Source organism: Anopheles gambiae, chromosome X (genome assembly GCF_943734735.2).
Source record: "Anopheles gambiae chromosome X, idAnoGambNW_F1_1, whole genome shotgun sequence".
In the NCBI taxonomy this organism is placed as follows: Eukaryota; Metazoa; Arthropoda; class Insecta; order Diptera; family Culicidae; genus Anopheles; species Anopheles gambiae.
The window spans coordinates 23,639,586-23,711,674 of NC_064600.1; the positions used below are offsets into that span (position 1 = coordinate 23,639,586).

The window sequence follows — 72,089 nt, forward strand, 5'->3', positions numbered from 1 at the left end:
TCATCGAAGCCAAGGAATTGGAGAGTTCGGGTGAAAATCGTGCCCCGGATGTCGAAGCCCGCGCTTCGCATGACACCTTCCAGAGCGATGTTGAACAGCAAACAGGAGAGTCCATCCCCTTGCCTCAGACCCCGGTGAGATTCGAACGCTTCTGACAGCATGTTTGTCACTCTCACCTTGCACTGCACCCCGTCCATAGTGGCCCGCAACAGTCGTACCAGCTTCCCAGGGAATCCGTGCTGCTGCATGGTGTTCCATAGTTCGGTCCGATCTATGGTATCGTAGGCCGCCTTGAAGTCGATGAACAGGTGGTGCGTAGGGATCTGGTGCTCTCGGCATTTCTGGAGGATCTGCCGTAGAGTAAAGATTTGGTCGGTAGTTGATTTGCCTCCAACAAATCCAGCTTGATAGCTGCCGATGAAATCTGTAGCAAGAGGCGAAAGTCTGCAGAAGAGTATTCGGGACAGGATCTTGTAGGCAGCATTCAGGACTGTGATGGCCCGGAAGTTAGCACAGTCCAGCCTATCGCCCTTTTTGTACACTGGGTGTATGACACCCAGTTTCCACTCGTCCGGTAGTTCTTCCTGATCCCAAATCCTAACAATCAGCCGATGCATGATGACGGCAAGCCTCTCCGGACCCATCTTGAACAGTTCGGCCACCAGACCATCGCTGCCAGCTGACTTGTTACATTTCAGCTGTTTGATGGCGCTGATGACTTCGTCCAAAGATGGCGGGGGCACTTCGTCATTGTCATGCTGGCTGTCGTAGGGTTGCTCTCCTCTGCTTCCTGCGTCTGCTCTGGTATCTGCTTCGTTCAGGTGTCTGTCGAAGTAGCACTTCCATCTGTCGATCACCTCTCGCTCGTCCGACAGGATATCTCCCTCCTCACTGCGGCATATAGCGGTCATTGGAGTAAAACCGCTCCGTGCCGCATTCAGCATCCTGTAGAACTTACGAGTTTCCCCCGACTGGGATAGCTGCTGCATGAGTTGCTCGTCCGACTCTTCGAAGCCGCGCCTCTTGTCCTGGAAGAGTAGGGTCTGCTGCCTTCTCAGTCGTCTGTAGTCTTCCACGTTCTGCCGGGTCTCGCGCTGGAGCATGCGGGTCCACGCGGCGTTCTTCTCGGAGAGTGCTGGCCTGCACTCATCATCAAACCATTCCTTCCTCTGGTTATGGGTCACGCGGCCAATTGTTCGCTCGGCCGTGCTGCTGATGGCTTGCTCCACCATGCGCCAGTGGTCATTGAGAGACATCGCCTCGGTAGTGGTGTCCTCCGGCAGTGCTTCCCCAAGCGCGATTGCGAAGTCCCTCGCCACAACAGCTTGTTTCAGCCGGTCTGTGTTCAGCCTTGGGGTGGGCTGATAGCGCAGTTTGTTGGCCACGCACAGTTTCTGGCGTAACTTAACCATAACCAAGAAATGGTCTGAGTCGACGTTTGCTCCTCTATAGGTCCTTACGTCGATTATGTCCGAGAAGTGCCTTCCATCGATGAGAACGTGGTCGATCTGGGAAAGTGTTTGCTGCGGTGATCTCCAGGTGTAACTGAAGCGAGGTGCGTGCTGGAAGAAGGTGCTGCGAATGTTCATGTGCTTGGAGGAGGCGAAGTTTACGAGCCGAAGCCCGTTGTCGTTGGTCAGCCGGTGGGCACTGAAACTTCCTATCGTCGGTTTAAATGCCTCCTCCCGTCCGACCTGAGCATTAAAATCCCCGATGACAATTTTAACGTCGTGTTGTGGACAGCGGTCGTACTCCCTCTCCAACTGCGTATAATAATTGTCTTTATCGTCATCGGTGCTTCCAAGGTGCGGACTATGCACATTTATGATGCTCAGGTTGAAGAACCTGCCACGAATCCTCAACCTGCACATCCGTTCATTGATCGGCCACCACCCGATCACTCGCTTTCGCATCTCACCTATGACCAGGAACGCCGTACCGAGTTCATGCTTTTCACCACCGCTTTGGTAGATCATGCAATCGCTACAATAGGGGCGCTCCGTCACTCCTTTCCAGCGCGTCTCCTGAAGTGCTACTATTCCGAAGCCACGGGCCCTCACCTCGTCCGAAAGAATGCGGGTACTTCCGGGTGCTGTGAGAGATCTGCAGTTCCATGTTCCGAGTTTCCAATCGTTTGCCTTGTTCGGTTGCGTGGGTCGGTATCGGTTGGTCCGTTTCGAAATCCTTTGGTTTCCTTTCGTTGCGTTTATGTTTTTCCAGGGGTGGCTTGCAAGGCCTCTCCCCCAACCTCCAGTCTCGTCGTAGGGCCTACGCATCCTAGCTGATTAAAGTCCCGTAGGATGCCAGGACAGAAGGGGCAACCAGCCGCCCCTAACATGGAGAACAGACGCTGGTCATCCCCCCCCCCTGCTCAATTTAGCCATATAGCCCATGTTTAGACGGGTTTGATTACGTTTGCTAGTTTTTATTTTAGTCCTACGTTGTGTTACAAAGTTACAAAGTTTAAGTGAAGTTAATGAAAAAAGGCTGAACAAATCCGTGGTGTTTAAGTGTTGCGCACAAGTACGACTTTCTCGTCTCGAGTTCACGAAGCGTCTGTCTTCTCCTTACAAAAAATGGTAGTGATGAGCGTCACCGCGGAATCGATCATTCCGTGCGGATCGGAACTGTATCCCTCACTGAGCTGTCAAAATATGACCCAAACAGCAAATTCTCCTAAACAAAATGTATGACAAGTTCAAATCCAAACATGGCGCCCCTCTAAATTTAGGATAAATTTACCCCTCAATTGGCAAAATACAAATCTTTGAAGTTGGTCTGGTATAACTGCCTTTCTGCGTACGCACTTTAACTACTCGTACAACCTGATCTGGCCCTACAAAAGTCTTCTCGATCCTTCCCATTGGCCATTCGCAAACTGGCACATTATCCTCCTTCAAAAGAACTACCTGTTCCTCTTCAACTCTTTTAACAGGCGATACACATTGCCCATAATTATGTAGTTCACTTAAATATTCTCGCTGCCATCGCTTCCAGTGCAGCTGGACCAATCGCTGAAGCAGTTCATAACGACGCAGACGATTTTCAGGTTGATTGGAGACATCCTTCTCGGGTAACGCCGTCAGGGGTGCCCCAATCAAGAAATGCGCTGGCGTAAGGACATTCATTTCCGACGGGTCTTCGGATAGTGGCGTCAAAGGACGACTGTTCAGCTGCGCCTCGATCTGCGTTAATACCGTTGTCATCTCAGGAAAAGAAAGTCTCTGGTTGCCCAGCACTTTCCGCAGGATCCGCTTAGCAGACTTTACGGCCGCCTCCCACAAACCACCGAAGTTCGGAGCATGTGGCGGGATGAAGTGTCACTCAATGTCATCTTGGAGAGCTGCATTCTGGATACGCTGTTGATTCTCTGGTTCGTTCAGGAGTTCATACAACTCCTTCAGCTCACTGCTGGCGCCACGAAAGTTGAGCCCATTATCCGAGTAGACCTTGGATGGAAGACCACGCCGGGAAACAAACCGACGAAACGCTGCCATAAACGCTGCCGTCGATAAGTCCTCCACCAACTCCAGATGTATTGCTTTCACCGAAAAGCAAACGAAGACTGCCATGTAGCTCTTTTGCGCCGCCGCCCGCCGATGCACCGGTCGCAAATAGAATGGTCCACAGTAGTCCATGCCAACCACTGAGAACGGTCGAGAAGGAGTAGCGCGCGGTTCCGGTAGTTGTCCTGAAGGTTGTGTCACTGTCGTGGGTGCCGCTTTGAAACAAATAACACAGCTTCTGCAAACGCCGTTCACCACGCTCCTCCCGTTGATTGGCCAAAATTCCCGTCTCATAGCTGCCAACGTTGCTCTCGGACCACCATGCATAGCTCGAAGGTGGTACACACGTGCCAGTAACTTCGTCAGATGTGCGCTGCCAGGCAGAATCAGAGGATGCTTCTCCGCATAAGGAATTGCTAGTTGTGACAAACGTCCACCAACCCGCAACAATCCTTCTTTATCCAGAAATGCTCCCAATTTCTTCAATTTAGAGCTCGGTGGTATGACACGCCCACTCGCTAGCTCCTTTATCTCCGCTACGAAGTGTTCTTGTTGAAGCATCTTCACTAAAGCCATCTTAGCTGCAACGATTTCAAACATAGTTAGACACTTACTTGGATACACTTCGCCGGACTTTCTGCATCCTTTTACAAATCTGAGGCAGTAGGCTGTCACTTTAAGGCATCTCCAAAACTGCGAAAACCTCTCAGCCCATTCCTCAGTCTTTTCGCTGCTAACTGCTACCAAGACCTTTCGCTTCCTTTCAAGGTCGCCTTCGTCAGGGGGATCCAACGGCATCGACTTTCTCCACTTGTCCTCTGAAGATATCAACCAAGAAGGACCGTGAAACCACGAAACTGATACTATCATTTCACTCGGAAGCGCCCCACGAGAAACGATGTCCGCCGGATTCTCACTGCCTCTGACGTGTAGCCATGTATAGCCCTTTCCATTTTCCTGTACCGCCGAGACGCGGTTTGCCACAAATGTAGCCCACGTGTAAGAAGGTGATCGCAGCCACTGCAAAACAATTGTGGAATCCGTCCACATGAAGGTTTCAGCCTCCTCCATCTTGAGCGCTCTGCCGACACACTTTCTCAAGTTCGTAGCTAATACTGCTCCACACAGCTCTAGTCTGGCAAGACTAATTTTCTTCAAAGGGGCTGGCCTGGATTTCGCTGCTACTAGCTCCACTTTGACGTTACCATCGCCGTCCATTGATCGAAGGTAAACACAGGCACCATACGCCGCCTCTGAAGCATCGGAAAAAACAATGAAATTGGACACTCACCGGATTGCTGATAACCACATGCCGCGCAAATTTGATTTCCTTCAAACGGGGTAGCTGATCCTGGAACTGGTTCCACAGGAGTTCCATTTGCGTCGGTATTGATTCGTCCCAATCGTCAGTAGCTATCCACCAAGTCTGCATCTGGATCTTCGCCCATGCGGTAACTGGTGCTAGAAGGCCAAGAGGGTCGAACAATCTAGCCACCATGGAGTATACGCGTCGCCGGGTCCATGGCTCATCAGATACAGGAATGCTGGCCTCAACAAACAATTCGTCATCTTGGGGTTGCCAGGCTATTCCCAAGGTTTTTACCGGCTCCTCAGAGCTCAGCTTCACTACATTTGCACGTGACCAATCATCAGATGCCACTTGTGCCAGAACAGCAGATGAATTAGAATTCCATTTTTGCATATGGAATCCTCCCTTAGCCATGAGTTTTAACAATTCATCAACCAGCTGCCGTGCTTCTTCTTCATTGTCTGCTCCTCCCAAGAAATCGTCCACTTAAAAATCTTGTAGCAACGCTTGCTGAGCTCTAGGGTAGGCGTCCCCTTCGTCAATCGCCAGCTGCTTTAAAACCCTGGTTGCTAAGAATGACGATGAAGTCAGACCAAAAGTAACACGCTGTAGCTCATACACTTCTATCGGCAATGCTGGATCCTCGCGCCATAATATACGCTGGTAACGCGTATGCTTCGGATCTACTTTTACCTGTAGATACATTTGTTTAATATCCGCCACCAATACAAATGCTTTCATACGAAATCGTAACAATATGTCCAATAATGAATCCTGAATGACAGGCCCTTTCAGTAAGGCTTCATTAAGCGAAACACCATTCGATGTTTTGGCGGAACCATCGAAAACTGGCCTTACCTTCGTGGTGGTGCTAGCTCTTTTGATAACCGGGTGATGAGGAAGATAGAAACTCTGCTGACGGTCATCACCGGTTTCGTCTATAGTTACTTTCTTCAAAAAACCTTGATTAATGTAGTCGGCAATCACTGCAGCATAATCTCGTCCCAACGACGGATCCCTTTTCAAACGCCGCTCCAACTGCAGAAACCTTTTGGTCGCACACTGCTTCGACTCGCCTAATGGCTCATGCTCGCCAATCTTAAAAGGCAGATTAACTACATACCTGCCTTCGTCGTCACGATGATGAAATTGTGCAAAACTCTCCTCACAATCCTTCTCCTGTTGCGAAAATTGAGGTTTGTCTGGTAGCTCCTCAATGGTCCAAAAACGCTCCAAACATTCCGTCAAATTTTCCAACGACGGCTCAGCGGTGACAAGGTGACATGCGGCTTGCTGGTTCTTCGGAAAACTTGTTCTGCCAGACGCAACCCAACCAAACACAGTCTTCACGAAACCCGGGTGATCACTATTTGCTGGAACAATTTTACACTCGTGCTGAAGAATGTCCACAAAATACTCCGCACCCAATAACAGATCGATCGGTCCCTTCTTATAAAAATTAGGATCTGCCAACACCATGTTACCCGGCAACCTTTTCACATCGAAACGCATATCACCACAAGGCTGATTTTCCGTAATATGTTCGAGCACTACAAAATCAACTTGTTCCATGAACGTTCTTCCTTCCGATGATACTAACGCCTTTGCCATTTGGGTATTTTGCACACCGATCTTTCCTATACCAGTAACTGTTACCGAACCGCGCACTTTGGGCAAACACAAACGTCGACAAAGATCTGCTGTCATGATGTTGATCTGCGAACCATTGTCCAAAAGGGCTCTAACGGAAAACCATTTTCCACCTTTTCCTTGAATACGAACAATCGCGGTTGATAACATCACTTGCCCATGCGTAGACGATTTCAGCGCAGGTAGCGCGGCTAACATACTGCTAGCCCCCGCGGACACTTCTTGCTCTTCTTCTTCACCTGACACTTGTTGCACTTGTTCGATTGCTGGCATGTCTTCTTTGTGAAGCAAAGAATGATGGCGTTTTTTACACGTGCCGCATCGACCTTTAGAAAAACACTTGCTCGCAAAATGGCCTGGCGACAAACAATTTAAACAAAGCCTTTTCTGCATAGCCACCTTCAACCTGTCATCGATTGTTAACTCTCCAAACGACCTGCACACCACAATGCTATGCTGTTTGCTACACTGCGCACATTTCGTTTCTCCTTTGAGAGCAAGATTAACAAAGCGACGATCAGATTTCTTCGTAACACCCAAACTGTGTTGATCAACCGCCATGGCATCCAGAACACGCGTTTCTGCTCCAAGAAAATCGAACAAACTTTGCATCGAACACTCGCTATCACTCTCTAACTGCCGTTCCCAATTCCGCTGAGTTTCATCATCCAATTTTGACAAAAGAAGCTGAGTCAAAAGCATACCCCAACCACTGGTTTTTTCGCCAAGCTGGTCCAAAAGCTTCGCATTTCGCTCGAAACTATCCACAACGCTGTGGATGTCTTTTGTTTTGCGCGTTTTCATTTTCGACATATTCAACAGTTCGTTTACGTACCGCTTTTTCAAAAGATATTCGTTGGCATATCTTTTTTCCAGCGCCTTCCAAGCGGCTTCATACGCCGAACCACACGTAGGAAAAGCGTCCACTACCCGGAACGCCTCCTCCTTCAACGCACGCTTCAGATACATTATCTTTTCTGTATCCGTCAAACTATTGTTTTCATGGACTGCCGTTTTGTACAAACTGTAAAAAGGCAACCATTCATCATAATTTCCCGAAAATTCGGGCAGCGCAAGAGGCGGTAGCCGAACCTTTTGTTCGTCCAAAACACGTACTGCCACTGCACTGTCACTTTCTGGACGCTTCAACTTTTCCTCGAATTGCCCGATCAACAACATGCACTGTTCGTCGATTTCGTCCACCAGTTCTTCATTTGCTTGGACTATTCCCTCGATCGAACGAATTTCACGGGTTACTTCTTGGAATTGTTCCCAACACGAACGAACACGTTTCAACCTTGTTGGAACATACATTGCGTCACTTTGTGCGTAAATTTGCAAAAACACTTCCTGACGCTTCAAACACCGGATTATGCCATCACGTTCAGCTTTTTTCACTTCTAACACCGCGTTGGGCTCAACGAATGCTCCTGTCTTAGGGCCCTCCCCCGAGGCTCCCCTGACCATCTTCTTATCCAACTCCGTAGAGTGGTGTTGAAGTAAGGATGCTTCTTTCACCAACACTGTGTTAATTGCGGTTTCCAGATCTTCATCTGCGAAACCACGCAACTCCTCATCCGACTCGTCCGAGTGGCCTTTAGACGTTGCCATTTCACTTCACTAACGCAAAAAAACTCCAAACAACAAATCGAAAACCACGCTAAACGATCACAATCACAATCCTGGTCACGGCACCATATGTTTAGACGGGTTTGATTACGTTTGCTAGTTTTTATTTTTAGTCCTACGTTGTGTTACAAAATTACAAGTTTTAGTGAAGTTAAAGAAAAAAAGGGCTGAACAAAATCCGTGGTGTTTAAGTGTTGCGCACAAGTACGACTTTCTTGTCTCGAGTTCACGAAGCGTCTGTCTTCTCCTTACAAAAAATGGTAGTGATGAGCGTCACCGCGGAATCGATCATTCCGTGCGGATCGGAACTGTATCCCTCACTGAGCTGTCAAAATATGACCCAAACAGCAAATTCTCCTAAACAAAATGTATGACAAGTTCAAATCCAAACAGCCCATCTTCCCAAGGGGTTGGGTTTCCCCGTATACCCAAGCTCAGATATTTGGAGAAATATGTTACCGTTCTGTACGCCGTGGACGTATTGAGTCGGAGTAGGGTATGGAGATCCTATATTAGCCTTCGAGAGGCGTCAGACCATACCCGTATCAGTGCGGTATTGCTACAAACACTGACAACAGAACTATATGTACGATGTTGATAATCGTTTAACGTGTTCGAAAAATTGTGTTACTACGAGGGCAGGCAATAAAGTAAGGTCTCCAACGCTGCAACTTCGCCGAATCACGCGCTAGGCGAAATCTGGCAACACCGCCGTGTTCCTTGGTTCCCCCACTACCACTTTGCTGCTGGGTGAGGCTTCCCCGACCGCTCAGTCTTGGCTGAGCAGCCGTCAACGATGGAGGTACCCCTCGCCTCAGCGTCCAAGTGCGAATTGCGTTCTGTAATACGTTTTTTGAGTGCGAAAAAGGTGACACCTATTGAAATCCATCGTAAACTAGTTGAAGTTTACGGGGAAAAGTGTATGGACATAAAAAACGTGCGTAAGTGGAGCCGCGAGTTCAATTCCGGGCACACTAATGTTCACGACGAGGAGAGAAGTGGCCGACCGTCGGTCTCGGATGCGATTGTTCAAGCAATGGAGGCAGAAATGCTCAAAAACTGCCGTACGACAATTAGGGACTTGGAAGAGAAGCTTGGAGGAGTGTGTAGCAGCGAAACAATCCGTCATATCCTTGTGAACAACTTGCAGTATCACAAAGTTTCTGCCTGATGGGTGCCGAAACAGCTGAGCTGAAGACCACATGAAGCTGCGCGAGGCGGACGGAGAGTGGTATTCTGCCGGCATAGACAAGTTCATCGTGCGGATGCGCAAGGTGTTGGAAAAAATGGCGATTATGTAGAAAAGTAGCCAAGACCTTGGCCTTTCCAACGGTGTATCGCTTTTTGTAAATAAATGTCATTTTCTATGCAAAAAAAAAAATTGGAGACCGTACTTTATTCTCAGCCCTCGTATGTTGAGCTGGGGGCCGGTCTAGTGGTACAGTCGTCAACTCGTACGACTTAACAACATGCCTGCCATGGGTTCAAGCCCTGAATAGACCGTGCCCCCATACGTAGGACTGACTATCCTGCTATGGTAACAATAAGTTAAGTCACTGAAAGCCAAGCTCACTTCACTAGTGGATACTGGCAGGCCTTGACCGACAGCGGTTGTTGTGCCAAAGAATCGAACAAACCAAATTTATCAACAATCCGAAGAGTCAGACTTGTCTAGCTCCTGGTCCCTTTTGGACGGAAGCAAAACAACAGCTTCAGGGCGCATAAAAAACGAGCCCTCTCAAAGGGAAACGCTCAAAGGGAAGAAACCTCCCTCCCAAACCACCCCTCAACAAAAAGTCTGTGGTATGTTTGATGACTGTGACGGTCGCCATGTGGCATGTTTTGAGATAGTCACGGTATGTTCGATTTTGGGTCGATCGCAATGTAGTAACTTTGAACTCGCGTTGGCCAGGGTGGCCTTCAAACATCGTTTAAGGAAGGTCATCGTTTGCCAAATTAAGCAGAACTGAGGTGGATACTGATTCGAAGTGGACTTTCGACAATTGATCGTCCAGGTGATCCTTTAGGAGGTTTCGCTTACTGGAAACGTTGGAGTTTAGAGGCCTTGCCTTGGGTAGGGGGACATAACTAAACTCTTTAAATGAGATGTCGATAGATGTTGGATGGGCATAGTCCTATCCGAACAGTCCGAACGAATCTGACCTGCCATGATCGGAGTTGGTTTTATTTATACTCAAAAGAAGTTAAGGGTTTCTCACATTTGGTTCCGGGTTGTATGTTGGAAAGTTATTGTTTTCACTAAGCTAGTTACGTTTGTCTTTTGTTGACAAGAACGATGGTTCTTGTCACTAAGTTCCTGTTTTGGGTTTAATGCCTATACTGTTCCTGCTTTGGGTTGTAATGCATAAACTGTTCCTGCTTTGGGTTACAATGCATAAACTGTTCCTGCTTATGTTGTACGTTTCAGTGTGTCACAATTGTTTTTATATGAACGGTGTGGCCTGAATTCTTCTGGTTGCGTTGCTATGGTATGCTCTGATTTGCTGAGTGTGTTATAATGAATGTGATTTGGCTGTACAATGTGTCTATAGCTGATAGTGTGTATTATAATATGTTCTGTATAGCAGATATGCTACAAGTCCTCCCCCATCTCCCATCCCTGTCTCTTCCTATCCCCTCAACTCTGAGGCAGAGGAGCCGCTCCTCTCGACCGATAATGCCCCATTCATCGAGGTGAGGAAATCAGAGAGGAAGAACACTTCTAAATCGCAAGTACCACATACACCATACCTTTTTTTCAACAACTTCAAACTTTCGGTCTCCAAATTCCCATCCTTCGTTAAATAACAATATTCCTGTGTATGTCATGTCCTGGAATATCAGAAGCATGAGCCGCAACTCTGATGATCTAAAAACTCTAATTACCTGTCACAACCCAATAGCCGCTTTACAAGAAATAATGACCGTACCAAACCTAAACAGTTCTCCATTCAACAACTATACTTGGCATTTTTTCCAAACACCAACCAACATGCATCCCTCCGTTGGCATAAGCATACAAAAACACATACCCTCTAACCCTATTAATATTTCTACCAACATACCCGCAATAGCCGTTAAAATATCTTCACCAATAGAATCCACAATTGTTAGTCTGTACCTTTCCCCTTCTCTACATCCTTCTATTGTTGCTCAGGAGATGGAAACTCTGTTACCACAGTTACCGTCACCTGCAATAATACTTGGTGATTTTAATGCACGGCAATCTACCTGGGAAAATCCCGGCCCTAATACGCGTGGCCATATGCTACAGAACTATTTTGATACAAGTAGCATAGTGGTCATTCATAACACCACAGCCACACGTACCTGTCCCACTAGTTAGAGTTTTGTGCTCTCTCTTCTTCTATAGCTTCTAGTTTTTCTGTTTCCATCCATAACGATACCCATGGCAGTGATCTTCTTCTTTTTTGGCTCAACAACCGATGTCGGTCAAGGCCTTGTGGGCTTGGCTTTCAGTGACAAATTGATTCCCCCCCATAGCAGGATAGTCAGTCCTACGTATGGCGGCGCGGTCTATTTGGGGATTGAACCCATGACGGGCATGTTGTTAAGTCGTACGAGTTGACGACTGTACTACGAGACCGGCTCATTCATGGCAGTGATCACCACCCACTTTTTGTACACAGCCTTAAACATACATACAGCCGTACAGCCGTCCCAGGTGGAAATATAAGTAGGCTGACTGGGAAAAATACAAAATAGAAATAACATACACACTACCCTTAAATGATCCTCCCTCCCTTACACGCTTTGCAGAGACAATAACAAATGCAGCCTAAACTAGTATCCCTCTTACAAAGGGTACAGTTGCTAGAAAGTTCGTCTTCTGATGGAATAAAACAGTTGCCCTTAAGACTAATTAAGACTCGACGAAAAGCACTCAAGAGTCTCCAACGTTCAAAAAAAAAAAAACAATATTTGTACCCCGCTCTTGACCGATCAATATCGAGAACCCAATCGGGAATCAATACAAGCCGTCAAATTTAAAAAAAAAACTATCTTGAGGCAATTTTTTTTCTAATTAACCCTAAGACAATCACCAAAGTAATATTCCAGAAAGTTACCATTTTATCCGGTAAAAACCACAAATCAACTCTATTCATTTTAAGAATACATCATACATCTGCAACACATAATTTTCCAGCTTAAGCCATAAATTCATCTCTGAGTCCAGACCCCTTCCACCCATTGACGCTTCCGACCAAAATTACAATAGTCTTTTTTCTCTTAATGAGCTTGATTGGGCTCTTAATAAATGCCGTGGCATGTCATCAGGCCCGGACAACATTGGTTATCCAATGCTTCGAAAGCTGCTTTACCGGTCCAAAACAGTCCTCCTCCAGATTTACAATAATATTTGGTCTTCCGGGAACATCCGGATGACTGGAAAACCTGTTTCACAATTCCCATTCCAAACCCCAATAAACCATCACATGCAATAGATAGCTACCCATTTCTCTCCTGAATTGCATTGGCAAAATCATGGAGAGAATGGTAAATAGAAGACTGGCGCAAGAATTAAAAGACCGGAATCTCCTAAGTGTCAATCAACACGCCTTTAGAAATTGGAAAGGTACTGAGGCACATAGGCGATTTTAAGGGTAAGCAAAGTAAGCAATTGCGGTGGGGGGGGGGGGGGCGTCGATGAGGGGCCCGTATATCTTTAGTCGAGCATGTATTACAGTTGATAGAATATGGCACTCTATTAGCAACAAGGGCTCCATGGGTGATGGACTTTTGGGCCTCGTGCCTGACGAACCCTGAGCAATAAAATTTAGGTTGAAATGTTACATCATCCAAGAAGGCCGGGTGCCGGCTACTCCCTGGTAATCATGTAAAGAGGATCTTAACTATTCCTACTAGTGGTTGGTCAAACGATTCATTATACGACCCGACCTGGCCAGTCGTAGTCGATTCCGACCCAAGGGTGTAGCAGGTGCGCTAGGTCGGAGTAGAAATAAAATCCGACCCGGGGGTGCACGAATTCGGGTCGACCCGAATGATGAGTAGGTGCAAGAAAGCATAAGTGACTCCGATCCGTTGGTGCAGTGAGTTCGGGTCGGATCGGGCGGATTGAACCTACCTTGACTCGACCTGACCCGAACTCGCTGCATCAACGTTTCGGAGTCGCTTATGCTTTTTCGCACCTACTCATCGGTAGGATCGACTCGAACTCGCGGCCCCTGGGGTCAGAATAAACCCAACTTGACCCGACCCGACCTGAACTCGTTGCAGCGACGGGTTGGAGTCGCTTATGCTTTCTTGCACCTACCGGAGTCGATGCATCTACTTGTACCTTTCGGGTCGACCCGAACGACTCCGGGTCACTTACGGATGGCTCAGACACGATAGGATCAGATCGATCCGCCCATTACTAATTCTTACTGCTAAGGGCCCCCGACACTACGCGAAGCAAACTCTGTTATTACTTTACTTATCCGGCGCTACAACCGCTTTGCGGTCTTGGCCTGCCTCAGGAGTGTCCGAAACCGCTCACGGTTTTGCGCCTTCGTCTGCCAGTCCGTTATTCCGGCCGTAATGGCGGACGCCTCCACGCCATCTTGCCACCTCAATTTGGGCCTACCACGCCTCCTCTGTCCTTGTGGACGGCCTAAAAAGATTTCACGGGCTGGGTCGTCCGTTTTCATGCGTATAACATGGCCAGCCCACCGGAGCCTGGCGAGCTTTATACGCTGTACGACAGAGAGGTCGCCGTACATCTCGTATAGCTCGTCATTATAGCGGCTCCTCCATTGTCCTTCCACACATACGGGGCCAAGTATCCTTCTGAGCATCTTCCTCTCGAACGCGGCTAAGAGGGTTTCGTCAGATTTGGACGGTGTCCATGTCTCAAAGGCGTATGTGAGTACTGGTACTACATAGGTACAATATAGTCCCAGCTGCGTCCGTCGCGACAGGTTCTTTGATTTGCACTGATTTTTCCGGCTGTAGAATGACCGATTGGCAGTCAGCATCCTTGCGCGCAACTCAGCTTCCATGCTATTATCGTTGCTGACCTTTGACTCAAGATAGGTGAATTGTAGGACGACTTCAAACGTGCGTTCACCTATCTGCACGATACGCCTACGTAGATTCTGATTATTTATTGGTAGGCCCGCTGATGTTGCCACCATCAGTTTGGTCTTTGCCTCGTTTATCTGCAAATCCGAGGCTTTCTGCAGCCTGGTCGATCTCTTGGTAGGCTTCTGCTACATAGGAAGCCGCAGACCAATGATGTCTAAATCATCAGCGTATGCCAGGATCTGGGTTGACTTATAGAAGATGGTTCCCGTAGTCTCCGGATGGCCCTCTCTAGCGCCAGGTTGAATAAGAGACAAGCAAGCCCGTCCCCCTGGCGCAGACCTTTGGTGGTAGCAAAAGGTCCTGAGAGTTTTCCATCCACTCTCATCTGGCAAGTGACGTTGGTCATATTAATTCTAACTAGCCTTATCAGTTTGGCCGGGATTCCAACAGCGCTCATAGCGTCATACAGTTTTACCCTTGCTATGCTATCGTATGCGGCTTTGAAGTCTATGAAGAGATGGTACGTGTCGTGTCTGTATTCAGCCATCTTCTCCAAGATCTGCCGCAAGATCTGATCAGTGGTAGATTTTCCGTTTCGGAATCCTCTTTGATAGTTTCCTACTAGGGTAAATGTACCAATAGTGGTGCAATTTGTAGAGGTACCGATGTGTTTTAATGGATTTAAAGTGTCAGGAAGGACAATTTCTGAATATTTTAACACATAGCAATTGGAATATGTTTTATCTTTGCAATCGCAACCATTTTTATCATGAAATACATCAAATTTACGAAAAAATACATATTTTTGTGACTGCTTCGTTGTACCTATAATGGTGGTATGGTTCCTATAGTCGTCGTATTGTGTTCCTATAGTGGTGGTAAACAAGGATGCCTCAAAACAGTGTATAATATCAATATAACTTAGTTTTGAAGATGTTTTCGTGTGAATAGCAACGATTACTGCCATAATATTGGTTTCTTGCGTAATTTGATCATAAAAAAATGTATAAATTTGATTGATGAAACTATTCACTAAAGTACTGCATCACACCTGTCATCAACCAACACCCGGAAGAGTGTGCTTGATTTGAAGTCAATTTTTCATTCAGGCAGATAAGCGAATTTTGGCCTGTTTTTGGTAAATTACCTACATAAAACTCATTTCTGTTGCTTATTTTAGTGAAAACAGTACGACATGTCAAAAATTTCCTCGAAAAAATCTAAAATGACCTGTATTTATTGATTTTATAACTATAACCACTATAGGAACATGCCTGTTTTGTGTACCTATAATGGCACTATGGTAAAAAACACTTAAAAATGCATAAATATGGTCAAAATGCCAATAATTTTAGTAAAACAATAACATTCCATAACAGTCATGTTGAAAAACTATTAATTGCGTGGGTATGTGATCATTTAGAACGTTAACAGAAATATGAGTTTCGTTATGAAATCCTAAGGATTTTGGAAAAATGTTGACACATTTCACAAAATAATGGATTTTTCGGTCACTAAGTAACGGAATGGCCCCATTTAACTTTTAAACCCTTTGTGAAAGGCTAAAGAACATTTCACACTAACTTAAATAACTTAAATACTTTTAATTTGCCCTATGAACCGCATTTTAGAGCAATAGCACCACTATTGGTACTACCACCACTATAGGTACATTTACCCTATCTCTTCGACGTGCGGGACAAGGCGATCCTGAAGGATCAGGGAGAATATTTTATAGGCGGTATTCAACACCGTAATACCCCTGTAGTTGTTGCAGTCCAACCTATCTCCCTTCTTGTATATGGGGTAGATGATGCCGAGATTCCAATTACCAGGCATCGATTCGCTATCCCACACCTCAGTAACAATTTGATGAATCTCGTTTTCTAGTCGTGCACCTCCATTCTTGACCAGTTCAGCTGCAATTCCGTCGGTTCCGGGTGGCTTGTTATTTTTCAGCCGACGGATAGCCTTTCCGTGTTTCTTCTATGCTAGGTGGCAGTAGCATGACACTATCTGCTAGTGGCGCTTCTAGCTGTTCGTTTAACTGGTCGTTGAGTAATTCATCAAAGTACTGAGAACACCGCGAGAGGACCTCTGGCTGGTTACTGACCAGATCTCCATCCTTGTTGCGACAGCAGGTTCCCTTAGGTACAACGTTGTTTCGGTGACCTGCTATCGCTTGGTAAAACTTTCGTGTCGGTCCGTACGCCTCTCTGGTTTGCTCGAGTTCCCGCATGTTTTTCTCTTCCAAAGCATGCTTCTTGGAGCGGTGAACTCGTTTCTAATTCGCGTCTGAGCCGTGAATATTCCTCTGCGCATGCCCGCGTTCTATGCCGTTGCTGCATTGCTCGGTATGCAGTACTCTTACGTTCGATCACTAGTCTGCATTCATCGTCGAACCAGCCAGATTTGGTGTTGCCACAACGTGGTGGGAGTATATTTCTTGCACATTTTATTATATTTGTTTTTAGAGCGTTCCACCTCTCGCTCGTAGTTTCCTAACTGTTTTCTGGTAGTAGAGATTCTTCTAAAGCGGCTTTGAATTCCTGTTGGACAGTAGTGTCCCTTAGAGAGTCCGTGTTGAGCCGAGGCTGCGTGTTTTCTCCGCCCCACTTCAATTATTATAATAATATCAAATGTAAAAAAAAACAACAAAATAAAAACATTGTCAGTTGACAGCCGATCTAAATTCTTACCTCTGGAACTTCAAGAATTGTGGCGTTAATTCAACAAAATTATAGTATTAACAAAATTTCTGTGTTAATAGTTTTGTTTTATAAACACTATTGATTAGTTCTGTATCAAAGTGCGTATTTTTTATATTATGTTATAAAATGTCACCAAAACTGCTGTGGCCAATGGATGTAGAATCGACACTACATTTGGTAGTAGTTTAATGCTTATTTGTAGTATGTTAACATTACTCTTTTGAATTTCTTATTGAAAAAGCCTATATTTTCGACAGATGTCCCAAAACTGTGTACGGCACACGTTTTGATCAAGCTGAGCAAACACTCAATTAAAACATACTTTGAAAATACCTATAAAAATCTAGATTTCAATAAACCATGGACTTTATGATTATATAATTTAGCTATCATTATCTCATAGAACGTCTGCCCAACTCGGACTCAAACGATTTCCTTAATGTATGACTTGAGCTTTGTTGAGGAAATCGTGTTCCGTTTAGCATACGTGCGCGCGAGAGAGAGAGAGAGAAGGAGAGAGAGAGAGGGAACTTAATCGTTGTCGCCGTGCGCTGCTCAACGAGAGAGCGCTACGCGCAGACCGAGAGAATTCTTATCAGCTTAATCAGTCGCGTTCTGAACTCTGACCCGATCAGTCGCGTTCTGATCTCCGTACCAACAAGTCGCGTTCTGAACTCTGACCCGATCAGTAGCGTTCTGATCTCCGTACCAACAAGTCGCGTTTTGACCTCAGACCCAAAAAGTCGCGTTCTGACCAATCAGTTATAAAGTGAAATAAACTTGTGAATTAACATCTTGCAAACATATACAGTGTTCGGACAATTCACAGTGCATATCACATCTAACCCCAAATCCCCCACATAAAAGTTTGGTCCTTCGATCCGAATGTGTCACATTTTGTGGTTCTTAGATCCGAATGTGACACTTCTTCTTACTCTTACCGCTGACCGCGAACCGCTTACCGCAGTGCGCTTATCGTTGAACGCGAACCGCTTACCGCTAACGGCAGCATGCCGACCGCTTAACCCAGAACGCATAATCTTACCGCTTACCTCTGACCTCGTACCGCTTACCGCTTACCCCAGATCGCGAACCGCTAACGGCAGAACGCCTATTAATACCGCTTACTTTTGATCGCGTACCACTTACCCCTGACCGCTTACCTCTTACCGCTTGAAAAAGTATTGCATCAGAAGTGTTGCATCTTACCCATACCAGTGATCGTATCGAACATATTCATACCGCTAACCCAGAAAGTGACGGAAGTGTTTAATCGAACATATTCATACCGCTAACCCAAAACGTGACGGAAGTGTTTTATGAAACGTATTCATACCACTAACCCAGAAGTGTTGTGACAAACATAATCTAACCCCTGATCAAGAAAGTGTGTGTCTTTCTTAAACGTTAATCAAACCCTGACCGTGTGAAAGCGAACTAAAAGGTGTAAAAAGTTTCCAACGAAACCGTAAAAGTGACAAAAAAGTGAACGTTTAACAAACATTACAAGTGCTTATCTAACCAGTTACAATGTCGCTAATTCGTTCGCCGGCGGCTGTGCCTGGACCGTCAAAGGAGCAGGAGGCTTTGCCTGGACCGTCAAGGGCGCCAGACGCGAACGGAGCAAACCAGAACGAGGACAGCGTTTCAGATGTGTTCCCTATCCTCGATGACATCGCAAGGGCTGAACGCCAATTGATCCACCTATTTCGGCAGTTAGATCGCATGGAGGCCAACTACAACCAGAGGAAAACGGACGTTGCGGCACTCAAGCTGATTGCGGTAAGACTAAACGAACTTTCTTCCGAAGCAGCAGCCGTGTTTTCTGTGTTATTTGAAGAAACTGATGAAACTAAGTACAAGCTGGCAGAAGAGCGCTATAGCAGTTTCGATGACAGGATTTTTGATCTAAAGGTAAACATACAACAAGGTATGTTGGCTCTTACTCCTAACATTCAAATAACAAAAAGTGATCCCGATCGAGAAAAGCCATGCGTTAAATCAAACCGTGTAAAACTTCCCGAACTAAAATTGCCCTGTTTTGATGGAACCATTCGAGATTGGCCACCTTTTCGTGACGCATTTTGTTCCATGATCGATTCATCCGACCAGTTGTCCGATAGCGACAAACTATCATATTTGCTGACCACCGTAACAAAATAAGCCAAGCGAACAATAGAAAACATTCCGATCACATCCGCTAACTACGCCGTTGCCTGGAAACTTCTTACCGATCGATACGAAAACAAATATCTTCTTATCAAAGCATATTGCGATGCGCTGTTCGAGATTCCCGCCTCCAAAAAGGAGTGTGCCGAAACGCTCAACAGTATTGTTAACGAATTCGAACGAAATCTGCGCCTGTTGCAAAGCGAGGGAGAAAAAACGGAGCACTGGAGTACCCTTCTCGTTTTTCGTCTTACCTCTCTTCTTGATCCTACTACGCTGCGACAGTGGGAGTTAACGCGCAGCAACAAAACCATACCATTGTACTGCGAGCTGGTAGAATTTCTTCGAAATCATTGTCGTACGTTGCAATCCGTAAACAAGCTATCTGTCTCGCTCAAACCAATTGACACAAATCGATCAAAAGAACATGCCAGAGATTTCGGCCGAAAAGTGCAAACCGTTCACGCAGCAACACTCGACTTGAACAAGTGTGTGTTTTGTTCTCAAACTAAGCATTCGCCATTTCTTTGTCCCGTATTTAGACAAATTCCAGTTTCGAAACGAAAAGAATTGGTAAAAAACAAAGCCTTGTGTTTCAACTGTTTGTCTTCAAATCATCGACTGAACCAATGCAGTTCGAGTTCTTGCCGGGTTTGTGGGTTGAAACATCATACAATGCTGCACGCGGAAAATGTTTCGCAGCCAGCCCCATCTCCTTCTGTTACTGTTCCACGAACACAAGAACCACACACGTCAGTCTCACATTCTGATCGCACACAATTAAACCCTGAACCGTCCACTTCTTATTCTCACGTATCGATGATAGCGCAGCCAACCCAAATCATACCGAAACAAGCACAAATATTACTTCAAACAGCGATAGTTTCTGTCTCTAACTCAGTCGGTAAACCCTTACCTGTACGCATATTGCTCGATTCCGGTGCGCAATTGAATATTGTCACTGAACGATTGATACATCGTCTTCGCTTGCAAAAACATCGCGAAATGCATCGCATTGGCGGAATCGGAAAAACTAACCTGGTGTCGCAAAGTTACGCAAATTTAGACATTCAATCTCGGCACAAAGATTTCAAGGCAATCGTAAAATGTCATATACTTCCGGAAATAACTCGTGAGCTTCTTAGCAGTCCCATAGTCATTTCCTCATGGGAATTGCCATCAAATATCGAACTTGCTGACCCAACATTTTACCAACCTGGACAAATAGATATGCTTATTGGTATCGATTTGTTTTATGACATCATACAAGAAGGCTTAATCAAACTTCCAAACAGCAAAACCGTATTGCAGAATACTTGCCTTGGCTGGGTGGTTGCTGGACACCCACCAATTGATCATACGCCTTACGCACAAACCTCGAATGCTTTTCATGCTTGTAGCATTGAAGAGCAAGTGGCAAGATTTTGGGAGCTCGAATCATGTCAAAGCAAAAAAGGTATGTCGGTAGAAGAAACGACATGCGAAGAACATTTTCTCAAAACATACAAACGCGATTCAAATGGGAGATTTGTTGTTCGCTTACCCATAAAACCGAACGTACTTACCCAGTTGGGAAACTCATACCATACCGCGATGAAGCGACTTGAACAACTGAACAACAAATTTCTTAAGCAACCTGAATTGAAGGTAGCATACAGTGCTTTCTTAACAGAATATTTGAACCTTGGTCATATGGAACAAATATTTCAAACCGAAACCGAACCGTCCTATTTCCTACCTCATCATGGTGTACTTCGTCCAGACAGCTTAACAACAAAACTACGTGTAGTTTTTGACGCTTCTTGTCGTTCTGATACAGGTGTATCATTAAACGATGCGTTAATGGTAGGACCGGTAGTGCAGGACGATCTAATCACAATCATTCTTTGATTCCGTATGTCGAAATATGGGTTGGTAGCCGACATAGAAAAAATGTATCGGCAAATATTAGTCCACGAATCAGACCGTCCGCTACAGCGCATAGTTTGGAAATCAGATACAGATAAACCGGTACAAATATTTCAACTGAAAACAGTTACTTATGGTACTTCAGCTGCACCTTATCTAGCGGCCCGATGCTTAACCCAACTTGCAAAAGAAAGTGAAAATACACACCCTGTTGCTTCAAAAGTGCTCAACAGAGACTTTTACATGGACGATCTGTTGACAGGAGTAAACGATCTGGAACATGGTAATTTACTCTGCAGTCAACTGATTTCGTTGCTCGATTCAGCTGGCTTTCGTCTACACAAATGGGCGTCTAACGCCTCAGAACTTCTCGCAAATATTCCTAAACAGCTTCAAGACGAAAGATCCATCCTACAGCTTGACGAATCATCAAAACCCATAAAAACTCTCGGTTTAAAATGGGATACTACGAACGACAAATTCATCATCGATGCACCTAAATGGCCTGATCACAACCTTATCACGAAACGTACCGTACTATCAGATACATCACGCTTATTCGACCCATTGGGATTGGTCGGACCTCTAATCTTGCTAGCTAAACTCTTTTTGCAGGATCTGTGGAAGGAACAGATCAGTTGGGACGAACCATTATCTAATGTATTAGAGCAACGATGGTTGTTCATCCGTGACAATCTGGCGCAACTGCATGATCTTACTATTCCTCGATGGGTGATGTCTACATCCAAACCCGTATGCGTAGAGCTTCATGGCTTTTGTGACGCGTCCGAAAAGGCCTATGGAGCATGCGTTTATGTCCGTACAGTAGATCAGTCCGGAAACATATCATCTAACCTACTTGTTTCCAAATCACGTGTGGCACCCATAGGAAACTCAAAGAAGGAGCGAAAGTTAAGTTTGCCCAGATTGGAGTTGTGTGCTCGCTCAACTTTATCAAAAGGTACGTACATCCTTACAAGCCGATCTTACAACATATTTCTGGTCAGATTCCACCATCGTCTTACACTGGTTGTCGTCGCCATCATCACGCTGGAAGAACTTCATAGCAAACCGTGTATCTGACATTCAACACCTGACTTCTGATAACTGGCACCATGTTCCTGGCGTACAAAATCCCGCAGATTTTATATCTCGTGGAGCGAATCCTGATCAACTGGCATGCTGTCAATCGTGGTGGCATGGCCCTGACTGGTTGACTAAGTCACCAGAATTTTGGCCGATTCAGCAACATTTACCTGATCATCAAGCTAGCAGTGAAGTGCTAGAAGAACGAACCGTACTACTTAACCATACCATCGAAACGAATCCCATATTTTTGTTGTACTCATCTTACCCCAAACTGCAGCAACGTGTTGCATGGATACGTCGTTTCCTGTACAACATCAAACCAGCTAACAAAGATAAGGGTCTTTACCCGTACCTCACTCTACAAGAACTTCCCAAATCCCCAAACTCAAATCCCCAAATAAAAGCTTGTTTGAATTCTAGGCCGCTTACACCGATGTCTTCTGACCCGAACGATTATGAAGCTCTGACCCCGGCACATTTCCTAATACACCGCTCTATCGTGGGACTTGCGGAACCATCTTACGAGTCGAGACCTATCAACCGACTGGACCGTTACGAGCAGGTTCAAGAGTTTCTGCGCCGCTTGTGGAATCGATGGTCATCGGACTACCTATCGGGCCTTCATCCTAAGACCAAGTGGACTAAACAGCGAGATAACATCACCCTGGGCACTATGGTTTTGGTGAAGGAAGATAATCTTCCCCCGCGCAAATGGTGTTTAGGGCGAGTAACGGACATCGTGAAAGGAGCGGATGGAAACGTCCGAGTAGTTTTTGTTAGAACTAAGGATGGTGAATTCAAAAGGACTATCTCTAATCTTTGCGTCCTCCCAATCAGACAGACCTCTTCAGAGGAGTTTTGAATCTCTTGATGATTCAACGGGGGGGAGGATGTTGAGGAAATCGTATTCCGTTTAGCATACGTGCGCGCGAGAGAGAGAGAGAGAAGGAGAGAGAGAGAGGGAACTTAATCGTTGTCGCCGTGCGCTGCTCAACGAGAGAGCGCTACGCGCTCACCGAGAGAATTCTTATCAGCTTAATCAGTCGCGTTCTGAACTATGACCCGATCAGTAGCGTTCTGATCCCCATACCAAACAGTCGCGTTCTGAACTCTGACCCGATCAGTAGCGTTCTGATCTCCGTACCAACAAGTCGCGTTTTGACCTCAGACCCAAAAAGTCGCGTTCTGACCAATCAGTTATAAAGTGAAATAAACTTGTGAATTAACATCTTGCAAACATATACAGTGTTCGGACAATTCAAAGTGCATATCACATCTAACCCCAAATTCCCCACAGGCTTATTAAAATTTATATTATTATGGCCTCGATCGTATTTAGGCTTAACTGAAGAAAAAACTTATCGTTGGTATGGAATGACATTGACCGATGTTCGACTTTTGGCTTTCGAGTTTCCACTGAAATATAAAATTGAACACCCTTCGATTTTATGAAGATTGCAGTACTGGCTGCAAGGTTATTTTTTAAAAGGAATCTTTATTAATGTTATCTTTGCAGCTTCTACTGTGTTGTAGACCTGGTTTCATGCTATTTGTAACGAAATTTATGTTGTTGATTGTAACTTGTGTTTCAAAATGTTGTGTGCTATTTTTTCTTTAAACTGCTACGAAATACTTTTTTAAACTTAAACAAAAAACAACCGACCAAATAACAAACTTTTATTTTAAAAGCTATAAATGATGTGTCGAAATCACCACACATGGTGTTAATTTTACCCCATCATGGTGGTGATATTACCCGTTCTGCAGTCTTCATTCAACAAAAAACACTTTTTTTATTTTTATCAAAACGTTATCAGAATTAATCCAGAAACCATAGTTTCTCGTAAGATTGTACATAATTAATCAAAAAAGCAACGTCTTCTACGTTGACGTCTACTAGTAAGTTTACATCGGCAAAAGTTTTGCCATCAGGATAAAACCTTAAGGTGTCGAAACTAGCCTCACCTCCGAACTAGATTATTATGATATTATAGCAACGTCGCGAGACAGAATTGCGGTAATTTTGGCAATATCTATAAGCCGTACGTTTTTTTCGTCTAAGCAGGCGTAATGTTCTGTCGCCCCAAGCAGAGCCACTCCGTTACTGCATCAGCGGTGTACAGGCTGAAAGAGCATTGCACAGGAAACCCGTGAATAACACAACGGTAGCCGATGCAAAGTTGGAGCACTTGAAGGTACTTTTGAATTAGACAATATGCGTACCTAACTTAATTATATCGGTGCGTGTGAAATTAAGTCATGGCATACTTGTGAGCCGCACGTCGTTTATGGTGTGCGCAATCGAAATGTCTAAAACGAACGGATGATGGTGGTCGTCAGTAGGAAGCAACGGAATATCGCATATTGTAACGGGTGAGGAGCAGTCAGTCGATATGTAATTGCCAAATATCCCCTATCTAGCACAGAAGCTCTTGCTGAGACTACTGTACACACTGTTCTATATGATGGAATTACCATACACGGGGTCCCTACATTGACAAGGCCCCCAGCGGCCGCTCAGTTCGCGCAACGTTAAATCCGCCACTGACTGATGCAATTAATCAATTCTCCGATTTTATAATCGTGTCAGGCTGCTTAGGTCAGGCGAAAGAAAGATAGCCAATACGAACAAGCGATAATTCGGGAGCTGCACGACAATACATACGATATTCGGAGTCGTGTGTGGACTGCGGAGCTGAACAGACGTGTTTTATGAGCTTGCGACATATTGTAAAACGGCGAAAATTGACCTCTGATAGTGTGTGTGCGCCGCGGTGCTCCGGCGCGATGGATAGAATTATTATTATTATTATTATTTATTTAATCTTCAACGGGCCGTATGGCCTAATTAAGATGTAACAGTTCATAAAAAATATATTAAAAACAAGATTTGCATCGCAATTCACTGCGGCCACGGCCAAAGCCGGAGACGTTCCTTGAAGCACTGAGTTGAGATGTCGAAGTCGAAGCAATCCGAAACAGTGTTGAAAACAACCGACATGCGGAACATAGGGTCTGACCGACCAGCGCTGGAACGGGGTTGAACGAGCCGTAGAGTCTCTCTAGACCTAAGTGTTCGGGATGGTGCATAGATATCGACTCGATGCAACAAAGGCAATGAGTCAATAGAGCCATTTAGCAATCCAGCGATGAAAGAACACTGTGCATTGCGTCTTCTAACCGAAAGAGGATCAAGGCCTAGAAGACGCCACCGCGCAGCATACGGAGGAAGATTATTACGATCCTACCAGGGAAGTATGCATAAGGCATATTGCGTGAGCTTACGTTGAATCGCCTCAAGTCGAGCAATTGAAGAAACAGTTGTTGGGCTCCAGACTACGCACGAATATTCCAGAACCGAACGAACGATACAGTTGTAGACAGTTTTGATGCACATGGGGTTGCGGAATTCATTAGTTGTCCGGATAACCACGCCAAGTAATTGATTTCCTCTGGCTACAACGTCATCGATATGCTGTTTAAAGTTCAAACTAGAGTCAAACAGAACGCCCAGGTCTTTGGCATGATTTTGTCGATTAACCGCAGTGCCGTCCAAGAAGTAAGTAGGGGAAAGCGGGCCAAAATGGGCATGTTAAGCCGTTTTATTAACTTTAATTTGAATTTACCACGAAACACTGTTATTTTTACACTATAAGATGCTTTTACTAGTTAACTATGAGATAAAACTACCAAAAGGCTTCAGAATAACGAGTTTTCATCGAAAAAATGCAAAATAAAACTTTATGTTTTACGTGATGGTATTTTGACACGCGGGGCAATGCGATGCGATGTGACACGTGATGTAGTCAATGACGAAACTTATTCATGTAGTTTTGTGAAACTATATATGTTTTTAAGATGAGATGAGATGACTAAAGATGGTTTTTGTGGAGAAACAACGATTGTCATTATTTATTTGTAAAGTTTACTGTTCCACAATGCGTATTATAAGGCAATACATCCTTAAAATATCAATAAAAACCTTTTTTTTATTATGTGTAGCCCCTTCGAATTAATTTGAAAAAGTAAGTGATTCTTTCTTATAAATAATAAATAAATTTTTGAATAAATAAACTAAAGCAATATGGAAATTACATCGTTTCTCGTTTCTTCCCATATCGTTTTCTTTCCATCTTATATCCCTGTATTATGTTTTATTTTGTATTATGTTCAAACAATCTATTTTTCTGGCTAAAATGGATTCGAATGAGTATTTTATGCTTTTTATTACTAAATAAATTATTTATTTATTTACTAGTTAATTTATGATGCTTTACATTAGCTTATTACAGTAATGCTTTATATTTTTATCGATTTATTTTGTTCATAAGTTATCGCTGACGGTTAAAACTTATTTAGATTACTGGGTCAAAACAGCCCGCACAACAAAATCGAGCAGTTTTGTAGCTCGGATTTTCGATCGCTTTCCGCCAAAAGCGATCGAAAAAGCGAGCAGAAATGTCAGGGAAAACGCTTGGATTCCGATCGAAGATATATTTCAATGCTAAAATTTCAGCGCTGAAAGTTTCGAAATATTTCATTCATAAATTTACAACAATTTTTAATGTGAAATATTTCACAGCCATGGGCTGTGAAATATGGTTGCAGCCCAACCCGCAAAATCCGCCGTTGCTATAAAATGTACGACGTCGAGTAGACGTCGAGTGAACGTCGACAGGACGTCGAGTCTACGTCGAGTTAAATAGTTTACTCGACCAAGCGAATTTTTGAAATAGATTTCACGGCGAAAAGCTCTACAATTATGGCAGAATTGGGTTGTTGTATAGAATAGTAACCATAAAAATGCAAACAAAAATTAAAGCGTTTGTGATTATGGAAAAAACGCCCTCCAATTATTGCGTTTCTGCACATGGAGGAAAAAAAACTCATTAATATTGTTCTCCCCCTTACTCCCCTTACGATATACGTGTATTGCGATTCTTGATATGTGATGAGGGAGAGGGATGGTATGCTGTTGGTTTGATACACTTGTGTGGCGCGCGCTGCTGTCTTCTTCATCCGCCTGACCGATATTGATTGCGCTGTCTGATGGATGATATTTCTGCTCTGGTTGCTGTCTTCTTCATCCGCATTACCGATGATCATAGACTGCTTTGCCTGTCGCTATTCCTTCATAGCCATTGCTTGGATGTGTTAACACTCACATTTGCTGTCTTTGTTATTCATTGTGCCAATTATACATACACACTTTTTGGCTTGACACATTGGCTGTATATCACATCTCGCCCCCACCGGCCCACCCTCACCCTCATCCTGTTCGTGAGAGTTCAACTTGTGCGATGATACCAGATCCAGACGCGTGCGCTTCGTGGTGTTGATTTGTTTCCTTCCTTCTTCAGCTCATTTGGCTTATGATTAATGAGTGTAGATTTGGCGTAGATTCGATCGATCGTAGCTCAAGTGTCATATGTGATAGTTTTAATCGCTTTACCATTCGAGCTATTCACCGGACCAATTCGGTGCGTGTTTAGTAAACGTTTTATTTTCTTTAAAGTGCAAGCAAAAAATGTATCGTCCGAATATAAATGCACAGCCGGGCACAAAATTGCATGTCCAGCCTGCGAATGGTAAGTTCAATTGTATTGAAGAACTAAAAGTGCAAGTGTGTGAATGCAACATGAAAAACATGTTCTCTTTTCCCTGTAACCCTGAATCAACCTGCAACCTGGAATCCTGTTCATTAGTTAATCAACGAAAATGCATCGCAGTCGGTGGTAATATGTCCGGGCGGCCTCCTTTGAAACGACAAGTGATGGGTAAGTAATTGTTGCATACTACTAAACCTCGTAACTGAGGCAAGCAGTTTGGTAATTTTCTTTTTCTGTCTAAACATATTTTTACAGAAACGCCGGCCACACAATCTAGGCCATCTGTCACAAATGAGGATATTATGAACATGCTACAGCGAATGCATGAAAGAATCGACGAGATTTTTTTAAACGTCGAAGAAATTAGACGCGAGCAAAAAGAGCAAAATATCATGTGCGCCAAACTTGATAAAAAGCTAGCTACGGTGGACACAATTGTTTCTGCAATCAAGGAATCCATGCAGCAATGTGTGGATCGTAGGAACGATAGTGAAGAGTTTTCTCTGAGCAAAATATCTTCTGCTGAAGAGCTATCGGTATTTGAAAATGCATTGGCAAGTGAGGATTATTTCAACAATATAAAAAAGGGAATTAATGCATCCGTACATCGGCTAAATGTTGAAAATCGCTTGCACGACACGCTTGATTTAGTGTTCGATCGCAAATTCGTTCCGGAATGCAGCTGGAAGGGAGCATCAAGACAAGGCATAAGAAAAATAGCAATGGCAGCGCAAACTAATATTTTGAGACTTTTTAAAGCAGTAGGAAGTACCGAATTTAATACGTGTACAGATGCAGAGTTAACGAGGTTTTTTGAAAAAAAACTAAAACATGCGAAAAATCGAGTCAATATACAGGGGTATAGACAAACGAGCTGCTTAAGTAGGAGCTCGCTACCTAACAGCTTAGTTTAAAAACGATTTTTTTTCTCTCTCTTTAAATAGAATTCTATAATGTTAAGTCGATATGTGAATATGAAAATATTAAAAAATATAAAAAAGGCATTTCAACAAGTTTTGTTAATTTTCATTCGTTCATTTTTATTTCTACGAAATCACACACATGCAAGACAAACAAAAATTAACATTGTACGTACGTGACGAAATGTGCAAATGCATTTCCTGCATTGCAATATGCTAGCCTATTCTAAGCGGATGCATCTGAGTATGTTTCGTGCGCTGAGGACGAGGGTAGAGAATAGTGATGGGCGGGTCGACCCGAACCTATCGGGTCGGAGCCATCCGTAAGCGACCCGGAGTCGTTCGGGTCGACCCGAAAGGTACAAGTAGGTTCAGTGGGTGCAACGACTCCGGTAGGTGCGAGACAGCATAAGCGAGTCTAACTCGTTGGTGCAACGAGTTCGGGTTGGGTCGGGCCAAAGGGGGCTCATTCCGACCCGCGGGTGCAGCGAGTTGGGGTCGACACGAAAGATCAGATTGACTCCAACCTGTTGGTGCAGCGATTTCGGGTCGGGTATTGAACCTACCTACCGACCCAACCCGAACTCGTTGCACCAACGAGTTGGACTCGCTTATGCTTTATTGCACCTACTGATCTTTCGGGTCCACTCCAACTCGTTGCACCCGTGGGTCGGATTTGATTCCAACTTCGATCAAGCGCACCCGCTGCACCCACGGGTCGGAATCGATTCCGGCTGGCTCGCACCCGACTCCGGGCCGGGTCGTGAAATTAATCGTATAACCCAACACTAGTAGAGAGCAGTCGATTGAGCAGGGCTCTCGGAAGGGCTGTCACGTGGCCGAGGTTGTTGTATTGTATTTGTGTTACATGCTTCTTGTTCATATTTATTTTTGTGTACAGTTCTAATACACGGTCAACAAAATTCAACAAACCTAAATATCATCTATATGATCTAGATCTATTTAAATTAATGCAAGCTAAATCTATATGGTCTAATTCTATTTACATTCTATTTACAAGCTAATTCTCTAATGTGTGCAATAATGGAATCACTAGCATGCTTTCTTCGTCAATGTTGATTGTAACCAACTTGCATTTGATTTCATCAACTGAAACCATATGCGTGTAGGTAGAAAGGTCGTTCAGTTTTGTAGCATAAATATGCAACAATGCGGAGTTACATGGTTTCATGAAATAGGACCTTTGTTTTAGAAAATACTGGCCTTCTACAGTAACTTTTGAATCGGATAGCGTTGCATTAGAAAATTTCATGATAATATCATTATTCAGCATGAACCATTGGTCGCGCTGTCCCTTTTTTAGCGTAAAGTTTTTTCTTATGTGTACATTCATGCCACTTCCTTTATTGACGATAGCAGGATATTGTTGCGAATCCTGAGCAACTGTTGCGAGGTGCTCGTTTAGCATTCTTGCTATTTCTTTAATGCGGTTTATAACCTGTGGCATGATGTTATTGCCAGTGCGTATCAAATGTTTTATCACTTGAAGTGCACTTTCGTAAACGTAGGTTGAATATTCGTCGAACGATCCAAAGCTACACACATCATCGTATACGTGCTTTAAATTGTGCACATTGCTGGAGATAAAGCATTCCCCGTACAGTGTGGCATAATCACGCACAAATTTAAGTAGCATTTCGTGTGCCAGCTCATAGTGTTGCTCATGAGCTGGGGACGAAAAAATAGTGATAGCGCAGAAAAATAATTTAAAGTGTTCATATGCTGCTTCTGGAAGAGTATCCTTCAGTGCAACAATGCTGGGGTAATGCAAGAAATTTTTAAATTCTGCACCTTTCCAGAATTTTAAGTAATGAATACTGCGTAGCTTTCGTGGTACTTCTGAAGGTAGCTTCACCTTGTCCATAACGCTCGATATATATTCTATATCCTCCAGATTCCATTTGTAGAGTTGTCCAAATGTACCTTTTTTCCACGACCTCATCAGGTAGCGCATTACTCCAAGATCAATCAGATGCAGTCGATCGGTAGTTGGAACATCGTCGATAATGTCGAAAAAGTCTAAGGCAGTGAGCGGGGTGGTATTTTTACAATGACGTTTGTACTTCCCTTCCTTAAACTCTTTGGCTATTCTCTTCGGTGCATCAACTCCGGAAAAGTACATCCGATGCGTGACTTCATCGTACACAGAGTGCTCTGTGCACTTAAGGCAGGAGTCATAGCCGTTGTGTGATATAACGCCTGTGAATAGCAATACCACATTAAAAGATAGAAAGGATGCCTTTGTTCTGTCGTTAGTTACCTTTGATAAAAGCACGCGCTGGAGTGTCGGCGATGATGGCGCGTACACGGATTTTGACTTGTATTCCGCTCAACACTATACACGTTGACTGCAGCTGATTCAGCTCTGTAACCAGCTGCCGAAGATAATCTTCCGCGCTCGCTGGTTTAGTTTTTCCACAAAAAAGAGCCACAACAAATACTGGTGCTTGCGGAACATCGGTTACTCGCATCAAAATCGGCCACAATTGTGTAGGGCCGCTCTTATGGATGGGCAATCCGTCCATAGCAAAATCTAACCAAAAAGTTGATGCTTTGGGTTTAATGTTCCTAAAAAGGGTGGGTTAAAAATGGGTTGTTAAAAATTGAATTGCAAAAAAGCAGCTACATTTGCTTACGTGAAGTACGATGTCAGACAATTTGCAACACCGTTGTACCAAAACTCGCCCCCTCCGATGTTTTCTATCACATTGGACGTTGCTTTCGGTGTTTTTAAAAGAGTCCGTGGATCCTTTGGCAACTTAAAACTTGTTTCCTCTTTGAGTAAGGTAAGAAGAGAACCTACAGCAAAATGGGTGAGGTTGCAAGAAAGCGCCCAGCGCCTAAGTTTGTCCCTGAACTGGACATTTCTGCCATCCAAGCTGTCGGCACTGCATTCGCTGTCCTCACTAAAGTCGCTGAAGAGGTCATCGTTGCTAGAGCTATCAGCTCCATCATCGCTATCCTCATTACCCACAGGAATGCTTTCTTCGTCTTCTTGCGCTTCCTGTGACACGCTTTCTGGCAAAGCTTCAGCCGCAGGTATCGGTGCATCTGATGTAAACGTAAAACTTAAATTACTTTACATCTAAAAATGTACAGCCGGCTGCAAGACATACCAGCCGATGGAATTTGAGCCGATGTCGAAGGACGAGCGTTATCCTTACGCAGCTCGTTTTCCCACTCAGCATCAAACATACGCATCCTCTTGTTGCGGGTGTAGTTTAAACCACCTGTACTGCGCCATCTCTTTGTCGACATTTTAAATAGAGTTTAAATTATCGTTTGTACAATTAAACTTTCGACACTATGATCACCTGCTTGCTACTAAAATATTCCGCTTCAAATCAATCGATCGCGGGGATGGCGATCGTTCGCAGCCAATGCCACACATGGGAATAACAAGGAGAAAGAAAACTCCCTCACTTGCGAGAAAGAGCAGCAACAACCACAGCTTTGGCCTATAACATGGTGAGAATGCGATGGGACACCATCGTCTGTGAGCGAGAGCGAAACAGAAGGCAGAACCATAATCTTCCCATCCATAATCAGCCACCATAATTTGTGTGTGTGTGTTCGCCCCATACAAATGGCATAATTTTTATTTTCGCTTGGTCGAGAATCGCGGCGAAAATGAGCTTTTGCGGGTTGGGAGTTTGAGTATGAGAAGTTTTCGATCGCTCTGCGCAGCGGGAGTCATCCGCTCAATCGAACGATCAAAACGGTTTGGCTGCGCCGACAAACAATGCCGCAATCACGTGTCCGATCAGTGGCCGATCGGAATGTTGACGACGTAGCATTTTTAGAAAATGTAAATGTTTTGGAATTAATTATAAATTACGTATAAATGGTTACGTATAAATGGGGAAAAATTACAGCAAATAAAGACAGTGTTTAACTTAAGCCTTTGATGGCACCAGTCAATCCGAGGTAAGCTTCGTGTTTGGCATAAGTCTTCTTACTTCTAATATGCCTTCGTTTTCTACTCGGTAGAACAATCTTTGCGGTCGTACCGGTTTTCCAAGTTTTTGAGACTTACAAAAGTTCTAAGAGTGCCAAGCGCTTAATAGATTAACTAAGGGCAAACATGTGTGAAAGTTCTATGAAATTCATAAACGTTTAAGAACCACCATCTCGAAATTAGACTGTTCGTCATCCTTAGACGTACTTTGCCGATCGTCGAAAGATCCGAATAGTCAGTTCTTACTATAAAAGACGGTTCGCATGGGGCTTGAACTCTCGATCCTACGACGGGCATGTTGTTAAGTTTTATGAGCTGATGACTGTACCACGGTACCCGTCTAGTATGTCTATCAGCCTATAATACGATTGTATGGTTGATTTTGAAATCAAGTCTCGTCAGGAATGGGTTAGTATAATTTCCATAAATTTCACGGAGCTACATTTTAATTATTGGATATTATAACATTATACTATATTATTACATTTTAAATGCCTTTTACCAAAACCAATCACTCCCATATGGTTGCAGTCTGTATCACTAAAGTTTCATAATGCTAATACGATACAAAAACACTATGGAGTACCTAGATTTAATAGTTCAAATAAACACTTAAATCACGAAATATAAATCCATTTATTCCAAAATTAATAGCAATTGATTTCATGATTTTATTTAAATTATAATATACATCATATTTTTATTGTTTTGGTAAGATGAACGAATTCCAACATTATTTACATGTTTCGCATTCTAGGCAACAAGTTGCATGGAACCATTTTAAGCAAAAACAGCATGTTGTCCAAGCTTCACAATTTTTTGACGTGCTAAATACATCGCCACACTTATAGCACAGGATATTTTGTATCATTGTTTGATTTTTTTACTGAGTTTTGTTTCTTTTTTTAATGTTTGATACATCTTTTAATGCAACTTGTTGTAAAAGATTCGTCCTCTATTTATTTGAAGTAAGCTCTGCAGATTTTCCTTGTCGATTTCGGCGTGGTTTCTGTTTTTGTGCTGGTGTGCAGACAGGTGAAGGAATGCTATTATTATCTGAGTCTGCTGTGTCAAAATAAACAAAAAGTAACGTGATGTTAGAATAACATACAAAATTAATTCAAACGTAAAAATAATAATTTTTAATACATACCCGAAGGGATTGACATAGCAATCGGCAAAACATCAATTTGGCTATTGTTTAGTGTAGCGTTTAGTGTCGGCTCTAATGGTTGTATAGTTTCTGCTATATTTTGCTGTGTTATGAAATTGTTGACAACAAAATCATCTTCTTTAAAAACCGATGGGTTGAATGGATATATTCCTGTAGCAGAAAATCCATTTCTTGCAGTTGATCTAGTTGCAGCTTTTTCAAACGCTTCTTTTACTAGCGACGGAATGTTATAGAGTGAAACTGATTTTGCTACGAAACATTAGAAGAAGACATATAGTTAGGAAAAAAACTGATAATTGGTGTTGTTTGTCAACAGCGTCTCTAATATGACAGATGCGTTGCGGAGATGTGAGAGAGAAGGACATATAGCGCCGGCCAAGTAGCGATAGTCGAAAAGGTTCATCCCGAAGGAGTTGCGTGCAACGGATGAACTTGCACAAGCTAAGTAGAATGACCGTTATTTAGTTTGCGTGTGGTTTTAAAACAGGCACAGTGATGATAAACGACCTCTTTCTACCATTGTGCCAAGAAGATGTAAGTCAGTGTATTTTTAATTTTGATTTTAATTTAATTTTGAATTGAATAAAAAAAAATGAAGTTTTCGTTTTTCCACTGCGCAAAAGAAAGAGCTTTGTTGCTCGACACAATAATAGGTAACAATGCATAATAATTACCTGGGTTATTTTTCATAAAAGTTCCAATAGCAGATGAATAGTAAGTTTCCAATGGCCCCATAAACGTTACATCTAACGGCTGTAGTTTATGAGACGTGTGTGGTGGGATTGTTATGATTCGAACAAAGCTGTTTTTTGCTTTTTCCAACAACGGCCAGTTTTTTGTGTGGCTTGAATGTCCGTCCATAACTAGCAGTATTGGAGAATCTACAGTTGGTCTTGTAAATGCTAAAAAATGGTCGAACCATTCCATGCACGTTTCCATAGTGCTCCAGCCATTCTTACTGCAACCGAACTTTGATCCTTCTGGAGCACCAGTTTTTAGACCTTCGTTAAGTCTTTGTCTAGCATAGATAAACATCGGTGGTAAATAGTCCCCCGATGCAGACATGGCCATAATTACAGTAGTGTTAGTGCCCCTTTCACTGCTAGATATCACTCCAACTTGATGTTCTCCCCTCTTAGAAAGAACTTTGTTCGGTTTTGTTTGTACCTGAAATGATTGAAAGAGATGAATAAATATGCTTTTTATACAAAAAAAAATTAAATACATACTGTGGAGAATCCGGTTTCATCCATGTTCCATATTTTGTGCGGAGGGAAATCTTGTTCACTTAATACCGTCTCCAACACATCAAAAAATTCTTTTACGCTTTCTTTGTTAAAACCTCTAGCTCTAGCCAAAGATGTATTTTCTGGTGTTCTTACTGTAATGTTGGGATGTCGATCCATGAACCCGCTGCGCAAAGCGACGGAAGAAATCTTTCCGTTCGGAGAATTTTATCATGCCATCTTTTTCCCTCCAACGGCAAATTTGTCAAGCAGCTCGTCGAGCTACCCGTCCCTGGCTCCGCCTCATACCCTTCGCCTAAGCGCGCTGTCGAAGGTTTGGATGTGTTGGTGCGTCAGACGGCCAATCGCTGTCAGCCGTCGTCCATACTTTTTCCCTCCATAGCGCTATCTCTTTCTCGCGTGTGGTCAATGCTCGCGAGCTGTTGTGGCGCCTAAAAATGCCGTTAACAAACATTGCGGCGATGAAGTTGCATTTTCACAAATCAAACCAAAAAATCGCAATGAGTTCAAACACTGCAATATAAAAATGACTAACGAATCGCTATTTTACGCTGGAGGGTTTGCTGTGCAACGCGCTGAACCCTAATTTGCATTGACACGTTCAGCCCGGCGCTGATTTTCATCAACTTTCCGTTCCGCCAGCATCAAGAACGCAACCTGATTGTGAAACCAGCATCCTGGAAAGTTCACTGGTAGTCCCTGGGACATGTCATCGTGCTGAACGTGTTAAGCATTAAGCATAACTTTGTTATCCTAAGCTTTTGCTTTCTTATGCTGTAGATAACATAGATATCCTGAGCCATCTGCGCGTGGGTGTGAGCATGCGTGTGTGTGCAACACTTTCGCCAAATGTGTTTTCTTCCGGAATGTTATGATCCATCGATCAAAGAAAGGAAGGTGTTCATGAAAGGCGGAAAGACGAATTGAGGCCCCTGTCAATGGTAACTGATGACCGGGAGCAGGGGGTACTGGCACACAGCTGTTGGAAGATTGAACGGTATACTTAAATTGCCGGCGGATGGGGGGGGGGGAGGGGGGGTGGCCATGGGACCCCTACGATCATTAGTCACAGGCCCTAAAATTGTTGTCGCCATGGGGGGAGGGGAGGTGCAAATGGTTCTCCAGCCACGGAGCCCTAACGACCATCTTTCCGGGGGCCCTTGTCGTTAATACTCTGTACACTTGTAGAGATCATCGGCGACCGCCTAGTCCGCCTACCGTTAGGTCCGCCGCTGGTTCATGACGGTGTTATTTTTTATCGTGGAGGTGCATCATTCCCCCTGCCTACAGCGTATGCATCGAGCAGGAGACAGTGTGGCAGAATGAAAGTTACCCGCTGGATAGGAGCGGTCGCGCGGCAACGCCATCATTCCGCACATCTGCATGCCCGTCGAGGGTTCTAACCGCGTATGAACCGTCCACCGTAGCAAAAGGTGACTATCCGGCTACGTGGTACTCAAGTCCTGAAAAGACCGGCATGACCGCGTTGGCTATTACGCCAATAATAATAATAATAATAATAATAATAATAATAATAATAATAATAATAATAATAATAATAATAATAATAATAATAAAAATAATAATAATAATAATAATAATAATAATAATAATAATAATAATAATAATAATAATAATAATAATAATAATAATAATAATAATAATAATAATAATAATAATAATAATAATAATAATAATAAAAATAAAAATAAAAATAATAATAAGAATAATAATAATAATAATAATAATAATAATAATAATAATAATAATAATAATAATAATAATAATCATAATAATAATAATAATAATAATAATAATAATAATAATAATAATAATAATCATAATAATAATAATAATAATAATAATAATAATAATAATAATAATAATAATAATAATAATAATAATAATAATAATAATAATAATAATAATAATAATAATAATAATAATAATAATAATAATAATAATCATAATAATAATAATAATAATAATAATAATAATAATAATAATAATAATAATAATAATAATAATAATAATAATAATAATAATAATCATAATAATAATAATAATAATAATAATAATAATAATAATAATAATAATAATAATAATAATAATAATAATAATAATAATAATAAGAAGAAGAAGAAGAAGAAGAAGAACTTAACATAGCAGTCCACACTCCGGGAAGGTTTTTGTTTTGACTTTGGTGCTGCCGGGCAATATATCAAATAAATAAATGTGCAATATATCACACGCACGTTTGCTTAGATCACGTGTTTTTTTTAATACCCCCAACAGCAGAGCCGATCGCAAAGATGCCAATGCCAATGATTGTGTAGTCTCTCAGGTAGCGAGATCGAAAATGCATGGACGTTGTAGCCGCAGCGGATGAAAATGTACGCATCAGAATCAAATAGTTTTGGGGTTTCCAAACGCACGCACACACACAAACACGCGAGCGCAAACTCACACGCACACACACACAGACAAGCGCGCGCGCACGCGATAAGGCACCTACGAACGCGCGCACGCGAGAACGCACCTACGAAAGCGCGCACGCAAGCACGCACCCTCCACCAAACCCCCCTTCCCCTTCAGCAATCATGAGCTATCTGTTAGCGCATCCTCATCCCTAGCGCCGAGCGGGGTGGGGAATCGTGACATGATAGAGTGAACGGCCACTTTCCCCGCGCTGTGTGTGTGTGTGACGAGACCCGAAAACGCGAGACAGATTTCGGCACTTTAAAAAAAAAAATATTGCCACTATACACTGTGCTACATGATGCTTAGAAGGTCGTTGAAGCATCAAACATGTTCAAATTAAAAAAATATTAGATTAGTGTTAGACGTTCTCCTACGCTTGTTTTAAATAGGCTTCTTCACTCTCGATTGTCACGGGCATCGAATGGTCTCATCAGCAGCGGCACGAAATAAAATAAACCATCAATACACCGATAACACTTCAAATCCCAATCCAGCTTCTCCTACAGCGTCTCAAGGTCACACACAAATTAATAAATGCTAACACCCACCAATAACAATACACAAAGCCAGCGCAGATTTTGGCTGGTCTCCTGCGCGGGACTTCAGCGATTCCTGCGCAGGCCTGCGCAGGGTTAGCGCCAGGGTTAGCGCACGGACGATGGCTGACAGCGATTGGCCGTCTGACACACCAACACATCCAAACCACACCAATTCTCTAATATAATCTAATCTAATCTAATCTAATTCTAATCTTATCTAATTCTAATCTAATTTTTCTAATTTTTTCTAATATGCGGTTTTACATAAACGCGTTGACCTTCTTGAATAATAGGTGGTTCTTCTTTTCTATTGTTTCCTTTCGTTTGTTTTAGTCTTGCTTCTTCTATTTTTGTTTTCACATGTGTAAATAGTTTTTCTGCTTGTTCTTGTATTACAATGGGATTTGTGTGATTCAATTGGTTGAACAATATTTCGTTTGGGGTGTAGCCTGTTGCTGTATGAACAGTCGCGTTGTACAATGAAATCGAAATGGCGATGATATCTATCGTATACATGTCTAAAAACTTGTGCTTGTTTGTGTTGTAGATTTCTATTATTGTCGAATGCGTTTTTTCAACCTGGCCGTTGCTTTCTGATGATGATGCGTATGTCAGTGAAACGCCTAAACTGCTCAAGAAATTTTTTATTTGTATTGATCTGAACGTCGTTTCATGATCAGTGACTATTTGCATTGGAATTCCAAAACTACCGAAGTATTTTGCTAGTGCACTTTTTACGTCTATCAAGTTTTTAGTTTCGATTGGAATCATTTGTGCGAATTTCGAAAATGCATCTACTATTGAAAGAAAACTTTTCGAGTTAATGGAAAAAATATCCATGTGAACGCGTTCCATTGGCTTTTCGGTGATCGGTCTCGGCGAGATCTTTCAATCTCATATTTGTGTTCATTGCATACGATGCACGTGTTGACTGCTGATTTGATTTGCTCATGCATTTTGGGGAAGAAAAACGATCTCTTCATTTGGCTTTCGACTTCGTTTATGCCCCGGTGAGCCCTTTCGTGTTCCTTTGATATGAGCTGGTTCTGTTCTTCGATTGACGCCACATCTTTGACTTGTGAGTGTGTCATAATCATATAACCGCAGCAGCTAAAATGATTCTTGAACGAATATTGTATTAATGGTATGAGACATTTTGGAGCTAATATTGCCGTTTGTTTTCCATTATGGTACTTTTCCAGAATGTTTGTTATCATATTTCCATCGTATTCTCTTCTTTTCATAATAGTTCTTCTATAATGTGGGAAAGGAGTTTCTATTAAATCCTGATCTTGATTGCATTGCTCGAATATTATTTGATTGTGGTAATAATTCACGGGCCTTTCACTTGATTTAATAAAAAAAATGGTCTGACGTATCTGCTGAATGAACCGTTTCTGTAATATTTATGTTGTGTGCGTTATTCTCACTGGGAAGTTCGGTTTTTCTGCTTAGAGCATCTGCAACTACACTAGCTTTCCCTTGTTTATACACTACAGAATATTGATAATTCTCTCACTCTAACCTCCAATTTAGAATTCTATTATTTTTCATACATGTTTTGATGAAGGTTAACGGTTTGTGATCAGTGTATAATTTAAATTGATTTCCAAAAAGATAAGGTTTGTATTTTCGAATCGCCCAAATGATTGCTAGAGCCTCTTTCTCGATGGTAGAATAATTACTCTCTGCTCTATTCAGTGTTCGACTAGCGAACGCGATTGGCCTTTCGAGTTTGTTTTGGATCTGGGAGAGTACTGCACCTACGGCAAAATTACTTGCGTCAGTAGTGAGTATAAAGGGTAAAGAGAAATCAGGATACGCAAGTATCTGATCAGAGGCTATTGTTTTTTTCAATCTGCTGAATGATTCTATGTATTCTGGGTCCGTGGTATTTATAATCTGATCCTTTTTTAAATATTTTGTAAGAGGTTTTGATATTTTAGAGTAATCTTTAATGAAGCGGCGATAATACCCGGACAATCCAAGAAATTGTCGTATTTGTTTTTCGTTTGTAGGTAATGGCCATTCTAATATTTTTTTTACTTTATCTGGATTAGGTTTTATGCCTTCAGGGGAAATGATGTGGCCAAGGAATTCGGTTTCGGAATTCGGATCTTCTCAAAAATTCACATTTGTCAAATTGAATTTTAAGATTAAATTGTGATAATCTTGCAAAAACTGTTGAAACATTTTCCAAATGTGATTCTAAACTGTTTCCGATGATGACGATATCGTCCAAATAAACGTAGCAAACTCTACCAATGAGATTCGATAGGATGTTATTCATCGCTCGTTGAAATGTGGCCGGTGCATTTTTTAGCCCAAATGGCATTCTAGTGAATTCAAAATGGCCATAATTAGTAGAGAATGCCGTTTTTTCACGATGATCGGGGTGCATTTCAATCTGGTGGAATCCAGACTTTAAATCAAGTATTGTGAAGTATTGGGATTTACCCAAGCTGTCGAGAATGTCTTCGATTTCTGGCATGGGGAATTTATCGTTAATTGTCTTTTCATTCAGTTTTCTATAATCTATAACAACTCTAATTTTCTTTTTCCCAGATGCATCCATTTTCTTTTGCACTACCCAAATGGGTGAGGAGTAAGGACTTGTTGATGGCTGAATGATACCAGAATCGAGCATTTCTTTAATTTGAGACTCAATATTTTGTTTATAAACGTGTGGGTACCGATAGTTTTTGGTGTAAACAGGGCATTTATCGGTTGTGTGAATTTTATGTTTTATTCCAGAGGTGGCTGTTAATTTTTCACCACGTTTTAAAGGAACGTTTTGATTTGCTATGATTGTTTTAAATAAGCTATTTTTTTTTTTTCAAAATTAGATAAATGATTAGTTATGATTAAATCGGTCAAAGTTTCTTCCGTTATATTTGAATTTGATGGAAATGGAATTGGTGTGATAGTTTCAAAATTATTAACAGATAGATTAAGGACTTTGGAAAATTCAGGAGTTTCGTTGTTTGAAGAAAGAATTTTTACTGTTGTTTTCCCATTTTTCGAATTATAGAGACCGGGTTCTATAATAGTTGCTTTTCCAAATTTTTGAAATTTGGGGACTAATCAATCACCATCATTTAGACTTTTTACTTCTACGTAATGGGAATAAAGTTTAGTGGTTGGGAAATATTTTTCGTAAGCAATGTTATATTTACCAAATTCTATTTTTTCAGTTTTGTAATAAATATTTGTTTTTGTTTTGGCTAGAAATTGGGATCCAATGATACCATCAAAAAATGAATGAAAGTTTAAATCAAAATAAGTTTGAACAGGAACATAATTTCCAACAAGGTTAGCAATACCTTTTTTTATTTATAATGTGTTTCCAGAAATATTGTTTATGACGGTTTCTTCAGTCGGAATCATATTCGTCAAAATGCCAGGACGAATAACATTTTTGTTAGCTCCTGTGTCGATTAATAATCGAACAACTTGTTTTGTAACTAGATTTTTTCTTGTTAAGTTTGGCAAGTAATTTAAGTTATTTTGGTGGCTTCGCTGACCCAACAAAAATTTAAATCAAGATTTTCTAAATCATCTTCCGAATCTGATTTGTTTTGTACTGTTAATTCATTGTTATGAAACTCTCTATTATTTAAAGTCAATTTACTTTTCGTTGAATCCACTTCCATGGGTTGTGGGTAAGGGGATTTCTCTTTAAATGTAGAAGCTTCATCGAATGGTCTTTGTTCCACTCTTCTGTTACTGTTAGGTTTTTTCAAGTACTTCTCTTTCGATTGATACGTTTTTGAGTACTGATTGCCATTCGAGGCAGTACTTTCCGAACACCTGAACTTACACACAAATGCGTATGCTGCTTCTAAGTCTTCTGGACATGCAGCTTGAGCATAACCAAAGTACGGTTCTTTTAAGCCTGCTAAAAGTGCCGCTAAACCATCTTCGTCAATAAAAGCATTAATAGCTTCCCAATTATTGATGTACTTTTGTTTTTGCTTCGCTTGTGTTTTAATGTTCTGCACAGTTTCTTTTATGGAATTGTAATACTTGTGTACTGACATGTTTTCTGTCATTTTTGTCTGCCAAAGAATACTTTTATAATATGTAAGTTCTTTGCGATCGCCTAAGGCACTTGTTAATGTTTGTTTTACTTCTTCAAAGTTTTGAGGGTTACCGGCTAGACAAATTATATCCCTAGCATTACCTTCTACCTTATTAATGACAGCAGTTACAAAAATATTGTATTGCTGTTCAGAAACTATACCTTTGAATATTTCTAATGTTTTTTCTGCTGTGCTGATCCACGCAGAAAGCTGTTTTTTGTTGCCATCGTACGTCGGTATCGCTTTAATAGGATCCGGTATTTTAAACAAATTTCCTACGTTAAATGCAGCCTGTGCATTTTCGTGTTGTGCACTATAACTCGTGCTTGGCCTTACTTCACTTAATGAATCTAGCATGCGTTGATGATTGGTTTGTTGTGTTCGCATAGTTTCTAGCGTAGCAGCAATTGCACTTATTTGTGAGGTTAGTTGCACCATTTATTCAGATTCCATTTTTGTACCTTGATCTGCTAAAATAAGCTTCTCCAGGCAAGGAATACTCGTGTGAATAGGTATGTGAGAAAGCTCTGCACTTTCGTCACTCGACACTTCCTCTGAACTGCTGCTGTTGCTATTATTCTCTACACGTGGTGTAAGCAAGTGCCTTGTTTTTTTAAGTGCGTTGAATTTCTGATTTGGCATCAAACTAAAAAGAGAGACACCAATAAAAAACACGTTTCCTTTTTTTGGTTGGCCCTATCTGGTATTCCTAACGAATACTACAATAATTTGTTAGATAGCAGTAGCGAGTTGTACCATGTGCTTATGCACTAACACTAACACACTACACGGCACTATTCTAACACGCTTAATGCGTGCGCATACAACTGAGAATAACGGGATATTCTCTGAGAGTCTGTTTGACCTATCTGGTAGTATCACAACAGGCAACGTACGATGATAGTAAAAAAACTAATCGTACACACATGTGGACACAAAGCACTATCGTTATTCCAAACCTATCTTGTAGTGTTAAGGAATAGCGGAATACACTTTCACTAATAAAAGAAATGAAATGTACTCACGTGCTATGGAAAAAAAATTCCGATTGTCCGGTTCCAGGTATGCGTGCCGGGGGCCCTAAAATCGAACAGCGGATGAAATACTGCAGCTGCTGACGCTAAATGTGGGAACCACTTGAATACCGAGAATATTCTCGATATCTTCCACTGTTTTAACACTCTGGACTGTCTACAGCGCCAATTATGTTATTTTATTTTAACATTAGATGCTTAACCTAACTAAACCCTAAATTAACCTAACTGAACTATTAATAATTTGAAAAATCTCTTAAACGTGTCTTTACTGTTCGGCGTATCCGCTCCTTGAGCGCTGCCACTATAGCGGAATGGTATTGTAACACCTGTACCAGTAGTAACGCTATAGGGTGGCTAAAGGTTTATATATATATATATATATATATATATATATATATATATATATATATATATATATATATATATATATATATATATATATATATATATATATATATATATATATATATATATATATATATATATATATATATATATATATATATATATATATATATATATATATATATATATATATATATATATATATATAAAGACAAGACAGAACATTTTTCAGGACACAGGACTAAACCGTTAGAAGCACACCATGTAGAGAATTTACAGAGCCAGGATTGAAGGATTAGACAATCAGCTGTAGAAGATACAGGAAGAAAATTTTTAACATCATCCGCATATAGCAAGAAGCCGTTAGGAGGAAGGATCGAAGTACAGTCATTGAGGAAGAGAATGAACAGTAAGGGACTAAGGACACTACCTTGTGGGACACCCGAAGAACTAAGAAAACATTCAGAGAAAGAGCCACATATTTTAACTACATTTGAATGATTCTCAAGATAGGAGTTGAACCACGACAATATAGAGCCACCGAAACCTAATTTTCGAAGCTTAGCAACAAATAATTGTTGGAAACTCGTGAGTGCCCAACAATCTGCCAGGTCACAGCGCGAGAGAGGAATTAGAAAGATGAAGAAAGAGTGAGAGGGAAGTCAAGCGAGCGAGAGGAAAGATAGGGAAAACGATAAGTTTGGCGATATAAGGGCAGGATGCGCCTGTCCTCGCCCTTGTAGTTGAAACGAAAACCTGTTACTGTGGCCTAATTTTTTGATTTCACCATCAGCACAATAAAAGCACAATAAGTGTTATCTAAAAAAATCAACACCGTTTTCAACAAATAATGATAGGTATACTGTCAAATGCCGCTTTGAAATCGGTATAGACAGTGTCTACTTGCTTACCACTAGACAGGTTATGATATAGAGAAGACAAAAAACACATTAAGTTGGTGGACACTGAGCTATGGGGCATAAAGCCGTGCTGCTCCGTAGAAATATAATTTATTACACAAGGCATTACAGATAAATGGACAATTGACTCGAGGATTTTAGAACACGCACAAATAATATAGATGCCCCTGTAGTTTGATGCTAGTGTGCGATCACCTTTCTAATAAATGGGCCAAGCTAGTTTCCATTGACTAGGAAAAATCCCTAAACTAAGCGAGCGAGAAAAAAGACGAGTGAAAATAGGAGTGAGGGTATTGCCACATTTTTTCAAAATACAGGCAGTGATGCCATCGGGGCCAGGTGAAAACGAAGTTTTAAGTTTGGATAAAACGGATTTTACTAGGCTTTTGCTTACAACGACTGAATTACATGATATCACATCAGACGGCTTGTAAGACAAGCCTACGTCCAAATAAACCTTAAAAGAGCTGGGATCGACAAAAACACTAGAGAAATGTTTGGCAAACAGGTTACATATATCAGGATTGGACGTAGCAGAGGACATATCGAGAAACAGGTCAAACGCAAAACCGGACACTTGGATTTTATGTGTAATTCATCCATTGTTTTTATTTCTTTTTATTCTTTTTGTGACCATCATACGTGACAGACCATAGTATGATTTGATAATATTGTGACATACTTGTGAAAATGCCTCACCTGCCTTTACACGTACGACATATTATAATAAACCACTATAAAAATGACAAAACTGTACGAATATTTCAGACCTTTTGAATGATGTATGAATGAATGAAAATCTACGGTCTTTGACGTCATTAAACGGTATAAAAATATTAAATGTAAAAATATTAAATGTGGAAAAAAGAGTGTTTTCATCCCAGTGTAAAATAAAAGCAAGGCATGGCAGAATGATCCTCAAAACGATAAAAGCTAAACCTTTTACTACCGCTGTAGACCTTAAAAAACAACTTAAAGATGCTTGTAAAGTTGATGTCAGTGCTCAACCGATTAGAAATTATCTACATCGTTACATTTTGCGTGCAAGAGTGACTCTCACTCTCGTTTTGCGTGGACTCTCACTCTCCGCTTGGTGACGCACAGACGTGGTTTTGATCGCTCCTGCTTATCCTAGTGTTTTAACGCGGCTTGATTAATCGCCCTGTGGCTGGTTGATGCTCTATCGCTTGTGACTTTTGCACACCTTTTCATCGATTGTTGTATTGAGATCTATTGCTGATCATTTGTGCTGTGCGATATCACTCGTTGTGTGCCTGCTTTCCAGTGTATCATAATGACTATCTGTGCAATTTGCTCTACGGCAATTAATCCAAATGGTGAACCATTACATTTGTCGTGTGCGGGGGTATGTGGCCGATTTTTCCATGCTCATTGTGCCGGTGTCTCGGAATCCACGTTAAGTGAATTGTTGGCAGATTGTGGTCTGTGCTGGCTGTGCAAACAATGTGACGCCTTACGTGAATCGAAAAAGCCTGTATTGTTTCCCGAGATTGAGGCCACCGCGGTTAATTCAATGGATGGCATTTTCTCGTCTCTTGGAAACGCCATTAACTCGATAACAGCGGATCTGCTTCTCCGTTTTAAGCAGGATCTATTTAGTGAGAGTGCCTCGTTTGATTCCGCATATGTTAAGAGCGACGCACGGTTCCCTTTCCGAACATCACTATCCCTTGATATACCATCTCGTCACCTACCTCCGACTCCCTGGCCGGCAGCGGCTCATGCGCCTGCAACGCAGCAAGGAACGGAATCGGGGAGTACATATGATCCTGTATTTGTGGCTCCAAGGCCACAGTCATTGTCATGGATTTTTATGTCGTGCTTCGACACATCTGTTGCGGATAAGCATGTCATTACCATGGTTACAAATAGACTTGCGCTTGCTCCATCTGACGTTGTGATGCGTCGTCTCGTTAAACTTGGCACCAACGTCGAAACGATGTAATTTGTATCGTTTAAGGTCGGTGTACCTTCCAGCAAGCGCTTGAAGCTCTCTCTCCGGCCACTTGGCCTCCGTCCCTCGTGTTCCGTGAGTTTGTCGATTACTAAAATCGTCATCTCCCTGCAGTGTCAGTGAACGACACGCTCACAGTCGTGTCGGCCAAAAATATCGATAGTGCAAGCAACACTAACACCGTTGAATCTATCGTTGCCCGACTGGATGCTCCCGTAATCGACTCCTCTTTGTCGTTCATCGACTCTCTGAGTACACCACGCTTGGCCAGCATGCCTTCTCAGAGTGCTTCTCTGCCTTCGCCTCTCTCATCCACTGAGTGACACCTGTTCCGAGCCTATTTCCATGATTCCTGCTCTTCAATCAACCTCGTCGATTCCTTCATCGGTGTTCATCTCTGCGAGAACGACTGGATCCTCTCGTAAACCATCGAATCGGTCGCCTCCAGATAACCTGCCTGCTCCTGTCCTGACAAACTCACGGAACACGAGGGACGGAGGCCAAGTGGCCGGAGAGAGAGCTTCAAGCGCTTGCTGGAAGGTACACCGACCTTAAACGATACAAATTACATCGTTTCGACGTTGGTGCCAAGTTTAACGAGACGACGCATCACAACGTCAGATGGAGCAAGCGCAAGTCTATTTGTAACCATGGTAATGACATGCTTATCCGCAACAGATGTGTCGAAGCACGACATAAAAATCCATGACAATGACTGTGGCCTTGGAGCCACAAATACAGGATCATATGTACTCCCCGATTCCGTTCCTTGCTGCATTGCAGGCGCAGGAGCCGCTGCCGGCCAGGGAGTCGGAGGTAGGTGACGAGATGGTATATCAAGGGATAATGATGTTCGGAAAGGGAACCGTGCGTCGCTCTTAACATATGCGGAATCAAACGAGGCACTCTCACTAAATAGATCCTGCTTAAAACGGAGAAGCAGATCCGCTGTTATCGAGTTAATGGCGTTTCCAAGAGACGAGAAAATGCCATCCATTGAATTAACCGCGGTGGCCTCAATCTCGGGAAACAATACAGGCTTTTTCGATTCACGTAAGGCGTCACATTGTTTGCACAGTCAGCACAGACCACAATCTGCCAACAATTCACTTAACGTGGATTCCGAGACACCGGCACAATGAGCATGGAAAAATCGGCCACATACCCCCGCACACGACAAATGTAATGGTTCACCATTTGGATTAATTGCCGTAGAGCAAATTGCACAGATAGTCATTATGATACACTGGAAAGCAGGCACACAACGAGTGATATCGCACAGCACAAATGATCAGCAATAGATCTCAATACAACAATCGATGAAAAGGTGTGCAAAAGTCACAAGCGATAGAGCATCAACCAGCCACAGGGCGATTAATCAAGCCGCGTTAAAACACTAGGATAAGCAGGAGCGATCAAAACCACGTCTGTGCGTCACCAAGCGGAGAGTGAGAGTCCACGCAAAACGAGAGTGAGAGTCACTCTTGCACGCAAAATGTAACGATGTAGATAATTTCTAATCGGTTGAGCACTGACATCAACTTTACAAGCATCTTTAAGTTGTTTTTTAAGGTCTACAGCGGTAGTAAAAGGTTTAGCTTTTATCGTTTTGAGGATCATTCTGCCATGCCTTGCTTTTATTTTACACTGGGATGAAAACACACCTTTTTCCACATTTAATATTTTTACATTTAATATTTTTATACCGTTTAATGACGTCAAAGACCGTAGATTTTCATTCATTCATACATCATTCAAAAGGTCTGAAATATTCGTACAGTTTTGTCACTTTTATAGTGGTTTATTATAATATGTCGTACGTGTAAAGGCAGGTGAGGCATTTTCACAAGTATGTCACAATATTATCAAATCATACTATGGTCTGTCACGTATGATGGTCACAAAAAGAATAAAAAGAAATAAAAACAATGGATAAATTACACATAAAATCCAAGTGTCCGGTTTTGCGTTTGACCTGTTTCTCGATATGTCCTCTGCTACGTCCAATCCTGATATATGTAACCTGTTTGCCAAACATTTCTCTAGTGTTTTTGTCGATCCCAGCTCTTTTAAGGTTTATTTGGACGTAGGCTTGTCTTACAAGCCGTCTGATGTGATATCATGTAATTCAGTCGTTGTAAGCAAAAGCCTAGTAAAATCCGTTTTATCCAAACTTAAAACTTCGTTTTCACCTGGCCCCGATGGCATCACTGCCTGTATTTTGAAAAAATGTGGCAATACCCTCACTCCTATTTTCACTCGTCTTTTTTCTCGCTCGCTTAGTTTAGGGATTTTTCCTAGTCAATGGAAACTAGCTTGGCCCATTTATTAGAAAGGTGATCGCACACTAGCATCAAACTACAGGGGCATCTATATTATTTGTGCGTGTTCTAAAATCCTCGAGTCAATTGTCCATTTATCTGTAATGCCTTGTGTAATAAATTATATTTCTACGGAGCAGCACGGCTTTATGCCCCATAGCTCAGTGTCCACCAACTTAATGTGTTTTTTGTCTTCTCTATATCATAACCTGTCTAGTGGTAAGCAAGTAGACACTGTCTATACCGATTTCAAAGCGGCATTTGACAGTATACCTATCATTATTTGTTGAAAACGGTGTTGATTTTTTTAGATAACACTTATTGTGCTTTTATTGTGCTGATGGTGAAATCAAAAAATTAGGCCACAGTAACAGGTTTTCGTTTCAACTACAAGGGCGAGGACAGGCGCATCCTGCCCTTATATCGCCAAACTTATCGTTTTCCCTATCTTTCCTCTCGCTCGCTTGACTTCCCTTTCACTCTTTCTTCATCTTTCTAATTCCTCTCTCGCGCTGTGACCTGGCAGATTGTTGGGCACTCACGAGTTTCCAACAATTATTTGTTGCTAAGCTTCGAAAATTAGGTTTCGGTGGCTCTATATTGTCGTGGTTCAACTCCTATCTTGAGAATCATTCAAATGTAGTTAAAATATGTGGCTCTTTCTCTGAATGTTTTCTTAGTTCTTCGGGTGTCCCACAAGGTAGTGTCCTTAGTCCCTTACTGTTCATTCTCTTCCTCAATGACTGTACTTCGATCCTTCCTCCTAACGGCTTCTTGCTATATGCGGATGATGTTAAAAATTTTCTTCCTGTATCTTCTACAGCTGATTGTCTGATCCTTCAATCCTGGCTCTGTAAATTCTCTACATGGTGTGCTTCTAACGGTTTAGTCCTGTGTCCTGAAAAATGTTCTGTCTTGTCTTTCCCCGATCCTCTACAAGTATAACTCATGCTTACAGTGTCTGTGATGCCCCTATTCCCCGTGTGTCCTTGTCGAAGGATCTTGGCGTCTTCTTTGATCCGAGCCTCTCTTTCAAAGAGCACACGGACTATGTCAACAACAAGGCCAACAAAAGTCTTGGTTATATTTGTCGCATGTCCACTGAAATTCGAGATCTTTTTTGTCTTAAGTCCCTTTATTGTTGTTGGGTCCGTTCTATACTAGAATATGCCTGTGTCATCTGGTCTCCTGTCCAAGTATCTCTGCTCCAAAGAGAAGGATCTAGAGGCGTTTTACGAGGATCGTATTTCGTAGGTCGCTGGGTCATCACTCTATTCCGCTTCCTTCTTATGGCGATAGATGCACTCTATTAGGCCTTGCCAAGTTAGAGCACCGCCTCTCGGTCGCTCAGGCTTCTTTCGTTGCTGGCATATTGCTTAATACGATTGTTACTCCTTCCCTGCTATCGCGCTTGTATACATTTGTATGCACCTTGTCGCACCTTACGTTATCGTTTTCGTCTCCAGTTACCTATATGACGTACACGTCGTGCTCGCAATGAGCCGTTTGTAAGAGCTATGTCGTCTTTTAATAGTTCTTCAGATCTGTTCGATTTCAACCTATCCTATCCTGTCTACCGATCCCGTCTTCGCTCCTTTTCCGTACCATAAACTCCTTTTAACTTCTCCTATTTCGCCCTCTTCTTACTCGCGAATTATTGTGCACTATAGTCAGTAATCACTATTGCTATAACCCTACGTGGCCGAGCTATTAGTAAACTATAATAAAAATAAAAATAAAAATAAAATAGTGGACGTTCGCATTCATCGCAATCGCAGCGTCGCTAGGCGACCGATTTTAATTCTTTTTCTTATTCTTTGCATGGTTGGAAGATGCAGAAAACGAACCTTTTAAGAAAAAACCAACTTTATTAATTCCAAGAACACGAAACATGAGCGCAAAGACAGACTCAGTTCAATCTAAGTTTGTCCGGTTTTCCGATTGAGGCACTGTACATTTCAAACTCTATTAAAGTTACGGTTTGCCGTACAATTCACACATTGTTTCGATTGCTGCTGTCGTTGCGTTAGGAAATCGTAGCTTCGGATGAATTAACTCACGCGCTGGAACTCTTAAACACTACTCTAGTCTTATAGCATTCTCCACCGCCGTAAATCCACAGGCTGTAGTGGAATCTTCGTATGCTCTGATAAATACAGGTCATTCTTCTGGATCGCCTGAAAATGTTGGAAGCTACTTCGGCTAAACATGCCTTGTCGCAATTTGTGCAGCGTTAGGGACAATAGAACACACGGTACTCGCCGGTAGCGGGGCAATACCTTACCAGTAGGACGGTTGCATCTGTTCGGGACCCATAGGTATGGCCTCGAGGTATGCCGGTTCCGCAACTCTAAAATGTAGTTACTGTTGTACCTGTCTGGAGTAGGCACCAAACATTTGCTGCTCCGGAACGGGGACTTGTGCACGTAATTGTACCTGGGAGAGGTACGCACTGGACTCCTTCCTATCCTTGTCGCACGACTGCGCGTTGTATCGTACCTGAACGGGATACGGGCTACATTTATGCTCCTCCAACAAAGGAACATTCTCCAGGGTGTGTACCTGCACACACCACACCGCTTCTGCTGGTAATCGGGAACCTGCGTGGGGTCTTGTACCTGGATGGGGTACACACCACACCGCTGCTGATGGCCATCGGAAACCGGCGTGGGACCTTGCGCGTGGATGGGATACACACTAGTGATGTGCTGTATGGAGCGCACCCACGACTCCGATCCGACTCCGACTATTGTTAGTTCGATTCCGACTCCGGCAAAATGGAACCATTAGATCCGCCCGGAAACGGAGTCGTTCGGAGTCGTCCGGAGTCGTCCGGAGTCGTTCGGAGCCGTCCGGAGTCGCCAAAGTCGGAGTCGTCCGGAGTCGTCTGGAGGCGAACGACTCCGAACGACTCCGAACGACTCCGGACGACTCCGATTCCGGGTGACGCCGGACGACTCCGACGGCTCCGAACGATTCCGAACGACTCCGAACGACTCCGGACGACTTCGACTCCGGACGACTCCGAACGACTCCGAAAGACTCCGGACGACTCCGGACGACTCCGGGCGACTTCGGACGACTCTGAAAGGCTCCAACTCCGGGCGATTCCGGACGACTCCGGATGACTACCGGCCTTTTCGGACGATTCCGAACGACTCCGGATATTGCAGTGCGGACCTACCTTCCGGATTCGATTCCGAATTAATTGGAGTCGGGTCGGAGTCGACTCCGGATTTTTGCCAACTTTACTTATCACTAATAGAGTAAATGTACCTATAGTGGTGGTAGTACCAATAGTGGTGCTATTGCTCTAAAATGCGGTTCATAAGGCAAATTAAAAGTAATTAAGTTATTTACGTTAGTTTTAAATGTTCTTTAGCCTTTTACAAAGGGTTTAAAATTTAAATGGGGCCATTCCGTTACTTACTGACCGAAAAATCCATTATTTTGTGAAATGTGTCAACATTTTTCCAAAATCCTTAGGATTTCATAAAGAAACTCATTTTTCTGTTAACGTTCTAAATGACCACATAACCACGCAATTATTAGTTTTTCAACATAACTGTTATGTAATGTTATTGTTTTACTAAAATTATTTGCCTTTTAACCATATTTATGCATTTTTAAGTGTTTTTTACCATAGTGCCATTATAGGTACACAAAACAGGCATGTTCCTATAGTGGTTATAGTTCTAAAATCAATAAAAACAGGTCATTTTAGATTATTTTGAGGAAATTTTTGACATGTCGTACTCTTTTCACTAAAATAAGCAATAGAAATGAGTTTTATGTAGGTAATTTACCAAAAACAGGCCAATATTCGCTTATATGGCTGAATGAAAAATTGACTTCAAATCAAGCACGCTCTTCCGGGTGTAGGTTAACGACAGGTGTGATGCAGTACTTTAGTCAATAGTTTCATTGATCAAATTTATGCATTGTTTTACGATCAAATTACGCAAGAAACCAACATTATGGCAGTAGTCGTTGCTATTCATACGAAAACAGCTTCGAAACTAAGTTTCATTCATTAATGTCTTAAAATATTCCGAAATTGTCGTTCCTGACACTTTAAATCCATTAAAACACATCGGCACCACTACAAATTGCACCACTATTGGTACATTTACCCTACACACCACACCGCTGCTGCTGCGACACAGTCCAATGCTGCATATCCATGTCGATAAAATGCTCGCACAGCTGCCACTCCGCAACGGGAACTTGCTCGAGGCGTGGCTGCTGTTCCATGGCGTAGAACTGCGCATCGCGTTGTGTCTGAGCCTGATACACACTCTGCTGTCCTGACACTGTGGCCGAGTTGTTGGTAGACGCTCGTTGCACCATATCGGCCGACCGGCTACGCAGCGGCATTTGCTCCTCTTCGCTTTCATCGGGTGCTGCGTTCCGCCCAGATGTTCTGCCCACTGCGAGGTTCGTTCTCCATTGTCTGACAAAGATGAATCGCTGTCAAGAGATTCCTCCAAGCGTAGCAGTTCTTGGGTATGCCGCATTTTCATCCTCAGCCGTCTCTCCTTCAAATCTAGAAGGCGTCGCTCGAGTTTCTAGTTATTCTGCACTCTTGCAATTTCCCATGACTACCACCGGGAGCTACGCGAGCTCGGAGCACGAACATTTTTTCCACTAGTATCCATCGATGAGAAATTAAGTTCGCACCGCCTTTGTGAAACTAAATTTTCACGCTTTTATTGAGACATGAAATTCACGCACAACACTGTTTGGTGAAAACCGAAATTTTCACGCCTTTTTAGAGAAATGTTCGAGTGGAATAACAAGAAAAAAAGGGTTTCAGCCAAGCACGGTTTTGTAGCTTCTTTATTGCAAATTCATTTATTTCCTTTTCACATACGAAGAAGTTTAGTGAACCAAAACAAAGCGCTCAAAAAAGGCGTGCTTCTTGTACCCTTTTCTGCATTCAACTCGCCGGTGACGCGTTAGTTCTTGGCTCTTTTCTCGCTTGCTTGTCGGGTTGGTAATCGTCGCTGACCACCGTGGGAGGGGGGATGGAGAAGGAAGCTAATCTGCCCAACGAAGGTTCAGCAACACCAAGGGGGATTAAAAATATCAGGTGGTGGATAGGGTCAATTAGGGGTCGCCATAGTTGAGGGACTTTGCTTCATATTAAAACCGTTAACTAATGGTTTTCGCACATAAAGCATAGCAAATAGAAAATATTTTTTGCGTTGTTACGTGCATTTTTGTGCTTCCATTGATTTCATTGAAACAATGAAATATATTAACAAAAGATTTGATGATTTGTTGATGCACGAAATGTAAAATCATGTGAGTAAGAGTTCTAATCTCACGTAAATTGTCCATGCGGCTCATAGATAATGTGGATTTAATGTGAAAATTGAAAAAAAATGATTTCTTAATATTTTTTTCAAAAATGTATAAAAGACAATGAATTATAGAATAAATTAACAGAATAACAGAAAATAACAAACTTAAATATATGTTTTAATGTTAAATACGAAATCGAAAAGCCCAAAATATATTTGTAAAAAATATTTAATCTAAAAAATGGGGACAGATAAATTATAAGCACAAATTAAATAAATGTAAACAAAGTTTGAATCCAGGGAACCTTACTGTAGTATATGGAAGTAGTAAATAATGTATGTTAGTATGTTAGTATTAGTGTGTTAAATTCTAATGTTCATTATACGATGTAAGTGAAAGGTCGGCGGTCAGTCCAGAATAAAGAGTCAAAGAGATCGGTCACAACAGTAAATTGGCGACGAGGAAAAAGAGAAAAGAACAATGACGCAATTAATCGGGTCTGTCGAGCCTTTCGTTTTAGGCGAATCCTTTACGGAATATTTGTGTCGAATAGAGGTGTTGTTCGAAGTGAACGACGTCGAGCAAAAAAAGAAGACTGGATTGTTGCTTACGTTAGGCGGAGCATCCTTGTACAAGGTTGCAAGCAAAGTGTGCGATCCGGAGGAACCGCGTCTGAAGCCGTATGAGAAGCTGTGCGAACTATTAAAAGCGCATTTGAGTCCGGTAGTGAGGGTGGTTGCGGAACGTTTTAAATTCCGGAACTGTCTGCAGGAAAGTGAGCAGATCCACGAGTACGTCATCAAGCTAAAGTCAGCGGCGCAACAGTGCAGATTCGGCATTTTTTTAAACGAAGCCCTACGTGATCAATTCGTAGCGGGCATTCGTGATGGTGAATTGCGGAAGCAGCTTTTGCGACAAGAAGATGTGTCGTTCGAGAAAGCAACGGCAATCGCACGCACTTGGGAAGCGGCGAAAGATGATAACGAAACCATAAGGTTGAAACCACATGTTGGAGAAATGGCAGCAATACGAGAGCGGCATCGAGCAACAGTGTTAGACATCATTACCCACACATGTATCATCAGTCATCGCAGCAAAGAACAGGAGATCGTGTGCGTAAGAACGAGCCATACCACGACCAGCAGCAGCGTACGCAGCAGAGTACCAGTGATCGTGTGCGTAAAGACCGAGCGTGTTATCGGTGTGGTAGAGCGCACGACCCAAACACCTGTCCAGCGCGAGAGTGGATGTGTTTCGTGTGTAAAAAGAAAGGGCATGTGTCTACGTGTTGTAGGAACACAAAGTTCAATGAGAGGTCAAGAATGTTTAATCACGTGTCAAATGAAGCAAGCAATAATGCGGCAGAAATAATCGAATGAGAAGTGAACGGAAAGAATATGATATTTGAAGTAGATTGCGGTGCTTGCGTAATAGTTATACCAGAATATGTCTATAGAGAAAAATTGGAAAATGTGGAATTAAAAAGTACAAATGCATCTTTTTTTTCTGCGCATGGAAAAAGAATAATTTCTGTCGGTAAAATAAATGTCAGTGTATGCGTAAAGTCGAACAAAATGGAAGAACAGTTGGAAATAATAGTTATACTTACAGAACAGCGTGTAAATCCCCTGTTAGGAAGAAACGTATTAGATTTAATTTTTCCGGGATGGCGAAGTACATTTTCGGTCAGTCAAGTCGGTGCGTCAGGTGAAGTAATAGATGGAATTAAAAAGAATTTTCCCAAAATATTGGATGAAAATCGAAATACGACAATAGAAGGGTTTGAGGCTAACTTAGCGTTGAAGGAAAATGCGTCACCAATTTTTCATAAAGCATATGCGGTCCCATTTGCATTAACGGAAAAAGTCGAGCGAAATTTGGAATAGTTGGTTAAAGAAGGTATACTGATACCAACACGTTCTGCGTCTTGGGCAAGTCCAATAGTTATAGTGCGTAAAAGCGATCTAGATGGTAAAGCTACCATAAATAAATATCTAACGGTAGAACACTATCCCTTGCCAAGAATAGAGGATATTCTAGCAAAAATTTCGAACTGGAAAATATTCTGCAAAATAGATTTGACAGGAGCTTATCTTCAAGTTAAATTGTCAGAGTCGTCACAAACATTTGCACAATCAACACACATAAAGGTCTTTATAAATATACGAGAATGCCATTTGGAGTGCATTCCGCACCAGCTATTTTTCAAGCAATAGTCGATCAAATTCTCATGAATACAAACGGTTTTGCATACATGGATGATATAATCATTGGAGGTAGAGATGAAGAAAATTGTAAAAATAATCTGTATGAGGTATTAAATAAGCTTGAAAAACATAATGTTGAAATTAACTCAAAAAAGTCAAATTTTTTTCAAAGTGAGATAGATTATTTAGGATTTACTATAACGTCAAATGGTATACGTCCACACAAATCAAAAGCCGATGCTATAGTAAAAGCTCCAAGTCCGAAAAATGTGCAACAGTTGCAATCATAGTTAGGAATGCTAAATTACTACAGTCGTTTCCTTCCTAATCTTTCGTCAGAATTGAGTCCTTTGTACAAGTTATTGCGAAAGGGAACAACATTCAAATGGTCAAGAGAATGTCAGATAGCCTTTGAAAAAATTAAACAATTACTTACGGGAAATAACATATTAGAACCATATGATCCGTCTAAACCAATAATATTAGCAGTCGATGCAAGCCCATATGGCGTAGGGGCAGTATTATCAGATATGGTAGACAACGTTGAAAAACCAGTTTGTTTTGCATCATCGACTCTTACATCAGCATAACAAAATTATGCGCAAGTACAAAAAGAAGCATTGGCAGTAATATTCGGGGTACAAAAGTTTCATAAGTATCTATTCGGTGTCAGGTTCAAGTTAATCACAGATAATAGTGGTATTAAGGAAATCTTCAATCCGTCGAGAGGAACGTCATCAATATCAGTATCAAGATTGCACCGATGGGCTCTTATTTTAGCAAATTATGAGTATGAAATCGAACATAAACCGGGAAAGTCAATGAATAATGCAGATGCAATGAGTAGATTACCGTTAAAAGATTCACCACAAATTGATGAAAAAGATTTTGAAAAACTGAATGCATTCACAGAAGAAAAAATCGTAGATACAGAAATGATAAAACAATATCAAAAATCGGATGAGATTTTAGAAAAAGTATATCAATGCGTAAAACATGGATGGTCAAGACATGATGAAAAGTTATATAAGGAATATTTTAAAATCAACAGTCATTTGGCAATCGAAGATGATATATTATACATTGATGATAGGACAGTTATTCCTTCTGCGCTTAAGCAAAACATTTTAGCATTATGTCATTCCAATCATGAAGGAATAGTTAAAATGAAAATGAAGGCAAGGAGGTTAGTCTGGTGGAAGCACATGGATAAAGACATTGCAAACTATGTACAATCATGTGAAACATGTCAAGTCACACAGACGGTTCAGAAGGAAGTGGTAAAAACTAAATGGCCAGAAACCAGTCGTCTTTTTCAAAGGATACATTTAGATTTGTTCCATTTCGATAATCAAAATCTTCTTATAATTGTTGATAGTTTTTCAAAGTTTATGGATGTAAGAATATTGAAAGGAACAAAAGCGTCAGATATTATAGAACATACAGAGTCATTTTTTGCGTATTTTGGTATGGCAGAAGAGGTTGTAACGGATAACGGTCCACCGTTTAATTCAGAAAATTTTACATTGTTTCTCGAATCATATGGGGTTAAAGTAAAGAAATCACCACCATATCATCCTCAATCGAACGGGTTGGCCGAGAGAGGAGTCAGAACTGTTAAAGAGGTCTTAAAAAAATATCTTGATCAAAGATTCAAAGCCTTAACGTTACAGCGAAAAGTGAACAAATTCCTATCAAATTATAGAAATTCACCGTGTACCTTAACGAACGCAACTCCAGCTAAAAAAATATTATGCTATGTGCCTCACACTAGAATAGGGAAGCTGAATCCGATGAAAATAGAAGTAAAAGAAAAAATACCACAGTTTCGGAGACAAACAGTTGAAGAGATTAAGTGATGTCAAAAGAAAGTAAAATTTCACGAAGGAGAAAACGTTTTATATCGAAATCATTTTAAAGAGATTGTTCGATGGATACCAGCCACAATATTGAAAAGAATAAGTGCAGTAACTTTCCTTATTAATCTCAAAGGTAACGTACGTCTAGTCCATTTAAATCAATTGAAAAAGTTTATAAAACCCCAGATAATACACGTGCCAGATAAAGACATAGTACCATTGCGGAAAAGAAAACGTAGTGAGTCTAAGTCCCCACCACTCCGAAGGTCAGATAGACTTCGAGGACAACCTAGGTTTAAGTATCCGCGTTAGAATAAGTCATAGATTAGGGATTTTATAAGAAGTAAGGTAAACTCCGTTTAGCGGGGAGAATGTAGTATATGGAAGTAGTAAATAATGTATGTTAGTATGTTAGTATTACAGGGTTTACCAGTCCAATAAACAACTGTCCACTTGTTTATAACAATAGTCGTTTTGAATAGATACCGTTGTCTACCACTTACTCACACGTCATATGGCGTAAGCTACTCTGTCCAATTCAATAACACAATTTTCGCCTTCGATTGCACAACGGTCGGATTCGGCACGGTTTCTTGTGGTTGTTGTATAATTAACAATATTAATGTTTCGATTTATTGAAATTTATGGTTTATACTGAATCAGATTCAAAGCTGAACGGTGAGCAAAACCGTCATGCGAATTTATACGACACGGGGCTTTAAGTGTTAAATTCACCTTGACCTGCACGAGAAAATACATACTTTATTTGTTTAAAACAGATAGTTTAGATTTGGTTCATAGCGGTCACACAAGGTATTTCTGAAGTGTCGATATAAAATTTGTACTAGGGAATCTTACCCAACGAATGATTGAGATGCACATTTGCTTCAGAGCGTTGAGGACTCCCGTTTCGGGGCTCCACGCGGCCGCTTAGGACAGTGCAAATCGAATGTGCTGTCAGCAGCTACTTCGATTATTTGGATGAATTGGCAAGTTAAATGATAATAAGTGACTCCTGAATTGATTCCATCGTATGACAAAATCGTACGTCCTAGGTAGCGCTCTAGCAGCAATTGAAAACGACATCAGGCATGAAAAATATATGCGATTTGACATGTTCGGTTTGATAGCCAAGAAATCGAACATGTCAAATCCCATACATTTTTCTTGTTCGATGTCGTGTTCGATTGCTGATAGAGCGTCGAGTTACGTGGAATATGAAATTTTACCAGCGCGTCCGATTTCATCGTATCTCAAGAAATATAGACGCGGGCCTTAGTTGTCTACGTTGAACTTCTGGTCAGGTTGCCAATGATTTCCAAATGGAGTTTAAAACTTTAAATGATTTGAGAAATGGTTGATGACTTTTCGGTCAGTATTATGAAAAAATCTGTGATTTTCGGTAGCATAAATGAAAAATTGGTAGTTTTAGGGGGCTGATCTTTGAGTCAGGAGGCATATCAAAAATCGGTAGGAATAAAAGAGATAAATCGATATTTCTGGTCACTTTGATCCTATATGAGAGCAGTGGTGCCATCAATCCCGAACCCGTCAAACATTTCTCAAACGATGGCAGTGGTGGCAACAAGCTCAATACTTCCCAACGGAACAAAAGTAGAAAGCTTGGAGCAAGATAATCGTTTGTCTCCCTCTATTCTCTATACCGCGCTTGCACTCATGCGCGAGCGCTCGAGTATATTCTCTCAGAACTGAGTATTTGCAGTTCAACCCGTGTAGTGAGAATGTATGTGTTAATGTGCAGCGAAATTTGTCTCTGTATCTCATTCCCCCACCCCCAAAAAACCACATGTACTCTCCGCGCACTTTTAAAATTTTGGCGCGCAGGCTACATACAACACAATACAAAAGGTCGTTTTTTCCGCGCGCACTGATCAAAGTCGTGATGGTTCAATCGGAACGCCGACACTCCGAGTCAGACATTTGGTGTGAAAGAAAAAGTTTTTCTGACCAAATCGACAACACACACGCGACGGCCTATTCTTCTCACCGCGTATTTTTGATAGACAGTGCACTCACGAGCTAGGTTGTAGAGTCGCTGATAAACAGCTGATTTTTAAAAACCAAGGTATATTTCGACATACACAAAACGGATTTATAGTGGTTATAATAAATACCACCTAGTCTGAATTTCTTCGCTGGATTCGCTATTAAAACAACGACGAAAAGCAAACCATCAACCGAGAGATATGTAACGCGACGAACTTTGAACAAAAAGAATAACGACCAAGCTTCGATGTTAATTCTTTTATTCCTGAAACGCAACTGTACAAGTTCACAACTTTCGACCGCTTATATACTATTATACGCCAGTACTGTCAAAGCCAAACAACAAAACGTTGCTTATTCTTAACATTCGCTGCAGGAAACCAGTTATTACGATAAAGAATTTCAGTTGTTTTGTAATAGAAAAAAATTTTTTCAATTGCCTTACGCTGTTTTTTTATACAGGAGGACGGCTTTGCCTTATTGCTTAAAGACTCACTATAATAATGATTTGAGTAACATTCGTTCACAGAGTGACATTTTGTTTTTCTTCCTGCCTGATTATTATTTCATTCCTGCTAAAAAGATCATTATTTCATTGATGAACAGATGCCACGGATGAAAAAATGGGGAGCACAATTAATGAAATGAAAACTCATTAGTGATTGTTTTGCTCCCATTGAAGATGTGAAAAATGTGTATTTTTGTGTATTGATTTTTTCTCACCATTAACTCTATACTCTATTATTCGAGAACAACCTGCATTAATTGAGCAATTAAGAATCATTTTGCCCATGTCTAGTCTACATGATTGCTGGCAAACCATCTTGGACAGTCCCGGAAGTATGCTTCGAATCGTTGTCTTGAATAAATTTCCAAGGCGGAGGAAGTCTTTTCATGGCGTGTGGTATTATATGAATATCAAAAAATCACGATACCCAATCCGATTTGAATTACCGTGGATTCGAACCAACGGACCCATCCCGTAGTAAGAGAAGCATCCCCACACCATGAGGCTACCGCCGCCATGCTTCAATGTTTTGAAGCAGTATTTTGCATCAAGAGCACAATCACCAGTCCGCTGAACCAATCTGCGTCCGTCCGACCCCTGTCGATTGATTTTCGACTCGTCTGACCTCAAAACACTGCGCCAATCCTCTTTACTAAAGAAAAGATGCCCAATTGCGAATAGCACCCTTGTGTTTTTATGTGCACATATTGGGTATTTTGCGGGGCATTCGCGCGAATAGCCCGGCACTGTCCAATCTTCGCTGGACTGTTCTCGGCGTCATCGCAAAGCTCAGTCTGCTTTGGATATTCGGTGCTGACCTAAACGGATGTTTTTTCGATACATTGATTATCGCATCGCATTTGCGATCGTTCGATCACGAACTCGATCGTGTTGCATGGTACAAACAAGTTACGTGGTACAACTAAGTGCCCAGTGCGTTGAAAAAAAAACCCGTACCCGTAACTGACGCATCCAGCCTTGTTGTGCGATCTGCGCCGAATCTCATCGTACTGATTCCTGCAGCGCAAAAAACAATGCTGACGCTACAGTAAAATGCGCTAATTTTGGTGAAAATGATCGTGTCCGTGATGTGACTTGCCCTCAACGCACAAAATGCCAGCTTCTGCAGCAATATAAATACTTGCAAAAGACAAAAAAAAATCATTCAGCAGCTGGTAAAGTCAACCCCCACTCTCCTCCACTGAGCATTTCCTGCTTATATGCAAGCCGTCTTCTGTTCCAGCAGTTCTGCATTCTCCCGAAAAAAAACCAACACACAAGTGTCTATGGCCTTTCAATACACTCTTGCGCAACGATTGATAAACGCTCAAGCGACTATTCCCGAGCCGATTTCCATCTAACAAGAACACATAATCGACGCTGCTACGCTAATGCAAATTTTCAAAGAAATGAGCTCAAAGCTCCGCTCATGTCGTACCAAGGCTGATTAAATCACCGTCTTAGGTGAGCTTATCATTACCTATGGATAAGTTAAAAGTTGCAGTATGGAACGGCCAATCAGTAAAATCCAAGTCAATTACTCAAACACTAGGAGACTTCATCAGCAAAAAAATTGATTTCACTCTCATAAAGGAAACATTTCTCAAACCTGATCTGAGCTTATACATCGAAAACTATACTATCCACAGAATCCACTGACCTGGAGAAACCAGAGAGGGTGCAGTAGCGAAACCCATTCAACATAGGCTACTTCCACATAATAAAACCAGCATAATTGAAGCCATTGGCATACGAGTGCAGATCGTCATCGCAGACCTTAATGCTCAGGTCGGACAGGAGGAGACATATTGACCAACCGTCGGAAGTTTCAATGTCCACCAGCTGTCAAACGAAAACGGCCTCAGGTTGATAAACTTTGCCTCCTCCAAGCACATGAGCATCCGCAGCACCTTCTTCCAGCACCGCCATAGGTACACCGGGAGACACACCAAGGGTGGTTTAAAGACCCAAATCGACCACGTTCTGATTGATGGAAGGGATTTCTCGGAGTCAGCCCACCCCAATGACTGATGTGTGCTGATGTGGCAGAGGGGTACGCGACAGCGCTCGGGGAAGCGCACCCGGCGATGCCCCTCGCAGACCACTATCGTATGGTGCAACAAGCCATCAGCACTGCAGCCGCTTACCACGTAGAGAAAAAAAGGAATGGTTCGACGAAGACTGCAGACTAGCACTATCCGAGAAGAATGCAGCGCTCGCCTGCATGCTACGGCATGAAATCCGTCAGAACGTGTAGATTTACTAACAGTCGTTAGGTGATCGAAAGGTGGAAGTGCTACTTCAAAGGACACCAGAATGGATCAGAGACAGGAGAGGCTGGCGCAAGTGTCAGAACAGAGAAGCCACCACGGCAGCAACAACAGCGGGGGCCGAAGATGGGCAGGAGAGGCCTACCGTCGAAATGCATCGGCTGATCGTGAAAGTCTGGTAGGAGGAACTGCAGGAGGAGTGGAAGCTGAGCGATCACCCTGGAAGGTGTAATTCAAAGCGCGGGGCAAGACAACGACATCCGTGGCACGAACCTCAACCGATGTCTGCAATTGTAGGCTTCATGGATGATTTCGGTATTGACGGCAATACAACAGTGAATGTGTGGCATGCGTACACCGGACTCAAACGCGATGCAGAAGAAGAATTGTATCAAGAATGAAAAGAAAACGAAGAAGCTGCCTACTGGGGACTAAAACCACCTGGGAAGCAGCGTATTAGTTGACGGCGGCAATCTAGAGGTATGACTGAGGTAAATCGAGCATCCTGAAGATGGCGAAGGCTGAGAGAGAGAGAGAGAGAGAGAGAGAGAGAGAGAGAGAGAGAGAGAGAGAGAGAACATTAACACAGAAAAATATGGAGTTCAGGTGCAAGTGAAATGTATGGACAAGACAAAGAAGGAACTTAACCTGCTGGATGTATTGGTGATCTCAATTCGTGAAACCACAAATTAAATTCGTTTTTAAAAAATTTTACTATAACTACCTCAAAAACCCTGTGGAACTTTGCAACATTGACAAAGTCAAGGGTAAAATGCTGTCTCTTCAGAGACGCATCTCAGAAGAATACACACGAATTAACAAGGCACGCGTTGCTTGCGAGAGTAAGTCTTCGTTTTAACTTGAGGAACGCAGGCAAAATAGTACCGTAATTGACAAACTTTTGTCTGAAGATGGATGAAAGATTGCTCAAAAAGGTTACATAAGATAACACATTCACACATACTACCCACAATTATACTCTGACGAAGACTTGGCTACGGACGACACGTTTACCTGCAGTCAAATCATTCCAGAGGATTGTGATACCAATAATAATTGCATGGGTGAGATCACACCTGATGACGTCATGCCATGCATGCCATTAAAAAATCTGCGTCGCGAAAGTCTCCCTGTCTTGATGATATCCATAAAGAATTTTATGTTCGTGCATACGGGATAATAGGGAATTACATATCATTTTGAACGAGGCTCTTGAAGGGCGATTTCCGCGGGACTTAGTTGACGGTGTCATAGTTCTCGTGGGGAAAAGAGGAAGTACGGGCGCTGCTTCCTGTTTTCGGTCCATATCCCTGCTTAACACAGACTACAAGCTACTGTAGAGAATTATCAAACTACGTCTTGTTTTTATAATCAGGAAGAGGGGGGGGGGGGGGGTGAAGGATTAAATTGACAGCGGAAAAGTAAAGCAACAAACTTTTTCAGATGGTGGTCTCTGTTAACGAGCGGGTGATTGATCTCTGGAATCAACGAAAGCGTGGAAAGCTTGTTTCCTTTGACCTCTCACAAGCTTTTGATAGGGTAAATAGAAGTTTTTTTTAATGCAGGCTATGTATTCTCTGGGCTTCAATCCAGGACTGCGAATGCGACTTTTGCAAACAGTTGGTGAACGATCCTCCTCCCGTATCCTTGTGAATGGAAACCTTTCCCCACCCTTACCCATCCGACGTTCGGTCAGCAAGGGCGATCCTTTATCTATGCACCTTTTTGTCCTTTACCTTAATCCTTTACCACCAGAATACACCAGAATGAGGCATAAATAGGAAAACGTTATTCAACAGTTCCGGCATTTGATCAGGCTGCACCGTGTCCGAGACCTAAATTTGGCGCAGAAGGTGGTGCTTTTAAAAACCTTCCTTCTGCCCAAGGTTTGGTTCATGGATGGTACTATCTAGGATGGTGCGGTCTTTCTTATGGGACGGGTCTGGGGGATTTCGAATCCCATTGACCCAATTGGCTCTCTCACGCAGACGAGGTGGTCTCAATCTTCACATTCCCGCGATAACTGCAACGGCTGGTGAATCGGTACGTTTCTGAGCAGCGATGTCTTAAAGTCGGGGCTCAGCACATTGCTTATGCTGGAAATCCCCGGAACATAGGCTCCATTGTTACAACATATCATTAAATTCGGACGGTAATCCAGCAGATCGCATACCATTCGGCACCAACCATCACGACCAAGTTTAAGGCAAATGATGATCAAGAGACTTCCGGACACCATAGTGGTTTTGGAGTCACCTTCCACTGATTTGCGATGGATTTGGAAAAATGCCAGCAGCTTCAAACTAGCATCACATCAACGGTCGATGCTATACTTGGTGGTGCACAACAAGGTGCCTCACGGACTGCTGCTCGATAGGATGAATCGTGCTTCCTCAGCCTGCTCATTCTGCTCCTGGATAGAGACTCTGGAGCATAGATTTGCCCTGTGTTCAAAGGTATCTAGTGCTTGGACACATAACAACCTAAACTTCCCATGCCTATTCTTGCCTATTTTAAGTCACTTTAGTATAAGTAAGAGGATTCCCATTATACGTTTGTATGCAAATTACATCATCCACATTGTTGGAAACAACAATCCTGTGATTGATGAAGAAATCCTTAAATGTTCTTTGTAAGACCTGTACGTCCTCCTTACGTGCATCCTAATTTTATGATGATGAGAAGTCCCACCTCTTACCCCAACACAAGTTTGAAAAGGAGGGAAGTATCTTTACGATACAGGGTTTTACAGGTCAGAATCAATTATCAGCAAAACAATTTCAGAAGCTCACGATTCAGTTTAGCTGTCAAAAGTTGTTGTTTCACCGCACCGATGCTATTTTTCCCAAGCGCAATTTGATTTGATTTTGATAAATCGCTTAAGTTGATTTTTAGAGGCCTTTCGCATTGTTCGCATCGTTCGCACAAATATAAGATTACACCGTTTGTTTAATGTTGGGGACTGCGCTGCCCCAACGTGGGAAAGGCAGAAAACAGTGGAGGGTTGTAAGGCCTCCACCTCGCGGAGAACAACCGATGAAAAAAGAGCTGAAGCGCACTAGCTTCAGCCTGGAGGAAGACCGATTTTCTTTCTGCCTAACACGAGGAATTGATACACTCGGAGTACCAAAACAGGACTGGTTGTGTTTATTTTCCGTTTGCACGTCTGTCTGCTTCGAAAGTTCTAAACCAACAACAACTCTCTCAGCGCTGGCTCGCGCTTTTAACCGTTCGCGTATGGGAGAGAATCGCAAGAATTCATATGTGTGGGTGTGAGGGAATAAATTCGATCGCGCACGAGAATAATGAAAAAACCGTTAACGTGAAGAGTTCTAAAACTTCTCTCTCTTTCTTCTGTTGCGTGTTTCACATGCGCTGCAACTGGTTCACTATCGGAGCGAACCGTTTGGGCGCGAACATGCACCCCCGGGCTGAGAAGAATCCTCTGAAGCACTGCAATCAGGTTTGCAGTTGTCTTCGATTGGCAAGATGGAAATTCGGGATACGGCTCGTCGATAAATCGCTCCGGCGATTTTAACGTCCACAGCTCGTACGAGGTTATCTGGTCCCGGGTAGATGTTCACGATTTTGCCCAGCTTCCAGGTCTGCGAAGGCAAATCTCTTTCCTCAACTAACACGATCATTCCAGGGCGAATGTTTGGAAGTGTCTGTTGATTCTTGCTGCGTAGTTGCAGGCTCTGAAGATAGTCCTTTCTCCACTGCTTCCAAAACTGCTCCCTCAGTTGTTGCAAGTATTGCCACCGAGACAGTCGATTCATCGGAGTACTGTCGTAGCTTGGCTCGGGGGTAGAAATCAGAGGACGACCAACAAGAAAATGGCCGGGCGTGATGACTTCTGGATCTGAGGGATCAGCGGAGATCGCAAACAGCGGTCGCGAATTTAGGATAGCTTCCACTTGAGTCAGGACCGTTGCAAACTCCTCGAATGTCAGTTTAGCGTCCTTGAGCGTTCGTTTGAGATGGTACTTAGTGCTCTTGACGGCTGCCTCCCAAAGACCTCCAAAATTTGGCGCTTCGGGTGGGATGAAATGCCACACGATCTCCTTTGGCTGACAATATTTCTCGATCTCGTCGACGGTCTTTCGGGTTTGAAATAGTTGGTACAGCTCATGTAGTTCCGAACTAGCCCCCTTGAAATTACATCCATTGTCCGAAAAGATTTCCTTGCTCAAGCCGCGTCGACTAGTAAATCGATGAAATGCAGCAAGGAAAGTCTCGCTCGACATGTCCGAGACTAACTCCAAGAGTACCGCCTTCGTTGCCATGCAGACAAAGACAGCAATGTAAGCCTTCACAAGGCGAGGTTTGTATCGGCCCTCCTTGACCCATACCGGACCAGCGTAGTCTATTCCTGTTTTCTCGAACGGATGGGCTTGAGTCACTCGACATGACGGCAGGATGCCCATCAACTGGCTGGAACTTCGAGGCTTCGATCGGAAACAACGGACACAGGATCGGGTGATTTTACGGACTGATGATCGTCCATCTAGCAGCCAAAACTTCAATCGAAGCGCCGCTAGGAGACCGGAGGGACCCGCATGCATGAGCTCTTGGTGAAACGTCAAGATGATGAGATCGGTGATGGGATGCTTTGGTAGCAAGATTTGATGTTTACTGGACAGTGGTAGATTGGAATTCTGGAGTCTTCCTCCGACTCGCAGAATCTCGTCGATGATGAACGGATGCAGAGCTTGAATCCGCTTACACGGCTCATTAGCCTTCACTCGGTGGATTTCGTCAGAAAGAGCCTCATGTTGAATGACCTTTACAATGACGTTTAAAGCGCTTCGAAGTTCGGTGATGGTACAATGTTGGCAGGTTACACGCTTTGAAACGTCTCTTTGTCGACAATTCAGGATGAAGCGTTGAACTAGAGCAATCACTCGTTGCAGTTTTCGAAAAGAGCTAAACTTCAAGAACACGGGTAGTTTGTCTTGATTGACAACCAGCGCTGCAACGACGGGTGACGCTCTCAATTCTGGAACGATTTCGTCAGGAAGATCTTCCGGAATCTCTACGTCGTAATCGGCTCTCTGGAGGAACGTCGGACCCATCCACCAGAGAGTGGTTGTCTTCAAGGTTTCTGGCAGAAGACCTCGAGACACGATGTCAGCTGGATTTTCCTTCGTTGAAATGTACTTCCATTGTACGTCCAGCGATTCGGTAAGGTTGCGAATTTTTTCACTTCGATTTCGCACAAACACTTGCAGGGTTGCAAGTGGTTTCTTCAGCCAAGCAAGGACAATCTGGCTGTCAGTCCAGAGTATGATGTTGCGGAGGTGAAGATCGATGGACCCAGTAACCTTGGAGATCAACCTTGCGAGAAGATAGGCTCCTAGCAATTCCATGCGCGGAATGGTTACTGGTTTCACTGGTGCAACCTTCGATTTGCTGCAAAGCAAACGAAGACTTGCAGTTCCATCAGGAAAGATGCAGCGAAGATACAACGCTGCTCCGTAGGCTCTTTTGGATGCATCAGAAAAACCGTGCACTTCAACAGCACTGTGGTTAGGAAGCACCACACACCTAGGTATTCTGATGCCATTCACGTTTTTCAGGGATGTACGAAACTGCAGCCACTCTTGCAGCAGTTCTCCTTCTAGGCTGGTGTCCCATGGAAGTCCAGCCAACCAAATCTTCTGCAAAATAAGCTTCGCAATGATAATGACTGGCGAGAGCAAGCCAATCGGGTCAAATAGTTTGCTTATCTCGGAAAGAACGGATCGCTTGGTTGGTGGATTGGAATGTTGCATGAACTGGTCAACGACGAATGCAAATTCGTCTCGATGTGGATTCCATGTCAATCCGAGTGTCTTCAAGACACCTTCAGTTTCGTCGCCGAGAGTTACCAGTTCCTCACGGTCAGCTTCGGGGACGTGTTTCAGGAGCTCTGGAGAGTTCGAACTCCACTTGTGAACTGGGAACCCAGCGGAATTGAGCAACCCTAGGAGCTGGGTTTGACACTCAATTGCTTCAGCCACAGTGCTGGCTCCGGATAGGATGTCGTCAACGTAACAGTCGTCTCGGATGATGTTGACTGCCTTCGGATACGATGACGCTTCGTCGATGCTCAACTGCAGTAAGCACCGAGTCGCAAGGAAAGGAGCGCACGATGTTCCATAAGTGACGGTTGTCAACTCTAAGACGCGAAGAGGAAGTGCTGGATCAGCACGCCAGAAGATGCGTTGAAAGCACGAGTGGTCGGAGATGACCTTGATCTGCCGATACATCTTCGATATATCAGCTGTGAACACAACAAAGTGTTTCCGGAAATGGACGAGGATGACAAAGATGTCGTTCTGCACAGTTGAACCCACCATTAGGGCTTGGTTGAGAGCTACATCGGATGTTGTAGCCTTGGCGGTTGCGTCGAAGACCACTCGCAGCTTCGTACTGGAGCTCGATGGACGTAGGACAGCATGGTGAGGTAGGTAGTAGCGAGCCTTGTTCGGTTCGTCGGATTCCTCCTTGACTTCATGGCAATGACCAAGAGCTTCGTAGTCATCGATGAACTTGGAGTACTGGAGCTTCAGGGAATGATCTTTCTTCATTCGCCGTTCTAAAGAGAGGAAACGACGCAAAGCAAGCTCTCGATTGTTAGTTAGTACAGGTGGATACTCACGAAATGGTAGGGCGACAATGTATCTTCCATCATTGTCACGTCGGTGGGTAGCAAGAAAAATCTTTTCGCATTCTTCATGCTCGGTCGTTTCATCTATATCTCCGATGTCTTCAACTTCCCAAAATTTATTCATGGTCTCGGAAAGCGTAGTGGTGGTAGCGATGAAGCTCTGCTGATTGGTCGACTCGTCCTCGACGTCTCCAGCAACGACCCATCCGAGATGAGTCTCTTGCAGGTCAGGCAAATCTTCTCGTAGCTGCATTCTGTTTGACTTGAGAAGACGCATGAAATGGGACACACCCAGTAACATGTCGATTTGACCAGGCGTATGAAATTCAGGATCGGCAAGAAAGATATCGGGCGGTAGTGGCCATTTCGACACGTTCAGCTGGCTTGTGGGGATGATTCCTGTGACCTTAGGAATCACGAGGCACTCGGCGGTTGTTGAGAAGGTTGAATATCGAGATTCGATGTTCACGACGACTTTTTCCCGGGCACACGTCTTAACTGTACCGACTCCAGTAATCGGCACAAGTGTGGGGATACGCGGGGTGAGGAGGCGATCGGCCATCGCCTTCGAGATGAAGCTCACCTGTGAGCCGCAATCCAACAGCGCACGACAGGGGATCGTCCTGTTGGATTCGTCTCTCAGGTTCACGAGAGCTGTCATAAGCATGGCCGTCCTTTGTTCCAACGGTCGGCTGTATGGAACGGCGGCGTTAGACGTTGGATGATTCGATGCTTGAGCCTGCTGCTCAAACTGCATGGATTGGATGGGGCTTGCCATCTGTGTTTGGGTATCCGGCAGTTCTGGTGGTTCCTCATGTAGTAATGTGTGGTGTTTCCGCTGACATTTAATGCACGTTCTGTTGGATGAACAGTTGTTGGAACGGTGACCGGGTCGAAGGCAGTTGTAACACAGTTTCAACTCCTTCACCTTGGCGTTGCGTAGTGCTAGTGTGAACTGTTTAAATGTGGGACACTCGTGATGACGATGTGCCCTGTTGCAAAAGAGGCAGAGCTGGCTAGTTGTGGTAGGTGCTGCAGCATGTACTCTCTGGCTTGTGGATTTCGAACATGATGGTTTAGAGCTTCCTTGGTTCACGGAAGTTGCTTGGGGCCGACTCTGGAACCGTTCTAAAACCTGACATTCGCCTTGCAGGAACTTAAGCGTTTGGCTAAAGTCGGGCAACCTTCCGTGTTCCTGGGTTCGTTCCCACAGCCGAACAGTTTGTTCGTCCAGCCGTGAAGTGATGATCTTTGTTAACAACAAACCAGACAATTTGTCGACCTTGATGTCCTGATACTCCAAACCTCCAACGTGCCGTTGAACTGTCTTTACGAGCTCCAACAGCTCCTTGTGGTTTCCTTTCAGGACAGGTTTCAAATCCAGGAGACCAGCCAGATGTGTGTCAACAATGACTCGGGGATTCTCGAACTGGGACTTCAGCTGTTTCCACGTTTGCTCGAAGTTGTTGTCCTGGATCATCTTCACTGTGATCCAACCAGAAGCATCTCCAACCAAAGCCTTATCGAGATGATGCAGCTTCATGGCATCGGAGTCATTGCCCTTAGCAACAATGTCCTCAAACATCGTCTGGAACTTTGGCCAGTTCTCCACCCTTCCGTCGAAACTGGGAATAGGCGCTCGCAATGGTTGTTGTTGCACGATGAATTGCTGCGTAACAGTGCTATCTGCTGGGGCCACAGGCTGCGACCGCGCTTCAGATAGCTGCTCGATTCTGTTCATAGCTTCGGTGTGTAGAACATCGATAATGAATATCGAGCTTTTTTGCAAACACCTTTAGCTGCGTTTGAGTCACCTTCGTCGGGTCTTCTTTGGCTTCCTCTAGCATGTTGTTGATGAGAGTGACTCTGCGCTTGATTTGGCCACGCTGGTGAATCAGCACCTTAGCGTCGGTAGCTTCATCCTGGGATCTCTTCGGAGTGTGATCCAGGCCACCCATCTTGGTACGTATGCCTTTCGATGAAGCTATTTACACTTTACCCGGAAAGCGTTGTCAAAGCCACGCTCACGCTTGTTCACACTTGCACCGAACACGGTATTCAAATTAACGGAAAAGTTCAAGGAATCACTTGACTCTTAAGCGTTGTTTAAGCCACGCTTACGCTTGTTTCTGCCGACAGCGGGCTTGCGAAATTCAACAGAAATTGGATTCAAAGCACTTAGGTAGCGTTGTTTAAGCCACGCTAACGCTTACACACACTCACAAAGCATGAAAAACAGCGTGCGCACGAGTCTGGGATCATACGCAAAATACGAGGAACTCGCGCCTTTGTGGAAATGTCTCGAACACACACGAACGAAACACTACTGCGCGCACTTCTCGCGACGCGTTTACACACACATACACGAGACAAAGGCAACGCGCCAGGCAGGGGAATTGTTATCGCGCTCGGACGCACGACTTCGCTACGCGCGCTTCTTCTCGCGCACACACACAAACGCACACGAGACAAAAGCCACGCGCCAGACTGAGGAATTGTTTTTCGCGCTCGGACGCACGACTTCGCTACGCGCGCTACTTCTCGCGCACACACACAAACGCACACGAGACAAAAGCCACGCGCCAGACAGAGGAATAATTCTCGCGCTCGGATGCGCGGAGTTCAGGCACA

The 72,089-nt window shown here is 42.8% G+C and overlaps 2 protein-coding genes across 3 annotated transcripts in view; both read right to left on the minus strand.

The window, feature by feature from the left end:
• Positions 1 to 28,653: 28,653 nt before the first annotated feature.
• LOC133392785 (uncharacterized) lies at positions 28,654 to 36,533 on the minus strand. Of its 2 annotated transcripts, none has more exons than XM_061654178.1 (7): positions 34,931 to 36,533; positions 34,376 to 34,868; positions 33,681 to 33,950; positions 31,686 to 33,592; positions 31,206 to 31,620; positions 30,830 to 31,137; positions 28,654 to 30,768 (listed from the first exon to the last, which is right to left on the minus strand). In XM_061654178.1, the coding sequence occupies exons 4-7, from the start codon at positions 31,825 to 31,827 to the stop codon at positions 29,570 to 29,572; spliced, it is 2,064 nt and encodes a 687-aa protein (XP_061510162.1). In that variant the 5' UTR covers positions 31,828 to 33,592; positions 33,681 to 33,950; positions 34,376 to 34,868; positions 34,931 to 36,533; the 3' UTR covers positions 28,654 to 29,569. The 2 variants fall into 2 exon arrangements, with proteins under 2 accessions (XP_061510162.1, XP_061510154.1); XM_061654170.1 differs by having other exon boundaries at positions 31,686 to 33,589; positions 34,931 to 36,532.
• A 29,397-nt stretch (positions 36,534 to 65,930) lies between these two features.
• The window catches only part of LOC133392186 (uncharacterized), a 12,694-nt gene continuing 6,535 nt past the window's right edge, over positions 65,931 to 72,089 (minus strand). The window contains exon 2 of the mRNA XM_061651434.1: positions 65,931 to 72,089. This exon is cut by the window's right edge and continues 6,250 nt beyond it. Coding sequence (XP_061507418.1) covers positions 66,196 to 71,199 — 5,004 coding nt within the window. The 5' untranslated portion in view covers positions 71,200 to 72,089 and the 3' untranslated portion in view covers positions 65,931 to 66,195.

Coding starts and splice junctions, on each gene's coding strand:
- LOC133392785 (XM_061654178.1), bottom strand. CDS start 31,827: ATGTCGACAAAGAGATGGCGCAGTACAGGTGGTTTAAACTACACCCGC. Junction 31,621..31,685: donor GGCTCAAATTCCATCGGCTG/GTATGTCTTGCA, acceptor CGTTTACATCAG/ATGCACCGATACCTGCGGCT. Junction 31,138..31,205: donor TGTCTGACATCGTACTTCAC/GTAAGCAAATGT, acceptor CACCCTTTTTAG/GAACATTAAACCCAAAGCAT.